Here is a 72089-nt window from a genome sequence, read left to right as displayed (position 1 = left end):
TTAAATTTAAATAATTTTAATATTTGTTTTATTTTTTCCATTTTACTTATCATTTACAAAAACACTGCAAACCGACCACAACTGCTTAAAATCGCTCAAAACCGTGAAACCGATTTTACATATAAAACTGTAATAAAAAATAATGTATAACCGAACCACATGTAATTGGGTTTGAATTTCTTACAAAAAACCATGTTCGAAACTGAATTTCGGAAGTTTGACAAACTGAACGCTTAATAGATTGAACTAACTGATCAAGAAGACTGATAGAAATTGATCTAAAATATGCAAACTATCGGTTGCCTATAACTGAAGATTATTACACAGATTCTCAAAAGCAACTATACTAGCAAACTGAACTACCAAGACTATTGACTGATAAGTTATTACAAACAGTTGTGAGCTTATTAGCTACATTCTATCAGATGATCTTTCAGCAGTACACGTCATCAGTTATGGAAAAAGACGTTCAACCGACAACTGTAGAAAAGCTGATTGAAACAAGTAGTGGGATCGCCGCATTTCAAAAAAGCTACAGTGTACAATTGTCAGAAGAATGTTGACGTGGCAAACAACAGATAGAAAGTTTCAAATCACATTCAATTTTACCGTTGGAGGTAAAGCCTATAAATTGCAAAGAAGAACAGCTGAGAAACTCTCTGATCTCTCCGAGTCTGAATCAACTTGATTATTATACTACTCTTTCAACTGAACTGAATTCTTTGCAAATTTCAATGCTCACGCCTATTGTATACATTCATTGCATTCAAAGCTATACTTCGAGCTCACAAGCACAAACTGTTATTGCTTTAATGCTTGATCTTGAATAGATCAATTGTGCTAAATTATTTCAGTCTATTATAGTACTGTAAACTTGTTTGTAACTAATAATTTTAGTTTGGCATTGTTAAGTCTATAATTGAAGTGGGTCTGTACAAGTCTTTGTAACGATCAAACTCTTTTAGTGAATATCATATCTTTGTGATAGAAAGAGTGACGTAAGAGTGTTTGAAATCTCCGAACATCCATAAAATCTTGTGTCTTCTTATTTTAGTTTTTATTTTATCTATCATTCGATTTATTTCCCCACTTTAATTGTTAACCGATTGATATCGATTTACAAGATTCTCGAGTATCAGTTTATCACTAAACCGACTCATAAAAAGAGAAAAGATTGTGAAAATTATTAGTGTTTATTCAACCCCCCTTCTAAACACTCTTTCACCTTTACCCGATCCTATTAAGTGGTATCAGAGCAGTTGTTCCTGAATATTCCAATATAGAAACTGATTACCATGTCTTCATGCAACAAAATTCCAATGTTCTATAGAGAGGATTTTGATGATAGAAAAATTAGAATGCAGGATCATCTAATTGTAAAAGACGATGACATGTGGTACGTTATTACAGACGGACCCATGAAAATATTAATGTCAAACACTGTTGTTGCCATAACTGATGGGGCACCACACCACATTGAAAAACCCCGAGATGAATGGACAGCTGAAGCTAAGAGAAAATCCAATTTGGACAACGTGGCTAAAGACATTTTGTACAAAATGCTAGATAAAGTCATTTTCAGCAAAATAAAAATGTGCAAAACTGTTAAGGAAATTTGGAAGAAACTGATTCAGCTCTGCGAAGGCAATGAGCAAACCAAGGAGAATAAATTAAGTGTCGCTGTTTAAAATTTCGGCAATATCAAGATGAAGATTGGAGAATCCATGCACGAATATGATGAAAGAATCAGTAGCATAGTAAACGAATTGAATGCACTAGGAAAGGTGTATTCAAATAAAGAGGTAGCACTGAAAGTAGTCAGAGGTCTTCCCAAGGAATGAGATGTCAATACCATGGCAATGCGAGAATCAAAGGGCTTGAAAAAATCCGAACTTCATGATTTATTTACCTATTTAAAAGCCTACGAGTTTGATTTGCAAACCAGAGAAGGGGAACCTTCTACACCAGCTGCTACAACTGTCCTAACTGCTGTCAAACTAGAACCAACTGGTTCAGTTGACAAATCTGCTGATCAGTTAAGTAATGACGCTGTGTCATTATTTTTCAAAAAGTTTGGAAGATTTATCAGAAGAAATCAAGGAAACTTTCAAAGATAATATCAGAGAAATAACTCCAAGGAAGAACCTAATGCTTGCTACAACTGTGGCAAAGCTGGTCACTTTATTGCTGACTGTCATAAGCCAAAGAAGGAAATTCGAGCTCAATTGAAAAGGGAAATAAATCTTATGAGCACAAGATAAGAACTAAGGATGATAAGAAATCATACAGAAAGAAACATGAGGTGCTTCTAGCAGAGGAGAGCAAGTCCAAATGTGCAGAATATGATAGTGATGATTCAGAACCTGAGAGCTCGAGCTGCTCCAATGATGATGATGAGGAGGTCAAGTGTCTGACGGCTGATGAGACAGAACTGGAGTCAAACAGTCAACAGGTATTCGACTTTAGCTCAACTGACTTCACATGAGATGAACTTATTTCTACACTTCATGACATGGTCAACGAGTATCACAAGCTTGACCTATATTTTGAGAAGGCCAGAGCAAAGAAAGCTGAACCCAAAGATGATAAAACAAAAACTGATGAATCATTTGATCTGTTGAGTCTTAAACGTGATATTGCTGAGCTGAATGCTGAAATAAGCAAGAATCAATCTATGATTCAGAAGTTAATGCTTAATAATTCAAAGCAAACTGAGCTTATTAAGGCATGGAATAAATCATCTGTTGCACTAGCTGGAATACAAGATAAGCAAAATCGGTTAGTGATAAAATTGGTTTAGGGTTTAGCAACCAAGATGAAACTTTCACCAGTGATACTCAGCCAAAACTGAACATGGGCAAATGGAAATATATTCACTTTGTAAAATCTGTTGTGGTACAAGAACAACATGAGCCAAGTAAACCAGTTGTACGGACTATTGAAAATAAGAAAAAGGCTAGAAGGTATGGTATTGGGTATAGCCCAAAATTTCAACTGTCACAAAGTAAGTCATAAAAAAAGGTTTAGCAATAAACTGAACTATTGAAATGGCTACTACAATTACTATAACAATAAGCCAGTTCAGAAAAGATATCGGCTGAACAACCAGTTGAACAAGGCTACAGCTCATATTGCTTCATCTGCACACACAAGCCGAGAAATACTATTTGGAACACAGCAACTGGAAAGTCAGTTAGATTGATCCAAATCTGGGTTCCTAAAGGACTAATCAGTTTAGGACCCAAATAGATCTGGGTACCAAGATTATATATTGTGTGTGATTGTAGGTGATTGGTAAAAACAAAGAGTCAACATAGTATCTAGACAGTGGATGCTCGCGTCATATGACAGGGGATGCAAATTTGCTATCCCAACTAATCAAATACATTGGTCCAAATATCAGTTTTGGAGACATTTCCAAAGGTAAAACTGTGGGTAAGGGTAAGCTTATCCATGGTAATTTTACTATCAAAGATGTTTTACTCGTTGAGAATTTGAAGTCTAACTTGATTAGCATAAGTGAGTTATGCGACAATAAATTCTCCGTTCAGTTCGACAGACACACTTGCTCAGTTAGAGACTCAACTGATGAGGTCATTCTAACTGGAACTTGTTGTGGGAACACCTACAAAGTCAGTTGAACTGATCAACCTTATGAACCCGTTTGTTTTATATCTTCCAAATCTTCTAAAAACTAGTTATGGCATAAGAGGTTGAACCACCTAAACTTTAAATCAATTGTCTATCTGAGTAACCATGAACTTGTAATTGGTTTGCCAGAAATAGATTTTTCAAAAGATAAAATTTGTTCAGCATGTCAGTTTGGAAAGCAAGTAAGATCTTCATTTAAAAATAAGGGTTGTGAATCATCTTCCCGATGCTTAAAACTGCTACATATGGATCTTTTTGGTCCTATATCAGTCATGAGCTTAGAGTGAATGAAACACACCTTAGTAGTCGTGGATGATTTTTCAATATTTACTTCAGTTATTTTTTTTTAAATCCAAACACCAAACTGCTGCACAACTGATTAAGCTTTTCAAAAGACTATTAAATAAAAAATCAGTTGGGACTGATCGAATAAAGTCTGATCGAGGGACTGAATTCTTTAATCAAAATCTTAGACAATTTTTAGAAAATAATGGGATCAAGCATGAGCTCTCAGCAGAAAGAACTCCTCAGAAAAATGGTGTAGCTGAGAGAAGAAATCGAACACCCTTAAAGAAGCTGCTAGAACAATGCTTGTTGATTTTGGTATTTCTCATAGGTTTTAGGCAGAAGCAGTAAACACTGCATGTTACACTCAGAATTAATCAATGATTAATAAGAATTATTTGAAAACACCGTATGAGATCTGCCATGGACGCAAAAGCGTGGTTTCTTATTTCAAAATATTCGGCTGCAGATATTTATTCTTGATACAAAAATCATTTAAAATCCTTTGATGCTAAATCTGCAGAGGGAATATTTCTTGGGTATTCATCAGTTAGTAAAGCTTACAGATTTTTTAACAAATAAACTTTAAATTTAGAAGAGTCTATTCATGTTGTATTTATGAATCTATGCTAATTGATAAGCCAACTGATCCAGTTGAGCTAGTTGATGGCTTTACAGATATTACTTTGGAGGATGATAATGAAGAAGATAATCAAATCAGTCGAAATATCCTTCAAACATCAGAACCAGAAGTTCTTGATCAAGCAGTTGAACAAAAAATTGTTACTGATAATCAGTTGGTGGAGCAACAAGATAATAATAAGTTACTAACTGCTATAGCAGCAACTAAAATTGAATAAAATATTCAGTGGCCAACCGAAGCAGTTGCTGAGTTGGATGCAACAAATGTTGAGTACAGATGGAAGAAATCACATCAATCAAAATTGGTAATAGGTAATCCATCTGATCCGGTAAGAACTCGGAATCATATGTTTAATTTATTTATTAATTCAGCTTTCGTTTCCCAACTGGAACCTAAGAAAACTGATGAAGCTCTTGCTGATCTTAACTGGATAAATGCTAGGGAAGAAGAGTTAAATCAGTTTACCCATAACAATGTCTGGAACTTAGTTCCAAAACCAGTTTCTAAACCGTTATAGGTACAAAGTGGGTATACAGAAACAAACTGAACGAAGATAGTTCAGTTTTGCGCAACAAAGCGAGGCTTGTAGCACAAGGATATAGGCAAAAAGAAGGAATAGATTACGATGAAACTTATACACCAGTTGCAAGACTGGAAGCAATCAGAATGTTCCTTGCCTATGCCTCATTCAAGGACTTTAAAGTCTACCAGATGGACGTAAAGAGTGCATTTCTGAACGGTCTGTTGCAGGAAGAAGTATATGTTGAACAACCACCAGATTTTGTTAATCACTCTCTTCCTAATCATGTTTATCATTTGAATAAAGCCTCATATAGTCGTAAACAATCTCCAAGAGTTTGGTATGAAACTCTTTCAAAATTCCTAACTGATCATGATATTACTGTTGAATCAGTTGACAAGACTGTGTTCAAATTTTCAAAGAATGATCACATTTTACTTGTGCAAATATATGTTGATTATATTATTTTTGGGTCAACTAACCCCAAATTATGTGAGAAATTTGCCAAGTTCATGTAGGAAAAATTTGAGATGAGTATGATGGGTGAACTGACATTTTTCCTCGGCCTGCAAGTGAAGCAACTGAAAACTGGTTCTTTTATCAGTTAGACCAAATATATGAAGCAATTGCTTAAGAAATTTGGCATGGAAACATGTTCAGCTGCAAATACTCCCATGAGTTCATCAATCAAATTAGACAATGATCAATGGAGAATATTAGTTGAGACGACACTTTTAGAGGTTTTGAAACGACCTCGACATTTTTTTTCTTCATATATAAATCATAAACTGAAAATACTATCCAAATAAAATAACTTATCATTTCTAACGATCATAATAAATTATCATATGAAATCTCAAGTGCATAAAATAAATCCTAAATCGTCGACTAACCAAAACTCCTAAATCGACCTTTAAAAAGATCAACTAACAATAAAATAAAGAATAAAAATTATCTCTAATAAAAATCATTAACATAAATCCTTAAATCATAAATCTATCTAGCTAGTGCGAAAACATAAAGGCCCTCAGGTCTGTACTGCTGCACTCGATCCAATCAATCGTCAGAACCTCCCATAAATCATCAAACCCTACATCATACAAATCTAGTGAATCTAAAGACTCAGCACGTTCTAAACATGGATAGCAAATAATACATATGCAATCACAAGCATTTAAAAATCTTACTTTTATTTAAAATAGCTTTAGGACATAATTAAATCATTTACAAGTAGATTTAAGCATAAATCATTTAATCCTTTAAAAATAACTTTAATCATCATCATAAATCATATATCATAAAATCATTTTAATCATAAAACTTTCAATCTTATATCATTTTGGGTGAAGTTTAATCCTTGAAAGTGACTAACTTTTATCCTCCGATCGACTGATCAATCTTCAACTCCACATGGCCTATGGGGGTGTGCACTATACTCCACCATAGAAATACGATTATCGGGGCTCCCTCGGGGGCCTTCTCCCATAGACGGGATCCCTCTTGGGCCTTCTCCCTTAAATGGGCTCCTTCTGGGCATTTTTCACTCACGACATCCCTAAAAAATTGTGAGTTCACCGTCCTCACATAAACGGATCCCCCACAAATGATATATCATATGTCACAGTCAATTGACATCCCTCAAAATATTTTCATTTTCTTTTAAAATCATAAAATAGCATACTTTCCCAAAAAAGCGTTTTACAAAGTACAAATTCCACAGCTTTGCCATAAATCATAAAATAACATATTATCATAAACCATAAAATATCATTTAACATGTGTTATGATCCTTTGGGACACTACCAAGCTTTTACGTATTTTCTAAGTGTAAAATTACCGTTTTGCCCCTAGACGTAAACATTCTCGAATATATCTTATTCTCACTTTTAATGACATGGGCTTATTATAAATAATTATTTAAGCTTAAATATAATTTTCCATAATTTTATATAGCTTAAAACATGGTATTTCAATTAATTCTTTAATTAACATTTCGTGTAACGATTAAATCTCGGATAAATTCAAAACTCCATATTTTCTTCCCAAATTTTAAAAATAACATTTTTATTATCTAATATACCCTTGTGAGCAATGAACCACACCCGTTGACCCATGGTTCCAATTTTAGTTCATATATTTTCGTTTTTGACACGTATTCGAACACCCAGAGCCATCTCCCAAAATACTCGAGCCACGCCCGAGCCAAATCCAAGCCAACCCACATAGGCACCCTCCTGACCAAGCCCAGCCCAAAGAACCAGACCCTAGCCGCTGCTACACCAGCACTCGCATGGGGGGAGAGTCCCACTTCACGTGGACTCTTCCCCAGCCCATGGCTCGAGCCCTAGCCCTCCTAGGACTCTTCCTAGGACCTAACCATGACCAGTAGGAACCCCCCCTGAGACTTGGTTGAGCCCCATGGCCCCTTGAACCCTAGCCGCCCCTTGAACCATGAACCAACCAACAAAAACCCTCGACCTTTTTTTTTCCTTGCCCGTGGTTCCAGCTTTGTTTTCCTTTAAAAATTGTCATGTTTTGGTCTTATTCAATAATATTTTATCATGTATTGGCACCGTGTCCGTTGGAATCAAAAAAACATTTTTAAAACAAGTGTGAAATCATCGTATTTTTTAAAATAAACGTTTTACCGTAAATGATATCAAACACCTATATTTTTCATACATAAAAAATTAAATCATGCATAATATGATTCGTATGATGTTTAAAAGAGTTTAAGAAACTTGCCTTTGCGTTAAAAACTCTCGAATATTCGATGATCGTTGCGGGGAAGTCGGTGGACGATCAGAGAGGCGTTTTGATTGTTTCTTTTGCATAAAAGTGGCGTGGATCGATAGTGCAACGTTTGATGAAGAATCGGTGATAAGTAGAGCCAAGGAAAAGTGAAAAAAATCCAAACTCCTAAGCTTTGAAGACTCACGGCTGTGTGTGTGTTTTTCGTGAACTGTGTGCGTGAGTTTCTTGTGATTAGTTTAGGTTAGTTTTGGGTTAAATAATCCCTAATAAATCATTTAAGCTTTAGTTAGGCAATTGGGTTAACCCACACCTATTATTTAAAATTTAAATACCAAGATCAAGATAACTTCAATTTTAAAAGCTTGATATTTCAATATCTTCAAAAATTGCCATAAAAAAAGAATCTTAAATTTTTACTTAAGTACTTGTTAGGTTTATTTTGTCCGACAGATATAAAAAAATAATAAAAGTATCAGAATATGATGTAAAATAGTAAATTCGTGTTTTGTCAGAATTAGATGTTGTGTTAGATGTTATAACATCTCGGACAACATCTACATGCAGCGGAAAATTAATAACACAAATTCACTTTAAATAATCATATGGACAAGATTGAATATGCACAAGTATAAATACTTGTGCGGTGCCTTATGGCAAAAAGTAATCACTAGAAAAACCACAATGTTTACACAAAAACCTAACACTAGTGATTATGACAAAAATCAATTTCCTCAACAAGTTGAGAAAACAAATGCTTTCTAAAAACAAACAACCAGAATAAAACTAAAACAAGAAAGCAAAAACGTGTTGCCAAACAGTATTTCCAAGCGAAACAATCTTCAGCCAACGTCTGTACAGATGTTGTCTTCGGATGCTCCCAACAGTCAAGGCAACACTTGATATCGGCAGTCTTCAAAGACGCAACGTTGATAGTGATTTTCTCTGATCTTCAGATCGTGCAAAGTATGCGTATGACTTTGAGTAGAAGACGGCCACCTTCAACATCTTAGGTTTTCCATTTTATAGATAAGAGCCTTATCTCATAAGGAAACCTTTTAAGCAAGGAAAGTAAGAGTTTTATTAGAAATAAACTCTTTTTAAACAGTAAAATCATATCTTATCAATTTACTAAATCTTTTAATATCTCATTGTCTAGGAAGGCAAAATCAAATCAAATATTTACTCAATCAAAGCGATGAGGAAATTATATTGGGAAAATAATTAACTATATTAATCGAAAACTTGGGAAACATTATTTCCCTTCAATCTCCCCCTTTTTGCTTTTCGTGGACAAAATGAGATCAAACACATTTATCATTATTAGTTCAGTTTAACTCCCCCTGAGTTTAAGAACGTTTGTCTCCCCCTGAATAAGATACTATTAGCTGAGGTGTTGTTAATACCAGTGACAACATTCATGGCAACACCTTCACAAACTCTTGATATTTCAAAAACAACATGAGAAGCAGACGCACGCATATAGTAAAGGCATAAACACTAGTACGAACACTATAAGAGCAAAAAGAGTTAAAATCAAAAACAAAAGAGTAAGAGCAAAAACAGTTATTCATCATCCTCCTCATCATTCATCATCCTCCTCATCATCACTATCATCATCATCATCTGAATCACTATCATCCTTAGTGCCAGAAGGACCAGCATCATCATCTCCCCCTTTTTGTCCATGAAAGACACCTATGAGCAACAAAGCCTCGATAGTAGAGGCCAAAATTTCATAGTAAGCCAAATCTTCCTTGGCCTGAGCAATCTTTCGACGGGCATGATCAAGATGAGCCTGAGCAGCACCAACTGGAATCTTCAAGTACCCAGAGGTGGATGTAGAGAAGGTGGTATGTGGAGAAGGACCAGTATCCGGTGGTGAGGTGGTAGAGGCGGTTGGCTGAGAGGGACCAGTAGCAGGGAATACCGTGGCAGAGACGTTGGAGATAGCCCGGAGGTAGGTGCTGGAGGTGAAGAGGACCATGGAAGGTCTATCTTTCTTGAACCTTTGAGGAAAGCCGGGGCTATCTTGAGAGGTTCACCAAGCTCCGAGAGTTGCTCAGAGAGATCCCGAATAAATCCTTGAGACACCAGGATCCCATAGATCAAACTTGGGTATGGGAGCCTCGATGACTTCAGCCCCCCATCAGCATACTGCATAACCGTGTGGAATACAAGCTTACCGAAGTCGAAGGCCCCTGTAGTGCCAATGGAGTATAAGACCAAAGCTTGATGTCTAGTGACAATGGTGGTGTTAGTAGAGGGGGTCCAATTTCGGACTGACAGCTTGTGAAGCACTGAATAAAAGGAAGTGAGCTTGGCTGCAGATAACTTATGTGGATGTGTTGGAAATTGAGTGACAAGGCCTCCGGTGAGAGTGGAAGTAACTATGTGACTGTCAGGTGCAGAGCCATCGTCCTCATTTGCAGGAGTCTGAAAATGTGCATTGATGATTGCAGGATTGAACTCAAAAAGCCTGTTGCGAAGGAAAACTCTCCCATACTTAGCAGATCTTTCATCACCAACACCTGATGACAGATTTGAGTAAAATTCCAACACCGGCCAACGACTGAACGGTGTGATTGCCGAGACAGTAGGTAGCAGGGAGCAGTGTTTCAAGAAGGCAATCAGATTGTACTTTTCAAAAGCAACCATATCAATGTTGCGTTCCTCAATGATTTCTCTATGGGCATAGAGATTCCACTGGGCAGCGGCATGCTCAAAGTAAAACTTAACAGTGAAGGTAGAGTCCAAATCATAGACACCGAGGTCAGTGTTGTCCTCAGCGTTGGCAACATTCTCGACAACATCCTGCGCATCACGCGCACTTTCTTCAGAAATAGCAGCGTCTGCGGTAGCAGTATCAGTGGAACTACTGGTCTTAGATGAAGCTTCAGGTGGACGAGGAGAGATCGGAACAGCAGAGGCACCAGATTTCTGATTTCTCAAGTTGGCCATAAATTGGGCCAACGTGATTTCTTCAGCAGTTGAAGGTGAGGGCGGCGATTGAGGAATAGATGGCGTGGCCGCAGTGGATTCAGTGGCAGCGCTAGATGAAGAGCGACTTACCTTTGGTGGGGGTGCAGTCTTCGTGCGAGCCACAAACTCGTAGTTTTCATCATCCGAATCATCATCAGAGATATCTTCAGGGTCAACAAGGGATGGTCGGCTGGGCCCCTCTCCTTTGTGGCTAAATCGCTTGGAGGTGGTCAAGTCAGGGTTATACCCTGCTTGTCTTTTAGAACGACGAATAGGTTGGCGCGGGGGGTCGAACACTTGAATAATTGGGGGATTATCAACATCGAAGGCATTCCCTGGTTCACCAGGGGCAATTATTTCCAGAGGAATTGGTTCTTCAGCCGAAACCACCAGCGGTAGAGGCGCTGCGACAGTGGGTGTCGTAGTAGGTGATGGCTCGTGAGGGGCAACATCTTCTGTGTGTCCCATTTCACTCCGAATATCAAGAGGACCATAACCCTTGCCTGCCATTGACGGTGAATTGGAAATTAATTTGGAGTTGATTGAGAGAAATTACAGATAAAAATAAGAAAGCACAGAAGGAACTGAGTCTATGTTTAAACAGATGCGAATGAGAGAGGCGGTGTAGAAAGGCGGAGATTATCATTAAATCACAATGCAACACCAAATTAGTAACTACTTGATCCAACGGTAACAATGAGAACGGTAATTAGGCGAGAAGAACAACTAGCCGTTAGCTCTTTCCAGTGATGACCGAATTAATAAAGGGCAATACCCAATTCAAAAATTTCAGAATTAAACCCACATCGATTTTCGCACCACTGGACACCAAGCATCACGTAAATTCAAGATTTTCGCTCAATCTGGACTTTCATCGAATTTTCTTTTGTCGAATTATCAAAATCCTTGTGACATATCAATATTAACGAAAATGTGTTTATGCATGACCTAATTATGCCTAAAACAGAATGTAACAGAAATAGAAACATGAAAGCAGATATGTGATATGTTTACAGATGAAGTGTTGTTACAAATGTAGGCAGCATCTCCTGACAACACACACAATTCCCAAAAACAACAAAGATTGTCTTCACACTTGATGACTTAACAACTTTCTGAACATAGGAGTGTCAGCTCCCACACTAGGAGAACGGTCTTCATTGGACTCACCTAGGTAGCTTTTTCCATTTTCTCCTATTTCTGTGTTAATTTTAGAAAGGGTAGCTCCCATACTAAAAGCACAGCCTTCATTGGGCTCTTTTAGATAGCTTTTTCCATCTTCCTTCTAATCACAGACTCATTGCTTTATTTTTTTCAATTTTTTCTTAGGTGACTTGTCCCATTGGTTAGAATCAAGTGACCAATCGTCAAGTTTATTGGAACTGAGTTCAAATGCATAGGTGTTAAGGTTTAAGAGATAGCAAGGAATTGTAAGTGCATCAGAAAACTTATGCTACAGAGGTTCAACACAACATATCACAATATGAATACAATGTGGTATGCCTAAGTCCTAAAAATGCACATGCAATTTAGGTGTTGTCCGAGATGTTGTAACATCTAGCACAACATCTATCAATGATTAAACAGAACATATACTGAGAGATTTCCTGAGATTGGAGTATCTCTCAAAGTCTAATGATTTTGTGAATATGTCAGCCAACTGGTTATTTGTATCAACAAAATCAATTCTAATCAATCCTTTTTCTACTAAGTCTCGAATAAAATGATTCCTTATGTCAATGTGCTTTGTTCGAGAGTGTTGTAATGGATTTTTTTAAATGTTAATTGCACTAGAATTATCACAGTACACCATTAAAGGTTCACTTTTAAGTCTATAATCTTCTATCATTTGATTCATCCACAGAAGTTGGGTACAAGCATTTCCAACTGCTACATATTCAGATTCGGCAGTGGATAAAGACACACAATTCTGTTTTCGACTATGCCAAGAAATCAAATTATTGCCAAGATAGAAATACCCCCCAGAAGTACTTTTTCTATCATCTATATCCCCTGCCCAGTCAGCATCTGAGAATCCTACTAGATTTGAGTTGGTTTCGTGAGTGTACCATAATCCTAGATTAATGGTTCCGGCTATGTATCGTAGGATACGTTTTACGGCTTTTAAGTGAGAGATCTTAGGATTAGATTGGTATCTAGCACATAAACACACACTAAACATTAAGTCAGGGCGGCTAGCAGTCAAGTATAAGAGACTTCCTATGATGCTGCGGTAAAGAGTGTTGTCAACATCTTCGGCCGCAACATCTTTGGATAGTTTTTCATTTGAGCCCATTGGTGTTTTCATGTGCTTGGTGTTTTCATTTGCAAATTTCTTAATCAAATTCTTTGCATACTTGTTTTGGCACAAAAAAATGCCGTCATGCATTTGTTTTATTTGCAAACCCAGAAAGAAGTTTAGCTCACCAACCATGCTCATTTCAAACATAGATGACATGCACTCAACAAAGTCATTGGCATGCTTTTGTGATGAAGAACCAAAGATCATATCATCGACATAGATCTGACAAATAAGAATCTCACCTTTGGCCTTTTGAACGAAAAGTGTTTTATCTACCTCACCTCGTGTAAATCCAATGTCAAGGAGATAGTCAGTCAACCTCCCATACCATGCACGGGGTGCTTGCTTCAAGCCGTAGAAAGCCTTTTTCAATTTGTACACATGATTTGGATTATGTGGATCCTCGAATCCTTTTGGCTGTATCACATGAACTTCTTCACTTAAGAACCCGTTCAAAAAGGCGCTTTTAACGTCCATTTGGAAAAGTTTTATTTTCATGTAGCATGCAATGGCAAGTAAGATCCGGATTGACTCAATGCGGGCAACAGGAGCAAAGGTCTCATCGAAATCAACCCCCTCAACCTGTGTGTACCCCTGAGCAACCAGCCGTGGTTTATTTCGAACGATGTTTCCTGACTCATCAGTTTTATTTTTAAAAACCCATTTTGATCCAATGATATTGCCATGGTCAGGGGGTGGAACTAGAGTCCACACATCATTTTGAACAAACTCTTCAAGTTCATCATGCATAGCATCAGTCCAAAATTCGTCTTTTAGTGCTTCCATAACATTTTTTGGCTCAATTTGAGACACAAAGCATGAGAATCTAACCTGCGAGTACATGGTACTCATGCACACAAGTCCAACCATTTTTCGGTAGTCAATTTTATCTTTCTTCCTGGTCTGGATATCTTCACTCATTCCTCCAATGATTTGAGACGACGGATGGTTCTTTTGGATTTTTCTTGGGATACATGGTCCATCATCGACTTCCTCATTATCGCTGTGAACATATTCCTGCGATTCGTTGACATCAGTGTCACATGTTGTGCCGGATGTCGCAACAGCTGGAGCCACATCTGTCGTTTTCAGCGGTATTTGAGTCTCCAGAAGATCTTCAACATTATCTTCTGCAGTTTTATTCTTAAGATCTGCACAATCATCAAAAACAACATTAATTGATTCCATAATAGTCCTTGTTCTAAGATTAAACATAAGATAAGCACGACTATTAGTGGCATATCCGAGAAACAGACACTTATCACTCTTGGAGTCAAACTTAGCCAGTTGATCCCTGTCATTCAAAGTGTAGCATACACAACCAAAAACATGAAAGTATCTAAGGTTAGGTTTCTTTCCCATAATTATTTCATAAGAGGTCATGGTTGATCCACTCCTTAGATACACCCTATTTGAAATATGACATGCTGTGTTAAGGCCTTCTGCCCAAGAACGCTTTGCAAGGTTTTTAGAAGTTAGCATTACTCTTGCCATTTCTTGCAAAGTCATGTTCTTACGTTCAGCAATGCCATTCTGTTGTGGTGTTTTTGGTGTTGAAAATTCATGAGAAATACCTTTTCTGTCACAGAATGATGAGAATGAGCGATTTTCAAATTCTTTACCGTGATCAGTCTTGATCCTTCTTATCTTCAGACTGTGGAGGTTAGTGATTCTAGTGATCAAATTTTTTAATACATCGAACGTATCTGGCTTCACTTTAATAAAATTAACCCATGAGAAACGGGAGAAGTCATCAACACATACGAAAGAGTATTTCTTACCTCCGAGGCTCTCAACTTCCATAGGACCCATAAGATCCATGTGTAGTAATTCCAGACACCGTGTTGTCCCAGGTGTTGGCAACACTAGATGCGACACGTGAGTCTGTTTACCCTTTTGACATTCACCGCACACAAATGGTATACCAGAGGAGAGATTAGGCATACCTCTTACTGCATCGTACTTACTCAAGTTTTTCAGGGTTTTGAAATTTGCATGTCCGAGTTTTTGATGCCAAAGATCAAGTTCGGTGATTTGCACATGTTTGCATGAAAGGTCTTCTCCTATTTGGTAGCAATTGTCTGAGGACCTTGTTCCTGTCATAACACACACATTCGATTCATCAAAGACTTCACAGTTATGTTTATCAAATTTAACAAACAAATTATCATCACATAGTTGGCTTATGCTTATCAAATTTGAATTCAATCCTTCAACATGGAGCACATTGTGAAGCTTTGGCAGTCCTTCAACATTCAGTGTACCCTTTCCTACAATTTTTCCTTTTGCTCCCCCTCCATAGGTCACTCTACCACACTTTTGCTCAACATACTCGATTAGATGTTCTTTAGAGCCCGTCATGTGGCGTGAGCTTCCACTATCAAAGTACCAATGACCTGCAGTGTTAGTTTTCAATGAAGTGTAGACAAATTTACAGTGAGTTTTTACCTTTGGGACCCAAATTTGTCTTACTGTAGGTCGATGGTGGGAGGTGTTGCGGAGAGTGTTGGACAATATTCGGGGCAACATCTGGCTCGACTTTTGATTCATGCGATCATCCCTGAGTTTAAAACAGTATGGCCTGATATGACCAGGCTTAAAGCAGTAATGACATACATACCTTCGTTTTCGTCTCTTAGAAATTGGTGCAGAAAGTTGTTTTATTGGAGGAGAGCTTTTGATGGGAGACTTGGATTGAAGTTGTAGAGATGTATCAGCTTCTCCTTTCACAAAGACAGTAGGTTTGGAAAATTCACCTGTTTCATACACACTGTCCTTGAACCCTAAGCCTTTCTTGTCATCTCTTCCCATCAGAAGAATGGATTCAAGCTTGGATGAGCTTGTGTTAAATTTGGACAAGGTTTCAGTTGCTTTTTGAAGATCTTCTCTGGTCTTTCCAAGTTCCAAATCCTTTTTGCTCAAAATAACCTCAAGTTTAGCAACCACTGCTTTTAGTTCAGCATTTTCTTTCACCACCGATTTTAGTTCGGCATTTTCTTTTACCAGATTCGCATTAAGCTTGTTTCTTTTGGTCCAATCTTCAAAGAGTTCTTCATAAAGCTCCTGGACACTTTCAAGAGTAAGTTCTTCACCATCAACCTCCAGATCATCTTCATTTAAGTTTTCAGAAACTGTAGAGTTGAAACAGACTGATTTCTCACAAATGTTGTAGCCAGGTGTAGCAACACCTAGGGCAACACCTGAGGGATTCACTTGTAGCCAGCGGGTTTCTGTCAGTAGTACAGTCAGGGAGGTTTGATTGTCTTCATCAGTGGACTTCTCCTCAAGATCAGATTCTTCATCGCTAAGGGATGCATTGTACCCTTTGTTCTTGCGTAATCTGTTTGCACACTCATTGGCGTAGTGGCCGAATCCTTGGCATTCTCTACACTGCACCGAATCAAACTTCCTTGATTTGAATTGTCACTTGCCTTCGTTCCTAGTTTGAAATGGTAACTTCGCAGGAAACCTTTGTGACTTTTCAGGGAGACTAGAAGATTTAGAAGGTTGTGCATCCTTTTTCTTTTCCCGAATTCTTTTCAAGTAATCCCCAAATTTTTTTGTGATAAAAGAGATAGAATCCTCGCAGAGATCAGAATCATTGACTTCCTGAGATATTTGTAGAAGTTCATTGTAGGAGTCATTAGAAGCTTGAAGTGCAATTGTCTTCCCTTTATCCTTCCTTTGCATGTCCAGATTCATCTCAAACGTGCGTAGTGAGCTGATAATATCTTCCACTGACATCTTAGACGTGTCCTTAGCTTCATCTATTGCGCAGATTTTTATATTGAATCTTTCAGGCAGAGAACGGAGGATTTTTCTTACTAGACGCTCACTAGCGATAGATTCTCCAGCACTAAATGCCTCATTAGCAATCTCCCGTAGACGACGATCATACTCAAGTATGCTCTCAGATTCCTCCATCCTCATCATCCCGAATTTGGAAGTAAGCATCCTTAATCTGGTTCGTCTCACACTCTCAGACCCTTCACAATGACATTGAAGGATATCCCATGCACTTTTAGCCGAAGTACAGTTTGCTATTAAACTGAACATGTTCATATCAACAGATGTGAATATAGCATTAAAAGCCTTTGAGTTATGGTTTGAATTTTTCACTTCGTCAGCAGTCCAGTCATTTTCAGGCTTTGGTCGATTGTCCCCCTCTTGATCTGTTGCGACTGGTGGAGTCCATCCGTTGATGACGCGCTGCCATGCCCGTTCATCTAGGGATTTTATGTATTATCGTATCTTGACCTTCCATAAGCTGTAATTAGTACCATCAAGGACTGGTGGTCGAAGTGCTGCACTTGCAAACGTAATGTCCATTAAATATTTCTGTCAAACAAAACAAAAACCAGAATCAGCACTTAGTATATCAAGAGTTGGCTCTGAGGCCACTTGTTAGGTTTATTTTGTCCGACAGATATAACAAAATAATAAAAATATCAGAATATGATGTAAAATAGTAAATTCGTGTTTTGTCAGAATTAGATGTTGTGCCAGATGTTACAACATCTCGGACAACATCTACATGCAGCGGAAAATTAATAACACAAATTCACTTTAAATAATTAGATGGACAAGATTGAATATGCACAAGTATAAATACTTGTGCGGTGCCTTATGGCAAAAATTAATCACTAGAAAAACCGCAATGTTTACACAAAAACCTAACACTAGTGATTATGACAAAAATCAATTTCCTCAACAAGTTGAGAAAACAAATGCTTTCTAAAAACAAACAACCAAATAAAACTAAAACAAGAAAGCAAAAACGTGTTGCCAAACAGTAGTTCCAAGCGAAACAATCTTCAGCCAACGTCTATACAGATGTTGTCTTCGGATGCTCCCAACATTCAAGGCAACACTTGATATCGGCAGTCTTCAAAGACGCAATGTTGATAGTGCCACCTTCAACATCCTAGGTTTTCCTTTTTATAGATGAGAGCCTTATCTCATAAGGAAACCTATTAAGCAAGGAAAGTAATAGTTTTATTAGGAATAAACTCTTTTTAAACAATAAAATCATATCTTATCAATTTACTACATCTTTTAATATCTCATTGTCTAGGAAGGCAAAATCAAATCAAATATTTACTCAATCAAAGCGATGAGGAAAATATATTGGGAAAATAATTAACTATATTAATCGAAAACTTGGGAAACATTATTTCCCTTTAGTACTAATTAAATAAATTGAATAAGGCCTATCAATGATCATAAATATTTCACAACAATTTCAAGAATTAAATCCTTAATTTTCAAAAATTAATATTTTAAAAAGCTTAAAATCTTATAAATTGCCTAATAATTTAATTAGACCTCAAAATACTAAAATTCGTCAATCATTTAAATTACTAATTATCTTGGCTTAAAATAAATATAACATTCAACTTTTTGCACCTTATTCGCCTTCGATTCCGTCCCTCGTTCTAATTTCGAATATCCAGACTGAATAATCCTTAATTTCATGAATTCATGTAAAATTATGCAATTAATCATATTAAAAATGTACCATTTATGCATATAAATAAAATAAATAAACAATTTATATAATTCTCATGCATGCGGTTTACGTGTACTGATTTTTCGGACGTTACAGGTTTAATAGGTTCATTATTGTACCTAACTTCTAGATGTCCTGATATTGTATTTGTTGTTTGTATGTGTGCAAGATTTCAGGCAGATCCTGAGCAATCGCATTTTTTAGCTGATAAACGCATCTTAAAATATCTTAAAGGCACATAAAATGTGGGCTTATGGTATGCAAAGGACTCTTCTTTCAATTTAGTTGGATATTCAAATGCAGATTATGCAAAATGTAACCTAGATCGTAAAAGCACCAGTGGATCATGTCAGTTTCCAGGAGACAGACTGATTTCATGGTTCAACAAAAAGCAAACATCCATAGCAACCTCCACAACTGAAGCAGAATATCTTGCTGCTGGAAGCTGCTGTGCACAACTGATCCGGATTCAACAACAATTGAAAGACTATGGATTCATTGCAAAATAATCACCAATATTTTGCGATAGTACAAGCACGATTGCAACTACATACAATCCTATTCTTCACTCTAGAACCAACATATCGATGTCAGGCATTACCTCATCAGAGATCATGCTCTGAAGAAATCAGTAAGGCTTGAATACATACCAACTGAACAATAAGCTGCTGCCATATTCACAAAACTGTTACCAGAGACTAAGTTTTCTCATTTTCGTAATATTCTTGGTTTAATTGATCTGTCTTAACTATATTAATGATAATGTTGTTATGTCAGTTGTTGTTATTTTTTATTTAGTTAGAAATTATAAGTTAATAACTATTCAGTTAGTCTTTATAACTAAGTTAACTATTTGTCAACTGATATCAGTTCATATACAGATAAGGAAACAACAATGAATCGAAACTACAATTTTATTGATAAAATCTCATCCAGATTACACAATTCAGTTCCTTTTCAGCGGCATCTTGCCAAAGAGACATCCAATTAGATAATTTATGACACTTAACTCTTTTGAAATCCTCAGAAGAAGAAATATTTTCCAGCACATTTCACTCCTTCATAAGCAACAGCTGAATAAGACCTTCATCAGTGGCAAGATCTAAAGTATGGATGACTTCAAGACGCCTCTTATACTTTCTTGCAATTGTCCTCTGCTTATCAGTAGCAATTAATCCATCTCATTGAATGGTCTGGAGCTCGTGTATCTTTGTCCAAGTGGACATGACCTTTAAAAAGACTAGTTCTTCGATAGTTTCCTTCAATCTCTCGAAATGGAGAGGTGTTAATACAGAAAGACAGACGTTGGAACTTGTTGGAACTTTTCAAGTTCGCAATCTTGATTTTGATGTTAACAAAACATGTTCTTGTGTTTCTAACATATTTACTCAAGTGTGAAGTTGCAAACACAAGAAGAAAGCTGAAACTGAATTATGCACAAACTGAATTTCTGGCAAGCTTCGGTGTTTTAATGATATCTCTCAGCTGGATGATTCAAATGACATTCCGCCAACTAGACTGATCATAAAACTCAATTTGAAACAAGTCATATTTCACGTCAGTTGAGCAAAATTGGAAGTTATCACACGAAAACAGCAATCCGTTGGGTTTGAGCAGCTGTGGTATTTTGGTCATATCTCTCAGCTCGGTTATCGAAATGAAACGATTAAGCATGCGTTGGAAAGATAAGACGATGATCTACAAATCAACTTCAGAAGTCAAAGTCTGAATCGAAGTGTAAGATGCTGAAAAATGACGATGAAGTTACTAGTTCTGCACAAACTGAAATCAGTTAGGCTGATTTCAGCACACCAGCTGAAACTGAACCAACCGAACCAGCTGCTGACCAGATAAAATGAACTAGCTGCTGACCAGCTGAACTGAACTGAACCAGCAGTTGACCAACTGAACTGAACTGAACTGAACTAGCTGCTGACCAGTTGAACTGAACGACCAGTTGAGTGGAACAGAGTTGACCAGTCGGGAAAATGCCCAACAAGCTAAATTTGACCGTTGCAATTTCAGAAACAGTATAGAAACTTTTCAAACGGTCATATTATTGTGTCTAACGTATATATCATTGTTGAGGCTTATAAATACAATATATTGAAGATAAAACAAGAGCTTTGGAAGTGGATTCAAAGCATGGGCAGTTAGCATGAAGAAATCAGCTACTTATGAGCACAAGCCCTTGTGTGAGGATACATTTGAGATGTACACTTTAAAGGAAAATTCCTCACACACGATCACTCACACATATACAAGGGAGTTGAAGTTCAAAGATTAGTTGAGTGAGTCTTGCACAAAGACGTAAAACTTGCGTATGTAGTCTTTGCATATGAGACATTAAACAAAATGCTGATTGTGAGGTGCTGCCGACAATCTTGAGTGCTAGGAGTTCAGTTTAGGCAGTGGGTAAGTCCTAGCTGAATGGGTTTGTACAAAGTGTTGTATGAATCAAAGTCTTCTAGTGAATCCTTCCCAAGGGGAAGAAGGGGTGACGTAGGAGTATTTAAATCTCCGAACATCCATAAACAAATTCGTGTCTATTTGTTTATTGCATTTACTTATCATTTCCATAGTTTTAAAGATGCATTGTTGAAGCATTTTATGTGTTCTTAAAATTCCAAAATATTGTATACCAAGTGTTTGATAAAATGCTTCAACTAAAATATTTTTTCTCATTCAACTTACATATATTTTAAATGCTTCACAAAATATTTAATCGGTTTCTACGAAGGATTATTTTGAGTATCTTCCCCTTGATTTTTAACCAAACTCGATTTAATTCATCGGTGTTCAATATTTCAAGAACCGAGCTATTGTAGCTCAACGGTGATCCCCATAATCGATCCCAACAAAACTGCTCGAAATATCTATCGGTGTTTAACTGTTATTATCTAATAACTTTGCTCTAGACAGACTGAGATTGCGGAGATCAAAGAAGACGAAGAGACTCCAGTCAACTGAAAATCCATTGAATTATTCAGACTAAGCTTCTCTTACCCTTTCTTTTATTTATATGCATTTATTGAGGGGGTGGGGGGGTGGGGGGATATCGAATCTAAAAGGTTAACTGAGAAGACAATAACTTCAACTGAGATAACTCAGCTTTCAAGTGATCACTCAGCTGCTGACCTAACTGATCTTCTCCAATAAGTTAACTAAATAAATCGATAAATATTCCATAATAATTGATGTGACTGATAATTACGCATTTAATTAATGTCTTTCACTGAATAGTGTTTTTAAATGTGGCCCCACGTAGCCTATTTAAATTCTACACACATTTTCACCACACGAAAACACGATTTATCCAGGACTGACACGTGTCCGAAAATTTGAACAGTCACATACATATGTACTTGAACCCGTTTCATTTCAATTTTTCTTTACACGAATTTTAGTCTACAGAGCAAATCAATACACAAAACTTTCTATCTCGCATCTTTCAGCAATGGCAAATCAAGTTCCGGCGTACATGCTAAACGCAATGGCAATTGATTTTGATTCAGTCATGTATGTCCAAGACAAGGTTATCAAGAATGTGTTTATCAAATTGGAGGCTGCTGCACTGAAGACATTTTTGGGATTGTCTTCCAAAGAAATTTATCCAAAAGAGATTCAGGATCTCTATGCCAATGGATTTATCTCTGCTGACGGCAACGTTACTACCACCGTCAACAATCAGTTGCTGATAATCGAAGAAGACTCCTTCAGCAACATCTTTCAGCTGCCTACTAATGGTCTGGCTAATATCTTTGATGTGAAAACATCTGATGTCGAGGAGATGCAGACTCTCTTATCTGCTGATGGACGAAAAATCAAGGTTTTTGATCCCAAGAAAAAACTGAAGCTAGAAATCCAGTTACTGGCTGACATCGTGGCAAAGGACTACTCGCCAAAGCAGGATCTTTTGCTGATCTTACACTGGAAAAATTTCAAGTCATGACTGCTGTTATGGCTGGAAAAGACTACAATGGAAAGGTATCATCTTCAACATTCACAAAAACATGTTTCAGTCATCGAAACAATCAAAGGGATTTGCAATGCCGCTCAATTATTTGCTGAAAAGCAAGGGCTTGGTGGGTGACTCCTCTGATAGGTCATCCAAGTTCAAGATTTTCAATGTAAAGAATGTTCAGATGCCGAAGCTCAAGTTGGACATCTTTATTGAACATTTCATTAAGGTGAAAAAGGAGATTGGGACACAGGAGGCTCCCAAATCAGTCCAGAAAGCCAAGAAGACAGTTCAAAAGAAGACAATCAAACGCAAACTGATTGTCAGTGAAACGGATTCTGAGAAGACTCCCTCTCCTAAAATCGTCAAGCAGCCCTGAATCTCAAGAAAAAACCAAAAATTGTTCTGAGCACCATCCCAACTGAAAGGTTGATACAATCTACAGTTGAACAGCCGATCAAGGCTACTCCTTTGAGAGCAATACCAGTTGAATCTTCAACTGAAGATGAGTTACCTCCTCCTGCTGCTCAACACAAGAAGACTATCATCGAATCTGGTGATAAGAGAAACTTACTGGAGTTAAAGCTCCACTGATCACTATCTCTAGCCCAACTACTTTTTCCATTTGCCAGATCCAAAGGGATAGTTATTAGAGAAATGGTTGATGCAACTAGATCAGGACTGAGTATTCCTTATGTTATGACTGACTCAAAGGGAAAGCCCAAGATGACAGAAGAGCCCAGAACTACAAACACAATTCAAACTCATATTGACCTAATATGGAAAGAGGTCAATGAGTTTTCTGAGACTAAGCTAAATGCTTATGATGAATGGGTCAGGTTTAGGACTGAAGTGTTTGCCATGAAACTACAAAAGAAATCAGTTTTGAAGAAATTTATTGCCCTTGAAACTATAGTCCTGAAAATGGTCAAAGCGGCTTCAGTTTTCAAACTTTGCAGAGGAAGAAGTGCTTCATTGATCAAGTACATGCAAAGAAGTTAAGACAAATGATTGTTCAGCTACGCCAAAATTATTATCCCACCAGTCCAACTGCCTTTAATGATAAAGCAATTCATGATTAACTGGAGTCGGATCTTTTGTCACTTTAGATGAATATTAAACATTGGGAACTCGATCAAGAACTGACTATTCCAGTAGATTCCCACAATGTTTCATCAGAAGAGGAAGCTGAACAATCAGTTCAACCTCAAAAGCCATCCCAAGAACCAGTTGCTGAGTCTTCTGAGTAAGTAACTATTTCTTCCTCAATGATGTGCAACTGTCAGCTTCTGCTTCTCAATCCTCAAATGCCAAACTTCAAATATATAATGATGTTGAATTATCATTGGCAAACATCGATGAAGTTATTAAATCAATTGACGCTGATATTCAGCTGATTACTACAGAACCAGTTGAAGAAAAAATAGCAACTGAAGAACCAGCCTCACAGGATATTATTCAACCAACTGAAGTGCCAGTTCAGTCGACTGCCACGACTGAACAGGCAGTAGTCACTGAAACTGAAGAGCCAATTCAGTCATCTCCCATGACTGAACAAATCATTCTAACAAAAACTGAAGAGGCTCAGCTGCAATCTGAAAAGGTGGCAGCTGAAGAGCCAATCGCAGTTCCAGTTGTTCAAACAACTGAAGAACCAATTTCTGAATTAGCTGAGCAACCAACTGAAGAACCAACTGTTGATTCAACTGATCAACCACCTACAAAGCCTTCAAGTTCTACTGTTGAACCAAATCTTTTTTCTCCTCCACAGCTTTAGCAGGAAGCTATACCAGACGATATTCCATAAATGGTTAGTCTTGAAACTGAAACAACTGAAAGGGCCTTGGTGATCTTTAATCAAGAAAAAAAGGGAGCAGGAACCAGGAAATTCTGGAGCCATGTCTCTTGGTATATCAATAGAAACTAAATCAATGTTCGAAGAAATTCAAGAGATTCAGACCAACCTTGTCGGTATAATGACTTCTATTTCTGACATCAAGTGAACCCAATTTCTGCATACTATGAAGCTCGACTCAGCCAAGGAATATACTATGGGGAGACTTCAGAAAATCACAAAGGATGTAACTGCATTATTCTTCCAAATGGAAGAACTTAGAAAAGACACAGAATCAGCTGAAGCACACTTCCAAACTCAATCCTTGTTCTCAAGACGCCTTGATTTCTTGGAAAAAACTGTCTCTAACAGAATGGATTTAATGCAATAAATTCTGATGAATGCAGTATCAAACCTCTCCTCAGATGTTCGAAGTTATCAAAGAAGGTTGATGGGTTTGACAAAAAGGGAGAAGAAGAAGGAAAAGATCAGCAGGAGCAATCAACAAAGAGATAATCAACAACAAACTGTTCAATAAGAAATAGAAGATATTTGGTAGATTTTGAAGATTATTTTAGTCAGTTAGAAGATTCCTTTATTCTTTAATTTTTTGAAGGAATCTGTACATTGAAAGAGTTGTCAATAAAAGATTATTTTAACTACAATGAGTTTAGTTGATCAGTTCATATTTTCTAAGTTTTTTCAATCACCAAAAAGGGAGAAAATGTTGGAAACTAAATTTCGGAAGTTTGACAAACTGGACGCTTAATAGATTTAACTAACTGATCATGAAGAATGATAGAAACTGATCTAAAATACGCAAAATATCGGTTGCCCATAACTAAATATTAGTAAACAGATTCTCAAAAGCAACTGGACTAGCAAACTGAACTACACAGACAATTGACTGATAAGTTATTACAAACATTTTTGAGCTTATTAGCTACATTTTATCAGCTGATCTTTCAGCAGTACATGTCATCAGTTAAGAAAAAGAACGTTCAACCGACAACTGTACAAAAGCTGACTGCAACAAGTAGTGGGATCGCCGTATTTCATAAAAGATGTAGTGTAAGACTGTCGGAAGAATGTTGACGTTGCTAACAATGGATAGAAAGTTTAAAATTGCATTCAATATTAACGTTGGAGGCAAAGCCTATAAATAGCAGAGAAGAGCAGCTGAGAAACTCTCCGATCTCTCCGAGTCTGAATCAACCCGATTATTATAATACTATTTCTACTGAACTGAAATCTTTGCAAATTTTAAAGCTCACGCCTATTGTATACATTCATAGCATTCAAGGCTATACTTCGAGCTCACAAGAACAAACTGTTATTGCTTTAATACATGATCTTGAAGAGATCAGTTGTGCTCAATTTTTTCAGTCCATTCGAGTACTGTAAACTTGTTTGTAACTAAAAGTTTCAGCTTGGTATTTTTAAGTCCATAACTGAAGTGGGCCTGTACAACTCTATGTATCGATCAAAGTCTTTTAGTGAATATCCTATCTTTGTGATAGAAGAGGTGAAGTATGAGTGTTTGAAATCTCCGAACATCCATAAATTCTTGTGTCTTCTTATTTTAGTTTTTATTCTATCTCTCAGTCAGTTTATTTCCGCACTTTTATTGTTAACTGATTGATATCGACTTACAAGATTCCCGAGTATCAGTTTTTCACTAAACCTACTCATAAAAAGAGAAAAGTTTGTGAAATTTTTTTAATGTTTATTCAACCCCCCCCCCCTTCTGAACACTCTTTCACCTTTACCCAATCCTATCAAATAGCAAAACCATACCGTGATCACCCCTAGCTTAGTTAAAAATGCTTCTATGATATGTGAATTAATAGGTTAGACGTATTTTAAAATCTAAATGGATGTTGGTTATGTGTTTTAGACGACGTGTACAGTGATGCCTCCCAGACGTGCGTATTTCCATGAGTACTGAAGGAGAGAGGCAGGAGGAGAGACATGAGGGGGTACCTCGACCACCCCCGGATGTTGCTTCGCGGGTGCTCCAGGGGATGGCTCGTTTATTGTAGCAGCTTGTTGGGAATGCTGCTCGGGGTCGACCGGATGATATTTACATATTTCAGAGGATGGATCTGGAGGATTTTTCTGTTACAACCGATCCATTCATGGCTGAATGGTGGATTATGTCTTTGGAGGTGATTTTCCACTATATGAATATGGTGGGTGCTGACAGGTTTCAATGCGCCATTTATTTATTGAAGGAAGACACATCTCTGTGGAGGGAAGGAGCTGAGAGGGGGGTGAATATGAATACCCTCATATGGAAATAATTCAAACAGATGTTCTACGACAACTGCTTCATTGTTGACATGAGGTGAAGGCTGAAGCGAGAGTTTATGAGTCTCCGGCAGGGGGACATTCCTGTTGCGGAATTTGTCAAGAAGTTTGACAAGGGTTGTCATTTTGAGCCCCTGATCTCTAATAATACTGCTGAGAAATTGAGGCACTTTCTGAATGGTCTGAGCACTACTGTGCATCGGGATGTGCTGTTTGGAGACCCGATGAATTATATTGATGTTGTTACGAGGGCCTTGAGAGTGGAGCAATCAATGAAAGATATTGAGCGGGATATGCAAAGGAAGAGCCCCCCTCCTCCACAGCATTAGCAGCAACAGAGAAAGAAGTCCTTTTTGGGACCACCGAGACAACCAGGACATCGAACTCCACAGGGGCAGCCACGGAGAGTAGATGTCCCGAAGACTGACGAGAGACTGCTCTGCAAGGATGCAATCGCCAGCACTCTGGCCAGTGCATGTGGGGGAACCTACAAGTGCTTCAGTTGCGTATGAGATGAGCTGTAGTGCCCAAATTCAGTACACATATAACCCATGCATTTATTTAATTATTAGATCATTTATAGTTTTTTAAATGAGTTTTAGCCATGCATAATTTATGAAAATGCATTTTGTTAAATTATTCATGTTTATGGGATGCACGTTAAAATATCATTTTCAAGTTTCATGTTTCAGGCGATTATTCGAGGCGGGATTGAGGAAAAGACCCGGTGACGATTTTGGCAAAATTAAAAATGTGGTAATTTTATTTTAAGGTTGAGGATGGGGCATTTTAAATGGTTTATTAAGTTTTAGCATTTTAAAGCCTAAATTAATTGTTTGTGAATTTTAGAGTTTAAAACTTTTAAAATTAGTATTTTATGTGTTGTATTATAATTAAAGAAATTTTTAGTGAAGTTAGCATTTGATTAGTACTCTCTTTAATTTGTTAATTGAAGAGTTATTTTAAATTGGAGTGTATCAATTTAATTGATAATTGGTGTGGGTTAGCCTTTCTTTTTATATATCCTTTTAATTAGTCAATTAACCTAATCCTAATCTCCTAATTAAACACAAAACACACGCACACACACACTAGAAACGTGAAAGCACCATACACACACACATTCACATTTTTATTTTCAGAAATTAACAAGAAAGAAACCTAGGGTTCTAAGAGAAAAGCAGCCGCCCCTTCCCCTTATCTTTCCATCGAGTTTTTGGTGGATTTTATTGCAAGAAAACGGTGCCACGTTCGTCCCGAATCAAGCCTCGCTCCATCTCCGCTTCGGTGTCGTCGTTGCGGTATCTTTAAATGTCAAAAGGCACGTATATTCTGTTCTTTCTGCATTGATCTTGTCATAGTATGCGTTGTGTATTTTTATGCATGAAAATACATGTGTGACATTCGTCGTTTGAGCGGAAAATGGTTTGAATGCGTTTGAAATACTTTTTAGATCTGAAAACTCGTAACTCACTGTTCTGTTGAAAACTTCGATTTTTCTGTCGGGATTTTGAGAAAACTTTCAACTACAAAATTGTAGAACTTTTCGATGCCTTCGAGTTGATATAAAATTCGAGATTTTTGGATGAAAATTGAGTGAGTTATGATGTTTTTCGTGGGACTGCTCAAACTGCGTTTTCAGAAAGTTATGATATTGATGTATTCTTGAAGTTTCAGTGTTGCAGGCTTCGTTGGGGATCGACGGGTGATCGTTGCTGCATCTAGATATGATTAGTATGAGGTTGGGATGTTATTTGATACGTCGTATAGTGTCGATAGGCGCTCGAATGCGTTAGGAGTCGTAGGAAACGAATTGGTGTCATTTGCCATGCTTTGAATTGTATGTGTTGTAAGGTGAACTCATTGCTTTGGGTGTTTGTACGAATTTAGTTGATGTTATGGCATGCTAAGGTGAGTCTCGGGGTGTCGTTTCATAGTCCGTGCAACCGAGTCTAGAAAGTTGAGCGAAGCATGTACATAATTTTCGTAAGTTCGCGATTACAGTGGGTACACGGACCCGCACACGGACCCAGTCACGGGGTCCGTGCCTTTGTTTTCTTCTCGGCGTCTTTCTCCAGTATCTACACGGACCCCTACACGGATGAGGGCACGGGGTCCGTGCCTTTGGGTTTCATTTAGTGTATATTTCCAGTACCTACACGGACCCTCACCCGGACCCTGACACGGGGTCCTTACCTTTGCTTTCCTTCGGTGTCTATTTCCAGAGCCTACACGGACCCCTACACGGATGTAGGTACGGGGTCCGTGTCCTTCTTTTTTTGGGAAAAATAATTTAGTGTGCTTTGAGGTTAGACATCATGGTTTAGTGCAAGGATTATCAAGGTCGCGTCATGGGAAATTTTAGAATGTCCTAAGTAATGATTGAACTCGAGAGTAAGTATGATTTATACGTTAAGTTATGCAAGTTAAGTATGCAATTTCATGTTAGTATGTGCAGCAACGGCCCCAGTCGAAGTCCAACGAACCCCTCAACGCCAAGTAAGTATGTATGACGTGCAAAGAAAATATTATAAGTTTTTGAGGTATGCTAATTGTCTTGTGACCAAATTATGAATGGGTTTGGAAGTCGGTGAACGTGGCCGAGGACCTCTCCGCCCCGTTAAATTATGAACGGGTTAGATCGTGGCTGGAAAGCGTTAAATTATGAACGGGTACCAACCAGCCCGTTAAATTATGAACGGGGATCTCATGTATGCGGCAGTGGATACGTCCCTGTCAGCCCAGTACTGTGGTGTGTCTGATCAGGCGTTTATTATGTATGGGTCACTTGCTTTGAAACATCCTCTACGAAAAATGATGAAGTCATGTATGTTTTAGTATGCTCAAGTATGCAGTTATGAATATGAAAGTTTCACGTTATGGCACGTCTATATATGTATGCAAGTTCAAGTTTATTATGCAAGCTCAAGTTTCAAGTTATGTACGTTCTATTTTTAAGATGCATGCGATTTTTATTACGTAGTACTTGTTATCCCAGTTTATACGTGTTGAGTCTTTAGACTCCCTAGACTTGATCGATGCAGGTGACTATGTTGATGAGGAGATGGGAGGTGGCGACCAAGGGGCAGGCTTGGACTGTGCGGGAGGCTAGACCCGAGGACCGCATACGCTATTTTAAGTTTTTAAGAAAATTCATTTATACTCTGATTTTATGATTGGGTTGCGAGACTTTTCGAGACAGCTTCTCTTTTAGCAAATTTTAATTGTGATGGTGGATTTTAAAGATATTTTATGAATGATGAGTGACGACCGTGTGGATGTTTTTATTTAAGAAAATTTTTAATTTTTCCGCAAATGTTAAGTATGAAAAGTACGGTTCTTTACAGTTGGTATCAGAGCGGTGTTCTTGTAAAGGGTCACGCCTACTGCCAGTCGCAAGAAGCTCACGAAGTCACACCTCAAGTCTGTAAGTTTAAAGTTTTGCATTATGTTATGTAGTAAGCATCAAGTTATGATTTCAGTATGTGCCTGTTTTAAGTTGATTTACGTGCATCATAAAATATTGATATGTGTTCATGCATATTGGGTTTACGTGTTGGGTGAATTACTGGAACAGTATTCCTCCTAGACGTTTGGTTGACCGAGAAACAAGGGATGAGAACAGAGAGCACCGAGTAGAGGACAGGGAACATCGAGATGAGGAGAGGGACAATCCTCTACCACCTCCACCACTAGATATGCAGGCTCATATGCTTGCTGGAATGACGCAGTTCTTCGCACAGTTTGCGGGGAACCAGGCAGCAGCAATGGGTGCAGGGGCGAGGCCCAACCAGAGGCAGTATACGAGAGGTTCCAGAGGATGAGTCCGAAGGAGTTTTCGGGTACCACTGACCAGATGATAGCCGAGGGTTGGATCAAGTCCATCGAAGTAATTTTCAACTTTATGGAGCTGACGGATGCTGACAGAGTCCGTTGTGCCACCTTCTTATTAACTGGAGACGCTAGGCTATGGTGGGAGAGTGCGTCAGTGGCAGTCAATTTATAGGTGCTGCCTTGGAATGGTTTTAAGGAGGTTTTCTACTCCAAGTACTTCACTGAGGAAGTACGAACCAGACTCACCAACGAGTTTATGACGCTGCGACAGGGGGACAGTAGCGTGGCAGAATTTGTTAGGAAGTTTGAGAGGGGATGTCACTTCGTGCCCCTCATTGCTAATGATGTCCAGGCGAAGTTGAGGCACTTCTTAAATGGTTTGCGGCCGATCCTGCACCGTGACGTGAGGGTAGCTGGCCCTACTTCTTATGCAGTTGCTGTTTCTAGAGCTCTAGCTGCAGAGCAAGACCAGCGGGATATTGAGGCGGACAGGCAGGGCAAGAGGCTCTATCAGGCTCCACCGCAGCCACACCAACAGCAACAGAATCAGCGACCCCACTTTAAGAAACCGTATCAGGGGCCGCCAGGAAAGAAACTTTTTCAGGGACCGCCGAAGGGCAAGGGTCCCGTTCAGCAGCAGGGGGCGCCACAGAGGCCCGGTATTTTCCCAATGTGTCCTAAGTGCAACCGCCAGCATCCAGGACAGTGCTTGTATAAGTCAGGAAAATGTTTTAAATGTGGAGCTACGAATCACATGCTTAAGGAGTGCCCACAGTGGAAGCAGCCAACCCAGGGCAGGGTATTCGCCATGCATGCACAGGAGGCGGATCCAGACACCACCTTACTGACTGGTAAACTTTTCTACCTAAGCTCAGTATTACTTTGCCGTGCATGTGGATTTTGTTTGGAATTATTAGTATGCTAGTAATATTTTGTGCACCTTGAGTATTGGGTTCTTTTATGCTCGAGAGTGTTGGTAAGATTTTTTGGGATATAAGTTAGTTTGTGTTGTGCTAACGCATCTCAGGAAGCATTTTTATTAAGAGACTATCCACAACCGCACTGATAGGCTCAGGAGCCACTCACTCCTTCATATCGGAGACTTTTGCCAACCATTTGGACCTCAAGTCCATTGGCCTAGACGTGAACTTTTCAGTGACAGTCCCATCCGGGGAAGAGCTGTTAGCTACCAGTGTGGTCAGAGACATCGATCTAGAACTGCATGGCCACTTAGTGTATGCAGATTTAATCCTATTGCCGATGCCAGAATTCGATATCATTCTGGGAATGGACTGGCTGACAAGGAACAGAGTCTTAATAGATTTTCAGAAGAGGTCAGTTTTGGTTAGACCGCCAGGCATGGAGCAGTTTCTTTTTGAACCAGCCAGATGGAGAAGTTTCCCTCGCATGATTTCGTGCATGCAGGCGAGGAGACTGATTTCCAAGGGGTACCAGGCCTTCTTGGCTAGTATTATTTCAGCACCTGATGCGCCTACTCCATCTCTAACTGAAGTGCCAGTAGTCAGTGAATTCCCAGACGTCTTCCCAGACGATGTTTCAGGTCTTCCACCAGATAGAGAGGTGGAGTTTGCTATTGATCTCATGCCAGGCACAGTGCCAATCTCTAAGGCACCGTACAGATTAGCTCCAGCGGAAATGTTAGAACTCAAGCAGCAGATTCAGGAGCTCTTAGACAAGGAGTTTATCCACCCGAGTTTCTCACCGTGGGGCGCACCGGTACTTTTTGTGAAAAAGAAAGACGGAAGCATGAGACTGTGCATCGATTACCGCGAGCTGAATAAGGTAACGATCAAGAATAAGTACCCGTTGCCTAGAATCGAAGACTTGTTTGATCAATTGCAGGGAGCTACAGTGTTCTCTAAGATAGATCGTCGATCAGGGTACCATCAGCTGAAAGTGAAGGATGCAGATGTCCACAAGACAGCTTTCAGGACCCGGTATGGGCATTACGAATTCTTAGTGATGCCGTTTGGATTGACTAATGCTCCAGCAATTTTCATGGATCTCATGAACCGAGTATTTCAGCCATTCCTCGATCAATTCGTCATAGTATTCATTGACGATATTCTTATATACTCGAAGAGCCATGAGGAGCACCGCCAGCACTTGAGAACAGTTTTACAGACCTTGCAGAGTCGCAAGTTATATGCGAAGTTCAGTAAGTGTGAATTTTGGTTGGAGAAGGTAGCGTTTTTGGGGCATATTGTATCTAGCAGTGGAATTGAAGTGGATCCATCTAAGGTAGCAGCGGTTAGAGATTGGGTTGAACCTAAGAACGCATCAGAAATCCGCAGTTTTCTGGGTTTGGCCGGATACTACCGTAAGTTCATTCGAGGATTTTCATCCATAGCGGTGCCACTCACGTCACTCACCAAGAAGAATGCTAAATTCGTGTGGAGCGACGAATGCCAGAAGAGCTTCGATACGTTGAAGCAAGCTCTTATTTCAGCGCCAGTTCTAGCCATGCCATCCGGGCAAGGAGACTTTGTGTTATATACCAATGCATCTAAGCTCGGGTTAGGCGCAGTATTGATGCAGCAGGGTCGGGTCATAGCCTATGCTTCCAGGCAACTGAAAGTGCACGAGAAGAACTATCCGACTCACGACCTAGAGTTAGCCGCCGTTGTATTCGCACTGAAAATTTGGAGACACTACCTATACGGCGAGAAATGTCAGATTTTCACCGATCATAAGAGTCTCAAATATTTCTTCACGCAGAAGGAGTTGAATATGAGACAAAGACGATGGTTGGAACATGTGAAGGATTACGATTGCGAAATTAGCTACCATCCGGGAAAGGCTAATGTTGTCGCGGACGCATTGAGCAGGAAAGTGGCAGTTGTAGCTCAGTTGTCGGCTCAGAGACCGCTACAGTCGGAGATTCAGAAGTTTGGTCTAGAGATTTATCGTGATGGCAAGGCTCCTAGGCTGTCTAATCTGACAGTCAAGTCTGATTTGCTAGATCGCATCCGGGCAGGTCAGTCTTCAGATGAGCAGTTACAGAAATGGAGACTAAAAGACGAAGCCAAGGGCAGTGTGTTGTACACAGTTTCAGACGGCATTGTGAGATACAGAGGTAGAATGTGGGTGCCTAGTGTTTGTTCGATCAGACAGGATATTTTGACAGAGACACACGCATCTCCGTATTCCATTCACCCAGGAGGTACCAAGATGTACAAAGACCTACAATTATTGTATTGGTGGCCAGGGATGAAGCAAGACATCCGTAGATTCGTATCAGAATGTCTCACTTGTCAGCAAGTAAAAGCTGAACATCAGAGGCCAGCAGGATTGGTTAAGCCACTCCCCATTCCCGAGTGGAAGTCGGAGAACATTACTATGGATTTTGTGGTTGGGTTGCCGAGATCAGTCAGAGGATCGAATTCCATTTGGGTTATAGTGGACCGACTCACCAAGTCAGCGCATTTTCTACCAGTGAAGACGACTTTCTCCATGACGCAGTATGCGGAGCTTTATATCAAGGAGATAGTCCGTCTGCATGGATTCCCAGTTTCAATCGTGTCCGACAGGGACCCGAGATTCACATCGTCCTTCTGGAAGAGCTTACATGCAGCCATGGGGACAAAGTTGCTTTTCAGTACAGCTTTTCACCCGCAGACAGATGGCCAGTCTGAGCGAGTGATTCAGATTTTAGAGGATTTGCTGAGAGCGTGCATGATTGATTTTCAAGGAACTTGGAGTCTAGACTACCTCTAGTGGAGTTCACATACAACAACAGCTTCCAAGCATCTATTGGCATGGCTCCCTATGAGGCGTTGTACGGGAGGAAGTGCAGATCACCAGTTCATTGGGATGAAGTTGGGGAGAGGACAGAGCTTGGTCCAGAGATAGTTCAACAGACTGCAGACGTGGTGGTCAAGATTCGTGAGAGAATGAAGACTGCCCAAAGCCGTCAAAAGAGCTATGCCGATAAAAGGAGAAGAGATCTTGAGTTTTCCGTAGGAGATCACGTTTTTATCAAGATAGCACCTATGAAGGGTGTTATGAGATTTGGAAAGAGAGACAAACTGAGTCCAAGGTTCATTGGGCCGTTCGAGATTTTAGACAGAGTTGGGACACTAGCCTATCGTGTTGCCCTTCCGCCGAATCTGGCCGGGGTGCACAATGTGTTCCATGTCTCGATGCTGAGGAAATATCTGGCTAATCCTTCGCATATTCTGAGTTATGAGCCGTTACAGCTTGCTCCAGACCTGTCTTATGAGGAGAAACCAGTTCAAATCCTAGACAGGCAAGAGCGTAGGCTTCGGAACAAGGTGACTAAGCTAGTCAAAGTTCGGTGGCTAAACCAATCAGTGGAGGAAGCCACATGGGAGTCAGAGACAGATATGAGACTCCGCTACCCGGAGTTGTTCGGTAAGACTTAATTTCGAGGACGAAATTTTTATAAGTGGGGGAGGAACTGTAGTGCCCAAATTCAGTACACGTATAACCCATGCATTTATTTAATTATTAGATCATTATTATTTTTTTAAATGAGTTTTAGCCATGCATAATTTATGAAAATGCATTTTTTTAAATTATTCATGTTTATGGGATGCACGTTAAAATATCTTTTTCAAGTTTCATGTTTCAGGCGATTATTCGAGGCGGGATTGAGGAAAAGACCCGGTGACGATTTTGGCAAAATTGAAAATGTGGTAATTTTATTTTAAGGTTGAGGATGGGGCATTTTAAATGGTTTATTAAGTTTTAGCATTTTAAAACCTAAATTAATTGTGTGGGAATTTTAGAGTTTAAAACTTTTAAAATTAGTATTTTATGTGTTGTATTATAATTAAAGAAATTTTTAGTGAAGTTAGCATTTGATTAGTACTCTCTTTAATTTGTTAATTGAAGAGTTATTTTAAATTGGAGTGTATCAATTTAATTGATAATTGGTGTGGGTTAGCCTTTCTTTTTATATATCCTTTTAATTAGTCAATTAAGCTAATCCTAATCTCCTAATTAAACACAAAACACACGCACACACACACTAGAAACGTGAAAGCACCATACACACACACATTCACATTTTTATTTTCAGAAATTAACAAGAAAGAAACCTAGGGTTCTAAGAGAAAAGCAGCCGCCCCTTCCCCTTATCTTTCCATCGAGTTTTTGGTGGATTTTATTGCAAGAAAACGGTGCCACGTTCGTCCCGGATCAAGCCTCGCTCCATCTCCGCTTCGGTGTCGTCGTTGCGGTATCTTTAAATATCAAAAGGCACGTATATTCTGTTCTTTCTGCATCGATCTTGTCATAGTATGCGTTTTGTATTTTTATGCGTGAAAATCCATGTGTGACATTCGTCGTTTGAGCGGAAAATGGTTTGAATGCGTTTGAAATACTTTTTAGATCTGAAAACTCGTAACTCACTATTTTGTTGAAAATTGCGATTTTTCTGTCGTGATTTTGAGAAATCTTTCAACTACAAAATTGTAGAACTTTTCGATGCCTTCGAGTTGATATAAAATTCGAGATTTTTGGATGAAAATTGAGTGAGTTATGATGTTTTTCGTGGGACTGCTCAAACTGCGTTTTCAGAAAGTTATGATATTGATGTATTCTTGAAGTTTCAGTGTTGCAGGCTTCGTTGGGGATCGACGGGTGATCGTTGCTGCGTCTAGGTATAATTAGTATGAGGTTGGGATGTTAGTTGATACGTCGTATAGTGTCGATAGGCGCTCGAATGCGTTAGGAGTCGTAGGAAACGAATTGGTGTCATTTGCCATGCTTTGAATTGTATGTGTTGTAAGGTGAACTCATTGCTTTGGGTGTTTGTACGAATTTAGTTGATGTTATGGCATGCTAAGGTGAGTCTCGGGGTGTCGTTTCATAGTCCGTGCAACCGAGTCTAGAAAGTTGAGCGAAGCATGTACATAATTTTCGTAAGTTCGCGATTACAGTGGGTACACGGACCCGCACACAGACCCAGTCACGGGGTCCGTGCCTTTGTTTTCTTCTCGGCGTCTTTCTCCAGTAACTACACGGACCCCTACACGGATGAGGTCACGGGGTCCGTGCCTTTGGGTTTCATTTAGTGTATATTTCCAGTACCTACACGGACCCTCACCCGGACCCTGACACGGGGTCCGTACCTTTGCTTTCCTTCGGTGTCTATTTCCAGAGCCTACACGGACCCCTACACGGATGTAGGTACGGGGTCCGTGTCCTTCTTTTTTTGGGAAAAATAATTTAGTATGCTTTGAGGTTAGACGTCATGGTTTAGTGCAAGGATTATCAAGGTCGCGTCATGGGAAATTTTAGAATGTCCTAAGTAATGATTGAACTCGAGAGTAAGTATGATTTATACGTTAAGTTATGCAAGTTAAGTATGCAATTTCATGTTAGTATGTGCAGCAACGGCCCCAGTCGAAGTCCAACGAACCCTTCAACGCCAAGTAAGTATGTATGACGTGCAAAGAAAATATTTTAAGTTTTTGAGGTATGCTAATTGTCTTGTGACCAAATTATGAATGGGTTTGGAAGTCGGTGAACGTGTCCGAGGACCTCTCCGCCCCGTTAAATTATGAACGGGTTAGATTGTGGTTGGAAAGCGTTAAATTATGAACGGAGACCAACCAGCCCATTAAATTATGAACGGAGATCTCATGTATGCGGCAGTGGATACGTCCATGTCAGCCCAGTACTATGGTGTGTCTGATCAGGCGTTTATTATGTATGGGTCACTTGCTTTGAAACATCCTCTACAAAAAATGATGAAGTCATGTATGTTTTAGTATGCTCAAGTATGCAGTTATGAATATGAAAGTTTCACGTTATGGCACGTCTATATATGTATGCAAGTTCAAGTTTATTATGCAAGCTCAAGTTTCAAGTTATGTACGTTCTATTTTTAAGATGTATGCGATTTTTATTACGTAGTACTTGTTATCCCAGTTTATACGTGTTGAGTCTTTAGACTCACTAGACTTGATCGATGCAGGTGACTATGTGGATGAGGAGACGGGAGGTGGCGACCAAGGGGCAGGCTTGGACTGAGCGGGAGGCTAGACCCGAGGACCGCATACGCTATTTTAAGTTTTTAAGAAAATACATTGATACTCTGATTTTATGATTGGGTTGTGAGACTTTTCGAAACAGCTTCTCTTTTAGCAAATTTTAATTGTGATGGTTGATTTTAAAGATATTTTATGAATGATGAGTGACGACCGTGTGGATGTTTTTATTTAAGAAAATTTTTAATTTTTCCGTAAATGTTAAGTATGAAAAGTACGGTTCGTTACATGGGCGTAAGGCTATTGATTGCCCGAGACAGAAGAAGTCTATGACTGGAAGGGCTTAAGTAATGCATGCTGAGCAAGTAGAGCCCGACACTATGCTTATTACAGGAATTCCGGCTATATACGCATTTTATATCGCCTTATTCCTCGAACTAAGAAGCATGAATGCTAGGACTAAATCGAGGAGGATTGAGAATTTAAGGACTGAATTATGTAATTTAGAAATTTAAGGAACTAATTATTAATTTTCGGAATTATTGAGGGTAGAATGGGCAGAATTTGAATAATTGGGGATATTATTGCATTAATTCAAAACGTTTGAGGGCCATTTGGCAATTTTTGAAATATAAAAAGGGTCATTTTGCAATATATTCGAGACAATAGGTATCAACTTGCCAATACAGGCAACTATAAATGGCCTAGATGATAATATTTTTGAATTTATAGATTTTGAGTATAATGCGACTATCATCACATGCAGAATATTGTTAGCGAGTGTAGCTCTCTATGATTTGTTAAATAATAGAGCTACACATTCTTTCATATCTGAATCATTTGTGAAACGATTGGAAATCTTACCGAAGGACGTGGAATCGAGATTCAGAGTCACAGTTCCTTCAGGCAACCATATGATCTCTACAAGCATGGTTAAGGATGCGGAGCTCAAACTACAGAACAACGTCGTTCGAGCTGACCTTATTGTGTTGCCAATGCCCGAATTTGACATTATTGTGGGCATGTATTGGCTCACACTAAAAGGAGCTACTATCGATTTACGGTAGAGTTCAGTATCTATAAGACCGTCCAACGAGAAATCGTTCATATCCAAGGCTGCACAGAATCGACAAATGTCGCGCATCGTTTCTTGCATGGGTGCAAGGAAGCTTATTTGGAATGGCTTCCAAGGTTTTCTTTCCAGTGTTATATATGTGCCTGACGCTGGCAGTCAATCGGTATAAGATGTGGTAGTTGTCAAGGACTTTCCGGATGTGTTCCCTGACGATGTTTCTAGCATTCCACCATAGAGAGAGGTGGAGTTTGCTATTGAGTTGATGCCACTACTGTGGCGTTCTCCAAAGCATCATCTAGCACGTGATGCAATGAAAGAGTTAAAAGATCAAATTCGAGATATGCTAGAAAAGGGATTTATTCGGCCTAGTTTCTCTCCATGAGGCGCGTCAGTGTTATTTGTGAAGAAAAAAGATGGGAGTACGAGACTCTGCATCGATTACAGAAAACTGAATGGGATGACAGTGAAGAACAAGTATCCATTTGATAAGTGCAAAAATTGCACTTAATTTATATGTTAATCCATTTTATCTATGTTGGTTTCGAACAGAATTACGCTTGGTTTTTGTTGCTTTTGTGTCGTGCGGGAGATAAACGACACTGGATGGTTTAGAGCAAACAAATGTGATTTTAAGTGTGAAAATGTGATAGACGAGACAAGCGCCTAGGTGCTTCCCAATGAGCGCCGTGGAGCCTTACTGCTGAGGAACGAGCACCTAGGCGCTAAGGAATGAGCGTCGCAGCGCCTACACCTATGAAGAACGAGCACCTAGGCACCACTTACTCAGTGCCGCGGCGCTAATGGCGGCGAAACAAGCAATTGGGCTTTCAACTTATGGCCCAGACGAGGAAATAAAAAAAAAGAGGGTTCAGAAAAGAGGACACCGTTTTTGGAGAAGAAAGCACGGGAGAGCAGGAGCGAACATGAGACGAATCCGGAGTGCGAAGATTGATCAGAAATACAAAGAACGACAGATCTGGGGACGGAGACGACGATTTGCCATCTATTTTTTCTCTTCTATATTTTATTTTGTTGTGATTTCTAAAACTTTGAACATATCTTTTTTTTTGCTTAGATTTTGTTATGAACTAATTTTCCATTCGAGAGGATGATGTAGCTTTGTCGATACGATGATTTGACGCGGTTGTTTATATGATTGAATTACGTTTGGTTTTTTATGTCTCTTTTTTTTATTCACTGCAATTTACTGGTCGTAAATTGTGTGTTGTTTGATTAATTCTACAACTTGGGAGAGGGATTAGGATTATAGATCTTTAAAGACACATCGTTGAATATTTATATCGTTTGGAAGACGTATAACTTTAGCGAGACTTAATGAGAACATTGTTTGTATTTATCAATGAAACCTAGATATTTATTAGGAATGTTTGAATCGAAGCTTGATTGATGCAATTTATTCGTCACTTGAGAAATGAAGAATAAAATAATTAAGTGTTCTTGGCCATTAAATAATTGAAATTCATGAATATAAATTCAATCGGCAATAATTATCTTGGAAACTTACTGAAATCATTCCTCCAGATATTTTCTCTCGGCGCTATTTCTCCATTCGGTGTTTTGTTTATTTATTTATTTGCAATTAAGTTGTTTTTTAAACAAACCAAACCTTTTTTGATTTTTCTAAATAAAGTCGAGACTATTTTAATTACAAGCATTGATATACGTTTATATACACACTCTTCGTGGGATCGACACTTGTACTCAAAAATATATTTTATTATAATTTGACGTCGTGCGCTTGCGACCAATCAAGAAAACACACAAAAAGTTTTTGGCGCCATTGTCGGGGAGTGTCAAAATTTGAATTTATATCAGTATTGTTGCCAATTAGTCTAGATTTTAATTTAGAGCTTTTATTTTATTTTTATATTTATTGAGTTTTTCATTTTTCTGCTTGATAGTGCATGTTAAGATCGCAAAGCTCTGACTTGTTTATTTTTTATCCGGAGATCAAAAGAACTGCATGAAGATTAAGAAAAGTAAGAAGAGATCCAAGAAATGACTGAACACAGAGAGAATGATAGACAAAACCTGTTAGAGGCTATACCTATCAGAGATCACTTCCGATCAGTGATCAACCCTCATTACTCTGGCATTTCTCGAGGGGCCAAGCAAGAGGATGGCTCCAATCGCTTCCTTTGGGGAGTATCACTACATGGCAGGAGTTAGCAACCAAGTTCCTTGCAAAATATTTTCCACCTGCGAAGTCTGCATAGTTGAAGACTGAGATAAGTACTTTTAGGCAGACTGAATTTGAGCAATTATATGAGGCATGAGAACGGTATAAGGAGTTGTTGCGGAGGTTTCCAAACCATGGTTTTGAAGATTGGGTACAGATTGAATTGTTTTACAATGGTTTGAATGGACACATGGACACTGTGGATGCAGCAGCTAGTGGCACGATTTTTCCAAATCACCTGATCAAGATATGATTTGCTTGAATAGATGACCATTAACAGTTATCAGTGGCCGTCTGAGAGGTCGGGAATAAATAAAACAGCTAGAATTTACACCATAGATCCTATTACATCTCTCACCGCACAAGTTTCGGCTTTAACAACTCAAATTACAGCTACGAATAAGGCTAGCACAACAGAGGTTGAAAATGCATCGGTTGTTATTGCAGAACCACATATTCCTAATGAGGCTCACTATATCAACAATAGGAATTTTGGTGGCTACGGAGGATATCGAGGTAACCCTCCCCCTAACACTTATCATCCTGGTTTGAGAAATCATGAGAATTTTCCATATTTGAATAATAAAAATGTGTTGAATCCTCCACCGAGGTTCAATACATCAAAGGGGGAAAGAAAGCCTTCGTTTGAAGATTTAGTGGGAACGTTTGTTGTTGAATTTGGAAAAAGGATGGCGGGTACTAAATCTCTTCTTGATGGCATGGAAACTCACATGAGAAATATAGGTGCCACAATAAAATAATTGGAGACACAGATTGTACAGTTGGCTAATACATTGGGAGATCAAAATAGAAGTCAATTTCCAAGTAATACTGAAGTGAATCCAAAGGAGCAATGCAAAGTTGTAACTTGAGAAGTGGAAGAGAACTTGAGGCTGAAAAATCCAAAGAGAATGAGAAAAACGAGAAGAAAGTTGAAGAGGATGAATGTGAAAATGGAAAGGAGAATAAGGTTGAGGAGTCTCGGATTGAAACTGAAGTTGAACGGATTCCTATACTAAAACTGACTCTTCCATACACACAGAGATTTAGGAAGAAGATTATTGATTATCAATTTGCAAAATTTTTGGAGATTTTCGAGAAGATTTACATCAACATTCCATTTGCTGATACTTTGGAGCAAATGTCAAACTGTGCAAAGTTCATCAAAGATATGATGTCAAAGAAGAGTAAGTTGCTGGAGTTCGAGACAATGAAGTTGACCGAAGAGTGTAGCGCCATTCTCCAAATGAAGCTACCACAAAAACTAAAAGAACTAGGGAGTTTTACTGTTCCTTGCATTATTGGTGGTACTCATGTTAATAAGCTTTATGTGATCTTGGAGAGAGTATTAATCTTATGTCATTTTTTACTTATCGGGACTTGAAGCTTGGGGAGGTAAAACCAACCACTATAACTTTGCAACTTACAGATAGGTCACTCACATATCCTCGTGAAATTGTTGAAGATGTTTTGGTAAAGGTTGACAAGTTTATCTTCTCTGCCGGTTTTCTAATACTTGATATGGAGGAAGGTCAAGATGCTCCATTGATTTTTGGGCGACCCTTCTTAGCCATTGGAAAAGCATTGATAGATGTACACAAAGGAGAACTCACCTTGAGAGTTTTTGGGGAAGCTGTGATATTTGACATCAATAAGGCTATTAAAGGTAATGACGAGGTGACTACTAGTAAAAGCATTGATATAATTGACTCTTGTTTTGATGAGATTGGTATAGGTCATAGAGTAGAAGATCCATTATAAAGATGCCTTTCTATTACTGTCGGAAGAGATGAGAGAGCAATTTTTAGCTCTTGAAGAGTTGCCGAAGGTTAAGGAAGCCACTCAGGAGAAGTTGGAAGAAGAAAAGTGTCCAGAGATAATAACTTCATCCCCTGTTTTGAAGGAATTGCCAAGCCATCTTTGCTATGCTTTCTTGGGTGAGAAGTCGATATATCTTGTAATTATCTCTTCCTCTCTTACTTTAGATGAAAAAGAGAAATTGTTGAGAGTGTTCAGGAAATTTAAATCTGCATTTGGATGGTCGATTTCTGATATCAATGGGATTAGTCCCACCATATGCATTCATAGGATTTTAATGGAGTAGTCATACGCTCCTTATGTGGATCATCAGAGGAGGATAAATCCATCCATGAACGAGGTAGTGAAAAATGAAGTGTTAAAATTGTTAAATGCTGGAGTTATATATGTTATTTATGACAGTAGTTGGGTGTCTCATGTGCAAGTAGTGCCTAAAATGTTGGAATGATTGTGGTAAAGAATGAAAATGATGAACTAATATCTACTCGTACCGTGAATGAATGGCGAGTATGTATTGATTATAGGAAGTTGAACAATGCCACACGTAAAGATCGTTTTTCATTGCCTTTTATTGATCAAATGCTTGATAGACTTGCTGGTTATTGTCACTACTGCTTTTTAGATGGTTATTCATGTTATAACCAGATTGCTATAGCAGCGGAGGATCAAGAGAAGACAACATTCACGTGCCCCTATGGAACGTTTGCTTACAGGAGGATGCCTTTTGGGCTATGCAATGCACCTGCTACTTTTCAGAGGTGTATGATGGCCATATTTGCAGACATGGTGGAAGACATCATGGAAGTCTTCATGGATGATTTCTCGGTATTTGGCTCTTCATTTGATCATTGTTTACATAACATTTCCCTCGTTTTGCAGGGATATCAAGAAAAGAACTTAATTCTTAATTGGGAGAAGTGTTATTTTATGGTCCAAGAGGGTATTGTTCTTGGACATAAAGTTTCTTCTAAGGGATTAGAGGTAGACAGAGCCAAAGTGGTTGCAATTGAAAATCTTCCACCACCAAATAATATCAAAGGGATAATGAGTTTCTTAGGACACGTCGGGTTTTATCGTAGATTTATCAAAGATTTTTCTAAGATTACTAAACATTTGTGTAATTTGCTTGAAAAAGAATCCACTTTTATTTTTGATGATGATTGTCTGCAGGTATTTGAGAAAATCAAGAAGGCATTGGTGACAGCACCAATCATTATAGTGCCAGATTGGAAAGATCCCTTCGAGTTGATGTGCGATTCTAGTGATTATGCAGTATGTGTGGTGTTGGGCCAAAGGCGTGATAAATTTTTTAGATTAATCTCTATGCAAGTCAAACCATGGATGTTGCACAGCAAAATTATAGAACTACTGAAAAGGAGATGATTGCAGTAGTGTTTACATTTGACAAGTTTAGACCCTATTTGATTGGCACAAAGGTAATTATTTTCACTGACCATGCAGCTAGTCGATACCTATTTGCCAAGAAAGATGCAAAAACATGCTTGATAAGATGGATTTTATTGTTTCAAGAGTTTGATTTTGAAGTGAAGGATAGAAAGAGGTGTGAAAGTCAAGTGGCCGACCATTTGTCACAGCTCGAACTTGAAGATAAAAAGATGAAGGAATCATAAAAGAAGAATTTCCAGATGAACAGCTATTTGAGGTAAAGTCTATACTCCCTTGGTTTGCTGATATAGCTAATTTCTTGTCTTGTGGTACTCTCCCTCCATATTTGACTTATCATCAAAGAAGAAATTCTTTCACGATGCAAGGTTTTACTTATGGGATGATCCATACTTCTTCAAGAGATGTGTTGATCAGATGATTAGAAGATGCGTAGCGGAGGAAGAAGCGAAAGTTATTCTTGAACAATGCCACTCTTCACCATATGGTGGTCACTTTGGAGCATCAAGAACAACAGCAAATGTATTACAGTCTGGTTTTTATTGGCATAATTTTTTCAAAGATAGTTATACCTTAGCCAAGTCATGTGATAGATGCCAAAGGGTTGGCAATATTTCTAGACACCATGAGTTTTTATTGACCAACATTTTGGAAGTCGAACTTTTTGATGTTTGGGGTATTGACTTAATGGGACCATTCCTATATTCTTTTGGTTAAACTTATATTTTGTTTGATGTGGAATATGTGTCAAAATGGGTGGAAGCAATTGCCACCAATACTAATGATGCTCGAGTGATTGCTAAGCTTGTTCACGGGAACATCTTCACAAGATTTGGGACACCAAGAGCCATAATTAGTGATGAAGGTACACATTTTTGTAATAAAATTTTTAACTCCCTTTTGACTAAATATGATGTGATGCATAAGGTGACCCTGACATACCACCCACAAGCAAATGGACAAGCCGAAGTATCCAACTGGGAGATTAAGCAGATATTGGAGAAAACTGTGAAGACAAATCGGAAGGATCGGGCACTGAAGCTGGATGATGCCTTATGGGCATACAGAACTGCATACAAGTCACCTATTGGGATGTCACCCTATAGGTTGGTCTTTGGTAAGGCCTATCACTTACCAATGGAATTGGATCACATAAATTTGTGTACCGTGAAAAAGCTCAACTTTGACATGGAAGTATCTCGTGAGCAGCGTTGAACCTAGTTGAGATAGAAACATGTGGTACATGTTTTGTACTTTGATATTGATATGTATATCAGATAGATTCCTATTGAAATTAAATGAGATGGAGGAATTCAGAAATGAGACTAATGAGAACGCAAAGATCTACAAGGAGAAGACCAAGAAATGCCACGACAACCATAACTTGCACAGGAATTTCGAGCCCGGACAACAAGTACTGTTATTCAATTCACGCCTCAAACTATTTCCTAGTAAGCTAAAATCAAGATGTTCGGGGCCTTTTACAATAGAATCAGTCCAAGCACATGGAGCCATTGAGCTGAAGTGCAATGACAGAAGAATTTTTAGAGTAAATGGACAACGGATTAAGCCTTACTATGGGACCGAAGTAAGGAGTATCGACATTGTTAGTTTGAGTGAACTGAACTGAGCAGAATGGTGGCAGTCAGGCTGACGACGTTAAACCAAGCGCTTGTTGAGATGCAACCCAACAAATATCTTTTATTGCTTTTGTTATTTTATTCATTTTATGTAGCATAATTGCTTTTTGTTCTCTAATTTTATTCAATTATGCATGTGAAGATTTGATATTGATATGTGTTTTATTTTGCAGACAATGGGTCAAAAAGCCCCTAGGCGTTGTGCATGAAGAGCTGCAGTGCCAAATTTGCGCAAATTAAGCGCCTAGGCACTACATTAAAGCTCTGCAGTGCCTATCCACCCGAGAAGAAAGCGCCTAGGGGCTCATATTCAGCACTGCGGCGCTCAAATGCAAGAATCAAGCGCCTAGGCGCTGCACACTTAGCGCCGAGGAGCTATCTTGCTGAAGAAGCAACGCCGTGGCGCTACTTACTCAGTGATGCGATGCTAGTTCGTTCTATAAAAAAAAAAGGGCAGCTGAAACTTCACTTTCAGAAACCCAACAGCAGCGCCACAGCACTCACCCTCCTCCACCACCGAGAATTCGCCCCTCACCATAAATCCTCCACAATATCTCCTTCAAAACACCACAATACACCACACATATCATCCTCAAACCAAATCCACGAAAATTTCTCACTCCTGGACACACTTTTGGCTCAAATTTTTCAAGTAGAGTTCTTCAACGAGCCAACACTGGACGAATTACAAGCATATTTTGGGTACTCTATCACAAGATAATCATTCTTGGTATTGTAAATTTTCAATATCATGTTAAAATTTTAAGGAATAGGGTGCTAGAGTTTGTGTACACAAGGTGTTCAATAAATGTTCTAAGTGAATTCGTTCTCAAGTGTTTTTGGATTGGGAATATTGCATGTTAGAGGGGACCGTTAATTGATTGAATGAGTTAATATTGTGGGAGCTATATTGTCGAATATTATTTGAGTTTTGGGTGGAAAATTGTTTTTGAGCAAGGTTTTTATTGAATTGAAATATTCCTCCGAATAAGAAGAGCAAGAAGATTTAGTCTGGGGATGGCGAGTCATCTACTGCCAGTTTTGATAGACGATGTTTCTGGGATGCCGTTGCTGCTAAAAATTACTCTAAATTACAAGAAAAAAGCATGCAGCGGGAAAGAGGGATGGATCAGAGCATCTCGGGTTGTGAGACATTGCTTCTTGCTAAGCATTTAAATTGGGAAGAGTTTGTGAAAACGCTGGCAGACGCTGTGATTTCGCTTGTGTAGGAATTTTATGCCAATCTAAAGGTTAAACATGAGGGTTATAAAGTGAAGATTCGAGGTCGGATGGTTGCCTTCGATAGCAAAACAATCAATTCTTTGTACTCGATGCCTGATTACGACACAGATGAGTACACGATGTCCATGCGAGAGGCTTACCCTTATGAGACAATCATAACCACACTTTGTGAGCCGGGCACAGTTTGGAAGCTCAACAATAAACGAGCCCCGGTCACATTCCCTATGACATCCATGTAGAGGGAGGCGTACAACTGGTATCACTGTGTAGCCTCACGGTTGATGCCATCTGGGCATGTGTCTGATGTGACTAAAACGAAGGCAGTCTTGGTTTTTTGTATCATCATCGACAGGACAGTCGACGCAGGCCGGGTGATTATGACTTCGATTTTGCAAGCCGCTCGGGGCACCTCCACTATTAGCATGCCCCATTCGTCGACGTTCACTGAACTCTGTCATGTACCGGGGGTTACATGGGATGATAGCGAGCCGATATTTTATACAAAAGGTGACATCTTACTGGTTGCAAAGCTCCCGGGGGATAGGAGACAGAGACAGAGACAAATTGAGAGTGGAGAGGCAACAGGGAGTGAAGCACAGTCACAGCCCGTTCCACAGCCATCACACACACGATAGGTCGAGCCCGGTAGTGCACAGACCGACCGCCATCATCTCGATAAATTAGAGCGCCAGATGAATAGACTATTGAGGATGACACAAGAGCACCAGGAGTACGTGCACGATTTTAATCGAGTGCTTGCACAGCATTTCCCTACTACTAGTTCATCTGATGAGCCATTCTCACCACCGCTAGCATTTTGGACACAGACCTATTGAGGATGATATTGAGTATGATGATGACGAGGAGGTTGAGTTGTCAGGCGAGGACAACAAGTCTTGATGCTCGCTGTATGAGGTACGTAACCCCCTGTTTTTCTTTCTTTATTATTGTACATTGGGGACAATGCATGTACTTGAGTTTTGGGGGGTATTCTGCGTTACTTTTGAGTTTCATTTGCTTTTTAGTTCAGTTGGTAATTCTTTTTTATTTTTGGAATTTCATGCTTAGTTATTCACTGCACAAGAAGAAGAAGAAGAAGAAGAAGAAGAATAATAATAATAATAATAATAATAATAATTTATTGCATGTTAGAGTCATGGACAAATCATTGTGTGGCCGATGATGAGAATGAAGTTATGGTTCTGAAAACATGTGTTTATAATAACACTAGAGTCACAATTTTTTGCATTGTCATGTTTGTTGACACTGTCGATGCTTAGATATAATTTACAGACCTGTGATACTAATTGGACAATGGAGATCTGATTTTTAGTAATTCTCACATGACATTAACTGACATTTTTGCAAACATAAAGATGATCTAGGCAATTTTTCTCAATATCTTTGGGCATGTTTTCATTGTTTATTGTCCATTGTTAGCACATTGAACCTCGAGTTGATTGAGATGCTTGACTTTTCTTGGTGCACCTATCTCGTATATCATTTTGATTGAACAATGCATGTGATTGGTTTGTATGAGATGAATAATGGATTGACGGAAATATAGAACCTGCTTGAACACTTTTCGAGGCGGAATACGGATAATATGTGACATAGAAATGATTTAGGCAATCCTTGGAATTGTTCAAGTCTTTGAGCCTACCAAATGAACATAAATATCCATAGTGTCCCATTTTGAGCCTACTAAAAATCAAGTGGTATGTTTCATTGACATATGTTTAGCCCCCACTTGTATCTATTCTACATCCCACAACAATTACCTAATGAAGCTTATACACTTATTGTCCTACCTAAATTTGAGAGAAATAAGTTCATTGGTGTTGTAATGATTCAAATACTCATCGAAAAAAAAAATAAAAATTAAATGTGCATGAAGGAGTTAAAAAGAGCCAAAAAGAGGGGAAAAAAAAAAACAAAACAAAATAAAGCAATCGAAGGAATGAATCAAAAAAGTGGTGAAAAAAAATATGGGAAATTGAGAATATGATTGTGAAGAAAACAATAAGGGGTGGTAAATGAAAGGAAAGTGAAAATGATGAAAATTCAAATATTTCTCTCAAATTTTTATTTCCATAACTTTTATTGTAGCCATGAACTATAGCCTAACGTTATAATCATACAAGACCTATTAACCTTGTCACATTTATCCAATATACTAGTGGAGAAACGTTTTTCAAGTCAACCCTATGGATACATGAGAAGCATGGTTAGCAAGTATGAACTTAAATTGTTTGCATGTAAGCATTTCATTGTGTGACATCCATTTTGGTATACTTTTGTTGAAAATCTTATGAGCCAAATAATCACCCATAAAGTCCTATATGATCTGTGTAAGTGAATTTGTATTTTAAATGAAGTGTGAGTTGAACTGACCTGATGATCTCTTGAGTTCATAAGGCGAACGAGTGTTGTGAATTTATTGAGCATTTGATTGGGTAAATGAACATTAACATATCACACACGCACATGACTCTTGAGTGATTATTAATTACATGAAAATGGATTAGTCAGAGGCCAAGATAAATGGTCGAATATCCATGAATTTTAGTCGTATCATTACTTGTTGATTGAATTCCTATTTTTACTTTTATTTTGCTTGATACTAGCAAAAGTTCAAGTTTGGGAGGTTTGATAGGTGCAAGAATTACGCTTAATTTATATGTTAATCCATTTGTTCTATGTTGGTTTTGAACAGAATTACGCTTGGTTTTTGTTGCTTTTGTGTCGTTCAGGGGATAAACGATTATTGGACGGTTTATAGCAAATAGAGGTGCTTTTGAGTGTGAAAATACGATAGACGAGAGCCGCAGCGCCACAAGGTAGCTCCGCAGCGCTCATTTGTTCGAGAGACAAGCGCCTAGGTGTTGCCCAACGAGTGCCGCGCTTTATTACCGAGAAACAAGCTCCTAGCTAGGCGCTAAGGAACGAGCGCCGTGGCGCCTTTTTGCCGAGGAACAAGCACATAGGCACTAAGGAACGAGCGCCGCGGTGCCTACACCTGCGAAGAACGGGTGCCTATGCGCAACTTACTCAGTGCCGCGGCGCTAATGGATGTGAAACAAGCAATTGGGCTTTCAACTTATGGCCCAGACGAGGAAATAAAAAAAGAAGAAGAAGGGTTCAGAAGAGAGGATGGCGTTTTTGGAGAAGAAAGCACGAGAGAGCAGGAGTGAACAAAAGACGAAGATCCGGAGTGCGAAAATCGATCACAAATACGAAGAACGACGGATCTGGGGACAGAGACGACACTTCAAATTTGTCGTCTATTCTTTCACTTCTAAGTTTTATTGTGTTGCGATGTCTAAAACTTTGAACATATCTTGTTTTTGCTTAAATTTCGTTATGAACTAATTTTCCATTCTAGAGGATGATATAGCTTTGGCGATACGATGATTTGATGCGGTTGTTTATATGATTGAATTTCGTTTGGTTTAATTGTGTCTCTTGTTTTTATTAACTGCAATTTACTGGCCATATATTGTGTGTTGTTTGATTAATTCTACAACTCGTGAGAGGGATTAGGATTATAGATCATTAGAGACACATCGTTGAATATTTATATCGTTCGAAAAGCGTATAACTTTAGCGAGGCTTCATGAGAATATCGTTTGCATTTATCAATGAAACATAGATTTTTATTAGGAATGTTTGAATCGAAGTTTGATTGATGCAATTTATACGTCACTTGGGAAAGAGATAATAAAATAATTAAGTGTTCTTGGACATTTAATAATTGGAATTCATGAATATAAACTCAATCGGGAATAATTATCGTGGAAAATTAGTGAAATCATTCCTCTAGATATTTTCTATCGGTGATATTTCTCCATTTGGTGTTTAGTTTAATTATTTATTTGCAATTAAATTGTTTGTTTAAACAAACCAAACCTCTTTTGATTTTTCTAAATAAAATCGAGACTATTTTAATTACAAGCATTGATATACATTTATATACACAATCCTCGTGGGATGGACACTTGTACTCAAAAATAAATTTTACTATAATTTGACGTCGTGCGCTTGCGAGCAATCAAGAAAACATGCAACACCATGACCTCGAATCGTGGATTTGTTTGATCATCTGCAAGGAGCTTCAGTATTTTCAAAGATAGATCTGCGATCGAGATCTTGTCAATTGAGACTAAAGGAGATAGATGTTCATTAGACGGCTTTCAAAACACGTTATGGGCATTATGAATTTTTGGTGATTCCTTTTGGACTGACTAATGCCCCGCGATATTCATGGATCTCATGAATCGCGTGTTTCAGTCCTACCTCAATCAGTTTATCATTGTCTTCGTTGATGATATTTTGATCTATTCCAAGTGTCGAGAGGAGCATGATCAGCACTTGAAGACGACTTTGCAATTATTGCAAGATCAAAAATTATATGCAGCAAGTACGAGTTTTGGCTAGAGAAGGCGGCATTCTTAGGCCACATCATTTCAAGAGAAGGAATAGAAATCGACCCATCTAAGGTCGAGGTAGTTAAAGAGTGGCAGGTGCCTAAAAGTGTAACGAAAATCCCCAGTTTCTTGGGCTTAGCAGGCTACTATCGCAAGTTCATGAAGGAAGTTTTGATCAGTTGAAGCAAGCAGTCACTACTGCGCCAGTTCTAGCTATGTCGACAGAACAAGGGGAGTATGTGATGTATATCGACGCTTCGAAGCTAGGATTGGGTGCAGTTCTCATGCAACATGATCGGGTAATCGTATATGCGTCTAGATAGTTCAAATTCCAAGAGAAGAATTATCCTACTCATGACCTTGAACTTGGAGCAGTTGTTTTTGTGCTTAAAATTTAGAAACATTACCTATATGGTGAAAATTGCAAGATATATACGGATCACAAAAGTCTTAAATATTTCTTCACCCAAAAGGAGCTGAACATGAGACAACGAAGATGGCTAGAACTTGTAAAGGACTATGACTGCGACATAGCTATCATCCGGGGAAAGCTATTGTAGTTTCGGACGCTTTGAGCAGAAAAGGGACAATATTTGCTCAATTATCAGTACAGAAACCTCTACAGACGGAAATTCAGATGTTAGATCTTGAAGTTTATGCTAGGGTCAAGGCTCATAATCTCACTACTTTAACAGTACAGTCTACTTTGCGAGATACCTTACGAGCCGAAGAGATTAATGATGAACAACTGCAGAAAAAGAGATAGTGAGATGAGTCAAAGGGCAAGATGTTATACTCAATCGAAGACGTCATTGTCAAGTATAGAGGATGACTATGGGTTCCTAGTGGAGATTCACTTATAATTGATATTATGACAGAGGCCCATAATATTCCTTATTATATACACCCAAAAAGTACAAAAATGTACAAGGACTTGCAAATTTTATATTGGTGACCAGGTATGAAACGAGATATTACGCACTTCGTATCCAAATGCTTGACGAGTCAACAAGTGAAGGCATAGCATCAAAGACTAGCAGGAGTGTTCCGACCACTTCCCATCCCAGAATGGAAATGGGAGAACATCACGATGGACTTCGTGGTAAGTTTGCCAAAGCCAGTGAAAAGATTCAATGTCATTTGGGTAATAGTGGATCGTCTTACTAAGTCAACACATTTTTACCAGTAAGGACGACTTTATCCATGATGCAGTATGCAGAGCTATATATTCGAGAGATAATCAGACTGCATGGAATTCCAGTTTCCATAGCGTCGGACAGAGATACACGATTCACTTCATCGTTCTGGAAGAGTTTGCATGCAGCCTTGGGGACCGCCTTTTGATTCTGCAATGTCCCGAAAATTTGAAAGTCCACGTGAACCACATGCATGCAAGTTATCAAATTTCTGATGTATTTTAATTAAATTGTTTTAATTTCATGAATTAAATATGGGGTGAATGTTTACATATTTAAAAGGTACGTTTCTACATGAATGCATAAAACTGTATTTTAAAAGGTTATTCGAGACGCGATCGAAGAATGGAGACCGGAGACCATATAATGGAAAATATTTTTAATTGTTTAATTTGTGGTGTATTTTAAATAGAATTTTCGAAAATGAAGTGTTTTTATTCGTCGAGTCCTATTTTTAAACGATATTCGATTTTCAAAGAAAATATGAACTTTTCGAGAACTCGGCTAATATTTTCACAAATTTTCCTAAACAAAATATTTATATATTTACTAATGGGTTTAATGGGCCTATTATACTAGGTTAATGGGCCTAAGCTTATAATAGGAGTTTTAATTAACAAATAAACATGCACACACGAGATTTTGGAAGGAAACTCATGCGAATATTGAAGGAAAAATTCAGCAAGGTCCTCTCCGTCAACGTCCCTCGCATCGCCGAGCTGTTTTTCGTGCGTAATAAATGAAAAGGCCCGACTTAATCTTCTTTTTTCTCATATATCACATCATATTACGTGTTTGATACATGATTGCATGAAAAACATGATACACTTTAAATATTTTCGTTTTTATGGCTATACATGCATAAAACTAGTGTTTTCATCTTGTAAAACTCTTGGGTATGATGCACAAAGGGGCTTCCATGGCAGGAATATGGGAAGGAATGAATTCTAATGTGTTTAAGGGTCCATAGATGCATGTGGAAGGGATTGACAAGGGGGAGAAGCATGCTGAACGAAAATTGGAGATTTTGGAAGGTTAGGGTTTCGGCTAGGGTATGGTTTCTTCCTAGGCGCTTGCAGCTGCTAGATGCTGTTATGCACACGTATGGAAGTCTTGGGAGTGCTGAGCCATGTTCCTAGATAGGCTGCATGGCAATTGGTTCGAAGGCTAGGGGAAAACGCATGAGGGAAGTCGCACTTGGCTTTCTTGTGCGGGCGAAGGGTTGGGCGTGTTAGGAATGGTTTGGTTCTATCCACTAGGTTTCCAAGGGTTTTGTTATGGTATAAGAGGGTTGGATAAGGGTTGGACGGGTTGGTTAGGAGCTAGGGACGAAGGTGTCAAGGGTAGAAGCTAAGGTTTTCAAAAATAAGTGCATAAAAATTCAGTAGCTTCATAGGCTTGTTCATGGGTCTTGTTTGGCTTGTTTTACATTGAATATGGTTTAGTTAGGTGTTATTAAAGTTTGGTGAAAATTTGGTAAAGTTTGGGAAAGTTTCGAGTTAATATGAGTCAAAACCGGGATGTACGTCTAAGTTTAAAAACGAATCGAGGAAATTATCGAAAAGCTAAATTTTAAACCTAAATAATATTTAAGGGAGTATTTTAAGGTAATGAGTTAAGTTTGGAATGATTTGAGACGTCGATACGAGGTCTAGGGATAATTATGGAAAATTATGCGTCTAGGTGTAAAACGACTATTTTACACCTAAAATATGGTTAGACATCATGACAGTGCCCTGAAGGCTATATTAAATGTTAAAACGTGTATTTATATGTTTATGAAGAAAGTAAATGCTAAAAGACATGTTTCATGTTTGGTTTAAAAGAAAAATGATTTATATATGCTTGAATTTTTATAAGTGATGGAAATATGAAAAGTTGAAGGAGGTGAAGTGATTGTAACTAATACGATGATATGATTGGAGATATCGTGAGTGAAAATACCGCAGAGGGTGCCCATTTACGGGAGAAGACCCCAAAGGGAGCCGGACGATCGTATTTCCATCGACATGATATGATGATATGATAGGCTAAGGCTCAGTTGACGGGTGAGAGTATCGCTAATGTCCCCCCCCCCCCCCCCCCACCCAGTACTGTGGTTACGCGTAGATGAATCCATCGAACTTCAGCTGATGCGAAAGTCACAATTAGCGATCCGAATTCAATAAAAGGAAAACATTTACGTATATAATGAAAAAAGAAAATGTATATGATGGAAGGAAAATTTTTTAAGCAATGCATGTTCATGAAAAGCTATTTTAAGTAAAAGTATTTTCACTATTGCATGTGGATGTATATGTATTACTTGTTATCATGGTTAAGGTTTGTTGAGTCAATAGACTCACTAGATGCGATCGATGCAGGTGAGCTTGATGTTAATGGAAGATTTGATGGTTGAACTAGCTGGACTAAAGGTGCACACAACCCGAGGACCAACGTTAGTTTTCTGCAAATAAAATAAGTTTATGATTTATGATTACTTAAATATTTTTATGACTTATGATGCTTCTGAAAGGTTTGAGATGATGTAAGAGTTAAGTTTATTTTTGAAATAATGTTAATTTAAGTTGGTTGACGTTTTACGACTTTATGTTTGGAATTTCGTTTTTTTGGATTTTCAAATAACATTTTGTTGGTTTATTTTTAAATGATGAAAGTATTTTAAAATATATTTATATATATGTGTAGTTTAGGCCGAATAGATTGATAAAAAAAAATCTAGTAAATTTTGAAGAAAAATGAGTAGGGGCGTTTCATATTCAGCACAACGTTTCATCTCCAGACAGATGGTCAGTCTCAGAGAGTCATAAAAATTCTAGAGGATTTACTCCCGAGCATGCATGATCGATTTCCAAGGGAGTTGGGAACCAAAGTTACCTCTAGTGGAGTTCACCTATAACAACAATTATCTGTCATCCATATGAATGACTCCATACGAGGCACTCTGAGGAAAGAAATGTAGATCTCTCATCCATTGGGATGAGGTAGAAGAAAGATCTACGACGGGACCCGAAATAGTTCAGCACACCACGGATTTAGTCGCCAAGATTTGAGACATGATGAAGTTGCTTAGAGTTGGCAGAAGAGCTACGCTGATAAAAGAAGACGAGATCTCGAGTTTGTAGTAAGTGACCACGTATTTGTGAAAATAGAACCTATGAATGGTGTTATGAGATTTGGCAAGAAATGAAAACTCACTCCGAGATTCATCGGACCATTCAAGATACTCGACATAGTGGGAGCATTAGCATATCGAGAGGGGTTGCCACCTAATCTTGCAGGAGTTCACAATGTTTTCCACGTATCGATGCTCTGGAAGTACATGTTAAATATCTCACATGTACTAAATTTTGAGGCACTTCAACTTAATCAAAACATGTCTTATGAGGAGAGACCTACTCAAATATTGGACAGACATGAGAGAAGGCTGTAGAACAAGGTGATAAAAATTATCAAAGTCAAGTGGTTGAACCACTCAGAGTGTAGTATCTCGATGCCTAATTTGAGTTAATTATTGGATTAAATATTATTTCGGTGGGATCGGAAGGACCGAACAGGGTTCGGATCGTCCGAAGACAGGTGGCTGGACACGTGGAAGACATGCAAGGTTCGGATCGTCCGATCAGGGTTCGGATTGTCCGAAGACAGGTGGCTGGACACGTGGAAGACATGCAGGATTCGGATCGTCCGATCAGGGTTCGGATCGTCCGAAGTGTGCCGGATCGGATCGTCCGAAGTGGATCGGATCTACCGATCGTTGTCTATAAATAGAGGCGCGAGGCTTCATTTGTTACTCGCCAATTCCGAGTGTTCCAGAGCGTTTTAGTCGTTTCTGATGGGTTTCTAGTCTTTTCCCGAGGTTTAGGCACTAGCGGGGAGCTACTGGTTTTGTAGCGGAGTTGTGCTCTAGTTGGGAGCTAGCGGCATCAGTGGGCTGACTACGGACGCAGGCTTGATTCTAGGGCTGATTGCTAGGATCTACTGGTTTGAGGTACGAAAGTACTATCCGAGATAGCAGGATTGAGTATACTTTGCTATGTGTTGCATGTTTATATGTTGCATTATTATCTGTCATATGATGCATGGTTTATTATGCGGCATTTGCATAATCATGTTGAGCCTGATTATCTTTGAGATAGCCTGTTGAGAGGGTGCTCAGCCCTCGTTTGTTGTGGATGGTTGGACCCCGTTGGCCGACGGTGGTCAGGTCACCGGTATATCCACAGGTTTATTTTGGTATGGGAGCCACCTCCTGGTGCGACGGCGCAGAGTGCTACATACCTTGACGTCATTTACCTGAGCAGTATTTCGTTATACCCAGATCCTGGTATCCAGTACATTTTGCATACATGCATGTCATAGTCTTGTATACTCATGCTTTCGGTGCTGAGCGTTTTATGCTCACGTCCTCGGTTTATCTCTGTTTTGGACACCCTATTCGATGGGGCAGGTCTCAGGTTGGACGGTCCAGGAGGGAGTGGACAGGGAGCTGGCAGAGGTTGACTTGTAGTTATTGGTATTCGTTCTTGGTATTTAGTTCGATCTGGTTGTTTAAGTATTTTGTACTTACAGATTCGATTGGATTGTATTACTGTTTTTCCGCTGTATTACCTGATTCAGTTTTAAATGTTAATTTTGCATGCTTAAGTTCTGATTAGTAGGTGATTCTGGAACGGGTCACTACATTTATGGTATCAGAGCATGCATTAAGATTTTGGGAATAGAACTGTTCTTTTGGGTTTAATCTCTGGTAACTTTTGTAGCTAAGAGATGTCTGGTTTTGACGACGATGCTAGTAGTCATGGCAGCATTGGACGCTGGGGAGACCGTGACGATCGGGAGCGTCGTCGAGAGCATCGAGAACGTCGTCAACACCGTCGTGATGAGCCTCGGAGTTTTAGTATGCATCGGTTCTTGCAGATGGGGCCGAAACCTCTTTCGGGCGGTGAGACTCCGGATGTTGCGGAGAACTGGCTTGAGAGGATGGAGAGCTGCTTCAAGACTTTTCAGTGCTCGGTGGAGCAGCAGATTGATACCCTTGATTTCTTGCGATGGAGGATTTTGATTGCATTCTGGGAATAGATGTACTGACTGTGTTTAGAGCTACTGTGGACTGTTATCAGAAGTTTGTGCAGTTTCGTCCAGTTGAGGGCGACAGTTGGTTTTTCTATGGAGAGGGAGCGCGACCCCCGATGTCTGTGGTTTCTGCTCTGAAAGCCTGTCGTGCTTTAGAGTCGGGCGGGGAAGGCTACCTTATCTATGCTATTGATTCGTCCGCAGATAGTGTCGGTATCAGCGACATTCCAGTGGTTTGCGATTTTCCGGATGTTTTTCCCGAGGAGATTCCTGGTTTTCCTCCCGTTCGGGAAGTGGATTTCGGCATTGATTTAGTGCCAGGCACGGCACCAATCTCTAGAGCTCCTTATCGTTTAGCTCCATCAGAGATGCAAGAATTGAAACAGCAGTTGCAGGATCTTCTTGACAATGGGTATATTCGACCCAGTGTGTCCCCGTGGGGAGCACCAGTTCTTTTTGTCAAAAAGAAGGATGGTTCTATGCGGCTCTGCATAGATTATCGGCAGTTGAATCGTGCTACGATAAAGAATAAGTATCCGTTGCCACGGATTGATGATTTATTTGATCAACTGCAAGGTACCTCTGTGTATTCCAAGATTGATTTAAGGTCTGGTTATCATCAGCTTCGGGTTCATCAGGGAGATATATGGAAGACTGCATTCAGGACCCGGTATGGGCATTATGAGTTTCTGGTTATGCCTTTTGGGGTGACGAATGCACCAGCAGTTTTTATGGATCTGATGAATCGGGTTTTTCGGGAATTCTTGGATAAGTTTGTTGTGGTGTTTATAGATGATATCTTAATCTATTCGCATGATCAGCAAGAACACGTACAACACTTAAGGATTATTTTACAGACACTTCGCGAGAATCAGCTTTATGCGAAGTTGAGTAAATGTGAGTTTTGGATTGACAGGGTTGTATTCCTTGGTCATGTCATTTCTAGCAAGGGAGTTTCAGTTGACCCGAGCAAGGTGGAAGCGGTATTGAACTGGTCGTGTCCGACGACAGTAGCCGAGATCCGCAGTTTTCTGGGATTGGCTGGGTATTATCGCCGTTTCATTGTCAACTTCTCTCAGGTTGCTAAGCCACTCACTCAGCTCACTCGGAAAGATGTTTCATTTGAGTGGACATCAGAGTGCGAAGAGAGTTTCTTGGAACTTCGCAGACGTTTGACATCTGCGCCTATTTTGGCTTTACCGTCTGGATCTGGTGGTTTCAGTGTTTACACCGATGCCTCTTTACAGGGACTAGGGTGTGTTCTGATGCAGAATGAGCATGTGATTGCTTATGCGTCGAGACAGTTGAAGCCTAATGAGGAAAACTATCCTGTTCATGATCTGGAATTAGCAGCGATCGTTTTTGCTTTGAAAATCTGGCGCCATTATCTGTATGGTGAGCGATTTGAGATTTTCACTGATCATAAGAGTTTGAAGTATCTGTTCACTCAGGCTGAGTTGAACATGCGTCAGCGTCATAGGATGGATCTACTCAAAGGATTATGATTGTGAGATCAAGTATCATCCAGGATCTGCGAATCTCACGGCCGATGCTCTTAGTCGCAAGGTGAGATTGTCTGCTCTTCAGACTTGTGCTGTATCTGAGATTATTCAGGATTTCTGTTCGATGGGATTCAATTGTAAACATCGGAAGGGAACGGAGAGTATCCGTGTAGCTACAATTTTGTCTGAGCCAGTTTTGTATTCTCGGATTAGAGATGCTCAGATGTCTGATTCTAAGATTCAGAAATTAGCTCGGTTGGCTGATGGAGATAATACTTCTGGATTCCACTATCAGTCCAAGGGTCTTTTGTGCTTATCTGGTCGTGTTGTTGTACCGGAAGATGACACTTTGAGGGAGGAGATTTTATCCCAGGCTCATCGTAGCAAGTTGAGTGTTCATCCGGGGAGCAACAAGATGTATAAGGATTTGAGGACTCGATTTTGGTGGAAAGGTATGAAACGTAATGTTTATCAGTATGTCTCCAAGTGCCTAGTCTGTCAGCAGGTGAAGGCTGAGTATCGACGACCTGGAGGTTTGTTGCAGAATCTTCCTATTCCGGAGTGGAAATGGGAGCATATCACGATGGACTTCGTGACTCACTTGCCTATGTCTGTGGGGAATAGAGATGCTATCTGGGTGGTAGTGGATCGGCTTACTAAGTCTGCCCATTTTCTTCCGTATAACAGAGATTTCACTTTCGATCGGATGGCACGGTTGTACATTCAAGAGATTGTACGGTTTCATGGTGTGCCCGTGAGTATCGTTAGTGACAGAGATCCTCGATTTACATCTAGATTTTGGGGCAGCTTTCAGCAAGCCTTGGGCACTACCTTGAGTTTGAGTACTGCATATCACCCAGAGACTGACGGTCAGTCAGAGAGGACTATTCGTACTTTTGAGGATATGTTGAGATCTTGTGTGATGGATTTCGGGCCAGCTTGGCAGGATCATCTGCCACTGATAGAGTTTGCATACAACAACAGTTTTCATAGGAGTATTGGTATGTCTCCGTTTGAAGCATTGTATGGTCGACGTTGTCGTACTCCTCTGTTCTGGGAGGAAGTCGGAGAACGACAGGTCGAGGGTCCAGAATTGATTCAGCAGGCCATGGACAAAGTTCTTTTGATCAAACAGCGGATTAAGACTGCTCAGGATCGACAAGCGAGTTATGCGAACACCAAGCGCAGACCTCTTCATTTTGATGCAGGCGAGAAAGTGTTTCTCAAGGTATCACCTTTTCGGAGGATTCTGAGATTTGGATTCAAGGGTAAGCTATCTCCGAGATTCATTGGTCCTTTTGAGATCTTAGAATGTGTGGGAGATTTGGCCTACAGATTAGCTTTGCCACCGTATCTGTCTAGTGTTCACAATGTGTTTCATGTGTCTTTGTTGAGACGATACGTAGCTGATGAGTCTCATGTTTTGCATCCGACAGAAGTTCAGCTGAATCCGGATTTGTCTTTTGTGGAAAGACCGGTTTCGATCTTAGACCGGAAGGATAAGGTACTGCGGAATAAGACTATTCCTCTTGTCTTAGTGCAGTGGCAGCGCCGAGGTACTGAAGAAGCTACTTGGGAACTAGAGAGTCGCATGCGGTCAGAGCATCCAGAGTTGTTCTAGTTGTAGTATTTTCAGTTATGATTGTAATCTCAGTTGTACTTTCAGTTGTAATTCATTCTTAAGTTGAATGTATTGTTGTTCAGAATTGTCATTTTTCAGACTCGATTTCGCGGACGAAATCCTTTTTAGGGGGGGAGAATGTAGTATCCCGATGCCTAATTTGAGTTAATTATTGGATTAAATATTATTTCGGTGGGATCGGAAGGACCGAACAGGGTTCGGATCGTCCGAAGACAGGTGGCTGGACACGTGGAAGACATGCAAGGTTCGGATCGTCCGATCAGGGTTCGGATCGTCCGAAGACAGGTGGCTGGACACGTGGAAGACATGCAGGATTCGGATCGTCCGATCAGGGTTCGGATCGTCCGAAGTGTGCCGGATCGGATCGTCCGAAGTGGATCGGATCTACCGATCGTTGTCTATAAATAGAGGCGCGAGGCTTCATTTGTTACTCGCCAATTCCGAGTGTTCCAGAGCGTTTTAGTCGTTTCTGATGGGTTTCTAGTCTTTTCCCGAGGTTTAGGCACTAGCGGGGAGCTACTGGTTTTGTAGCGGAGTTGTGCTCTAGTTGGGAGCTAGCGGCATCAGTGGGCTGACTACGGACGCAGGCTTGATTCTAGGGCTGATTGCTAGGATCTACTGGTTTGAGGTACGAAAGTACTATCCGAGATAGCAGGATTGAGTATACTTTGCTATGTGTTGCATGTTTATATGTTGCATTATTATCTGTCATATGATGCATGGTTTATTATGCGGCATTTGTATAATCATGTTGAGCCTGATTATCTTTGAGATAGCCTGTTGAGAGGGTGCTCAGCCCTCGTTTGTTGTGGATGGTTGGATCCCGTTGGCCGACGGTGGTCAGGTCACCGGTATATCCACAGGTTTATTTTGGTATGGGAGCCACCTCCTGGTGCGACGGCGCAGAGTGCTACATACCTTGACGTCATTTACCTGAGCAGTATTTCGTTATACCCAGATCCTGGTATCCAGTACATTTTGCATACATGCATGTCATAGTCTTGTATACTCATGCTTTCGGTGCTGAGCGTTTTATGCTCACGTCCTCGGTTTATCTCTGTTTTGGACACCCTATTCGATGGGGCAGGTCTCAGGTTGGACGGTCCAGGAGGGAGTGGACAGGGAGCTGGCAGAGGTTGACTTGTAGTTATTGGTATTCGTTCTTGGTATTTAGTTCGATCTGGTTGTTTAAGTATTTTGTACTTACAGATTCGATTGGATTATATTACTGTTTTTCCGCTGTATTACCTGATTCAGTTTTAAATGTTAATTTTGCATGCTTAAGTTCTGATTAGTAGGTGATTCTGGAACGGGTCACTACATTTATGGTATCAGAGCATGCATTAAGATTTTGGGATTAGAACTGTTCTTTTGGGTTTAATCTCTGGTAACTTTTGTAGCTAAGAGATGTCTGGTTTTGATGACGATGCTAGTAGTCATGGCAGCATTGGACGCTGGGGAGACCGCGACGATCGGGAGCGTCGTCGAGAGCATCGAGAACGTCGTCAACACCGTCGTGATGAGCCTCGGAGTTTTAGTATGCATCGGTTCTTGCAGATGGGGCCGAAACCTCTTTCGGGCGGTGAGACTCCGGATGTTGCGGAGAACTGGCTTGAGAGGATGGAGAGCTGCTTCAAGACTTTTCAGTGCTCGGCGGAGCAGCAGATTGATACCCTTGATTTCTTGCGATGGAGGATTTTGATTGCATTCTGGGAATAGATGTACTGACTGTGTTTATAGCTACTGTGGACTGTTATCAGAAGTTTGTGAAGTTTCGTCCAGTTGAGGGCGACAGTTGGGTTTTCTATGGAGAGGGAGCGCGGCCCCCGATGCCTGTGGTTTCTGCTCTGAAAGCCTGTCGTGCTTTAGAGTCGGGCGGGGAAGGCTACCTTATCTATGCTATTGATTCGTCCGCAGATAGTGTCGGTATCAGCGACATTCCAGTGGTTTGCGATTTTCCGGATGTTTTTCCCGAGGAGATTCCTGGTTTTCCTCCCGTTCGGGAAGTGGATTTCGGCATTGATTTAGTGCCAGGCACGGCACCAATCTCTAGAGCTCCTTATCGTTTAGCTCCATCAGAGATGCAAGAATTGAAACAGCAGTTGCAGGATCTTCTTGACAAGGGGTATATTCGACCCAGTGTGTCCCCGTGGGGAGCACCAGTTCTTTTTGTCAAAAAGAAGGATGGTTCTATGCGGCTCTGCATAGATTATCGGCAGTTGAATCGTGCTACGATAAAGAATAAGTATCCGTTGCCACAGATTGATGATTTATTTGATCAACTGCAAGGTACCTCTGTGTATTCCAAGATTGATTTAAGGTCTGGTTATCATCAGCTTCAGGTTCATCAGGGAGATATATCGAAGACTGCATTCAGGACCCGGTATGGGCATTATGAGTTTCTGGTTATGCCTTTTGGGGTGACGAATGCACCAGCAGTTTTTATGGATCTGATGAATCGGGTTTTTCGGGAATTCTTGGATAAGTTTGTTGTGGTGTTTATAGATGATATCTTAATCTATTCGCATGATCAGCAAGAACACGTACAACACTTAAGGATTATTTTACAGACACTTCGCGAGAATCAGCTTTATGCGAAGTTGAGTAAATGTGAGTTTTGGATTGACAGGGTTGTATTCCTTGGTCATGTCATTTCTAGCAAGGGAGTTTCAGTTGACCCGAGCAAGGTGGAAGCGGTATTGAACTGGTCGCGTCCGACGACAGTAGCCGAGATCCGCAGTTTTCTGGGATTGGCTGGGTATTATCGCCGTTTCATTGTCAACTTCTCTCAGGTTGCTAAGCCACTCACTCAGCTCACTCGGAAAGATGTTTCATTTGAGTGGACATCAGAGTGCGAAGAGAGTTTCTTGGAACTTCGCAGACGTTTGACATCTGCGCCTATTTTGGCTTTACCGTCTGGATCTGGTGGTTTCAGTGTTTACACCGATGCCTCTTTACAGGGACTAGGGTGTGTTCTGATGCAGAATGAGCATGTGATTGCTTATGCGTCGAGACAGTTGAAGCCTCATGAGGAAAACTATCCTGTTCATGATCTGGAATTAGCAGCGATCGTTTTTGCTTTGAAAATCTGGCGCCATTATCTGTATGGTGAGCGATTTGAGATTTTCACTAAGAGTTTGAAGTATCTGTTCACTCAGGCTGAGTTGAACATGCGTCAGCGTCGTTGGATGGATCTACTCAAAGGATTATGATTGTGAGATCAAGTATCATCCAGGATCTGCGAATCTCACGGCCGATGCTCTTAGTCGCAAGGTGAGATTGTCTGCTCTTCAGACTTGTGCTGTATCTGAGATTATTCAGGATTTCTGTTCGATGGGATTCAATTGTAAACATCGGAAGGGAACGGAGAGTATCCGTGTAGCTACTATTTTGTCTGAGCCAGTTTTGTATTCTCGGATTAGAGATGCTCAGATGTCTGATTCTAAGATTCAGAAATTAGCTCGGTTGGCTGATGGAGATAATACTTCTGGATTCCACTATCAGTCCAAGGGTCTTTTGTGCTTATCTGGTCGTGTTGTTGTACCGGAAGATGACACTTTGAGGGAGGAGATTTTATCCCAGGCTCATCGTAGCAAGTTGAGTGTTCATCCGGGGAGCAACAAGATGTATAAGGATTTGAGGACTCGATTTTGGTGGAAAAGTGTGAAACGTAATGTTTATCAGTATGTCTCCAAGTGCCTAGTCTGTCAGCAGGTGAAGGCTGAGTATCGACGACCTGGAGGTTTGTTGCAGAATCTTCCTATTCCGGAGTGGAAGTGGGAGCATATCACGATCGACTTCGTGACTCACTTGCCTATGTCTGTGGGGAATAGAGATGCTATCTGGGTGGTAGTGGATCGGCTTACTAAGTCTGCCCATTTTCTTCCGTATAACAGAGATTTCACTTTCGATCGGATGGCACGGTTGTACATTCAAGAGATTGTACGGTTTCATGGTGTGCCCGTGAGTATCGTTAGTGACAGAGATCCTCGATTTACATCTAGATTTTGGGGCAGCTTTCAGCAAGCCTTGGGCACTACCTTGAGTTTGAGTACTGCATATCACCCAGAGACTGACGGTCAGTCAGAGAGGACTATTCGTACTTTTGAGGATATGTTGAGATCTTGTGTGATGGATTTCGGGCCAGCTTGGCAGGATCATCTGCCACTGATAGAGTTTGCATACAACAACAGTTTTCATAGGAGTATTGGTATGTCTCCGTTTGAAGCATTGTATGGTCGACGTTGTCGTACTCCTCTGTTCTGGGAGGAAGTCGGAGAACGACAGGTCGAGGGTCCAGAATTGATTCATCAGGCCATGGACAAAGTTCTTGTGATCAAACAGCGGATTAAGACTGCTCAGGATCGACAAGCGAGTTATGCGAACACCAAGCGCAGACCTCTTCATTTTGATGCAGGCGAGAAAGTGTTTCTCAAGGTATCACCTTTTCGGAGGATTCTGAGATTTGGACTCAAGGGTAAGCTATCTCCGAGATTCATTGGTCCTTTTGAGATCTTAGAATGTGTGGGAGATTTGGCCTACAGATTAGCTTTGCCACCGTATCTGTCTAGTGTTCACAATGTGTTTCATGTGTCTTTGTTGAGACGATACGTAGCTGATGAGTCTCATGTTTTGCATCCGACAGAAGTTCAGCTGAATCCGGATTTGTCTTTTGTGGAAAGACCTGTTTCGATCTTAGACCGGAAGGATAAGGTACTGCGGAATAAGACTATTCCTCTTGTCTTAGTGCAGTGGCAGCGCCGAGGTACTGAAGAAGCTACTTGGGAACTAGAGAGTCGCATGCGGTCAGAGCATCCAGAGTTGTTCTAGTTGTAGTATTTTCAGTTATGATTGTAATCTCAGTTGTACTTTCAGTTGTAATTCATTCTTAAGTTGAATGTATTGTTGTTCAGAATTGTCATTTTTCAGACTCGATTTCGCGGACGAAATCCTTTTTAGGGGGGGAGAATGTAGTATCCCGATGCCTAATTTGAGTTAATTATTGGATTAAATATTATTTCGGTGGGATCGGAAGGACCGAACAGGGTTCGGATCGTCCGAAGACAGGTGGCTGGACACTTGGAAGACATGCAAGGTTCGGATCGTCCGATCAGGGTTCGGATCGTCCGAAGACAGGTGGCTGGACACGTGGAAGACATGCAGGATTCGGATCGTCCGATCAGGGTTCGGATCGTCCGAAGTGTGCCGGATCGGATCGTCCGAAGTGGATCGGATCTACCGATCGTTGTCTATAAATAGAGGCGCGAGGCTTCATTTGTTACTCGCCAATTCCGAGTGTTCCAGAGCGTTTTAGTCGTTTCTGATGGGTTTCTAGTCTTTTCCCGAGGTTTAGGCACTAGCGGGGAGCTACTGGTTTTGTAGCGGAGTTGTGCTCTAGTTGGGAGCTAGCGGCATCAGTGGGCTGACTACGGACGCAGGCTTGATTCTAGGGCTGATTGCTAGGATCTACTGGTTTGAGGTACGAAAGTACTATCCGAGATAGCAGGATTGAGTATACTTTGCTATGTGTTGCATGTTTATATGTTGCATTATTATCTTTCATATGATGCATGGTTTATTATGCGGCATTTGCATAATCATGTTGAGCCTGATTATCTTTGAGATAGCCTGTTGAGAGGGTGCTCAGCCCTCGTTTGTTGTGGATGGTTGGACCCCGTTGGCCGACGGTGGTCAGGTCACCGGTATATCCACAGGTTTATTTTGGTATGGGAGCCACCTCCTGGTGCGACGGCGCAGAGTGCTACATACCTTGACGTCATTTACCTGAGCAGTATTTCGTTATACCCAGATCCTGGTATCCAGTACATTTTGCATACATGCATGTCATAGTCTTGTATACTCATGCTTTCGGTGCTGAGCGTTTTATGCTCACGTCCTCGGTTTATCTCTGTTTTGGACACCCTATTCGATGGGGCAGGTCTCAGGTTGGACGGTCCAGGAGGGAGTGGACAGGGAGCTGGCAGAGGTTGACTTGTAGTTATTGGTATTCGTTCTTGGTATTTAGTTCGATCTGGTTGTTTAAGTATTTTGTACTTACAGATTCGATTGGATTGTATTACTGTTTTTCCGCTGTATTACCTGATTCAGTTTTAAATGTTAATTTTGCATGCTTAAGTTCTGATTAGTAGGTGATTCTGGAACGGGTCACTACACAGAGGAAGAAGTATGGATGTCAATTCGGGTGTGTTGGGTTGGGTCAGGTTGAGCAATAATACTATTCAAAAATTGATCAACCCAAACCCAACCCGAACCCGAGCTAACTCGAAAACTTTCAATCCGAACCTGAACTCGAATCAACCCGATCAACCTGATCAACCCGATTAACCCAATCTTTAATTTTTTAAAAGAAAATTCAAAAAAATTCAAAAAAAAAATAATAATATTTTAATTTAAACAAATAATAACAAAATATCCCTCATATATATAATTTAAATTTGAAATTCTAATTGTAGAAAATAAAATAAATTTACTAAATCAAATAAACAAATGTTTAAAAAATAAAAAAAAATGTTCAAAATAAATATTAAATTATGAAAATTTATGATATAAATATACAATAAATATTTTATTTGACGTGCAATATATAAAAATGTAGGTAATATTTATTAATTATATTTTTTAAAAAAATTACAATTTTCGAGTCAACTCGGGTCAAACCCAAGCCCGAACCCATTCCAATCCGATCAATTTTTTTGGGTCAAATATCGGGTCCAATCTGATCTGACCCGAACCTGAAAACCCCAAACCCAAACCTGATTTTTTCGGGTTGCTGGGTCGTGTCTGATTTTGATACCCCTAGGAAGAAGCCACTTGGGAGACCGAGATTGAGATGAGGAGTTTGTACCCAGAGTTTTTCGGTAACTCATAATTTCGAGGACGGAAATTTATTTAAGGGGGTAGGATTTGTAACATCCAAAAATCAGTCCACGTAAACCGTATCAATGCAAATTATATAAATTGCTGAAATATTTAAATTGCATGATTTCATGAAATTAAGTATTTAGTTCGGATATTCTATATTAGGCTGAGGAAAGGAGACCGGAGACGACCAAGATGAAAATATTTTTCGATAAATATTTTTAAGGTTCGATAAAATGATTTAATAGGGAAAATTTTCTAAAAAGGCTGCAGTCTAAATTATTTGATGAGTCGAACCCTATTTTATCCTGGAAGCCGGTGTTAGCCAAATAAAGGACTTTTATGGACCCGAAAGTTATTATTTTTAAAAATTATTTTTGAAAACTTTTATTTTATATTTAAATGGGCCTTATTGGGCCTGCTGTGGGAACATTAATTTTCGCAATTTTGATTTTGATGTTAACAGAACTTGTTGTTTTGTTTACAACGAATTTACCTAAGTGCGCAGAAAGCTGAAACTGATCAAGCTTCGAACTTATCAGTTACCGAGCCAAAACTGAAGCTATCGAGATGCAAACTGAAAGTGCAAACTGATTGACCAAACTGAACCAGTCCAACCAATATATCAAAGTCCATTTCAACTGATTGTTCGGCTGATAGGTGGTTCAGCAAAAGCCCGACCAGCTGATGAAGTTTTCAACTGATGAAGAGACCAATTGACCAATTCCACTAAATCAGTGAAATCAGTTCAGCTAACGAGCCAACTGATATCACCAGACCATCTCAAGACCAGTTCAGCTGACCAGTTAAGAGCATCAATTTAGGAGCCGATCAGTTTGCAGAACAAGACAAGCTTATCTAAGAGGAATCCAGCTTTGCACGAGGTTGTAAAAGAAATTGCCCAATCAAAGGACAATAATGAACGTTGCAGCAGAGCTTAAAGACAAGAAGTTCCAGAATAGCTGTCAGAAAGGACAAGACACAAATTTTGTGGAACAAAATTAAATCGCAGCGAACACATTTGATGAGTCTTGATGTACGGTTACATTTCCCTTATATATAGGAGATCAAGACCATCAAGGAAAAGAAATGTGTGTTCGGATGAACACAGATAAGAAAGTGCACACATAATGCATATCAGCTTACAGGAAATAACCAGTCCAGATTTGAGGGAACACTTCAACGTGTTATCAACTTAGATTAGAAGCACAATTCCCTCAGTGTGTCAGAACACATTCGTATTGTATTCATAGATCAGTTCTTACACATACACACACAATCACTCACACATATACCAGAGAGTTGAACTCCAAAAATCAGTTGAATGAGTCTTGTACAAAGACATTAAATTTGTGTATGTAGTCTTTAACACATAGACGTTAAAAAAGTGTTGGCTGGAAGGTGTTGCCTTCAGTCTAGACTAGGAATTCAGTTAGGCAGTAGTGTAAGTCCTAAGCTGAGTGGGTTTGTACAAAAAGTTGTCTAAATCAAAATTCTTCTATTGGAACGTACCTGAGGTGTTAGAAGGGGTGACGAAGGAGTAGTTGAAGTCTCCGAACTTAGATAAACATATCTTGTGTTCCTAACTGTTTAAGTATTGTTTTAAAACTGATTTGATTAGTTCAGCTTACATAAGTTCAGTTATCACCATAACAGAGCTGATATAAGCTCGAACTAATCCCCTCTATTTTAGTTATTCAGTTCACACAAGTTAAAATCTTTAAACTGTTTGGTTTTCTTAACCTTAATGAATTATTATTTTGAGTATTTTTCGCTTGGTTTAAAAATCAAACTCGATTTAATTTATTGGTATTTACATTCTTAGAACACGAGCTATTGCAGCCCATTGAGCATATTTTGTTTGAAGAACCCTTGCTGGTGTTAGAGCCGATCCATCACCTACTTTACCTAGGAATAATGAGCCTAATTATTTTCAAATCAAGAGTCGAAAAAATTCTAAACTCTAGACTCCTAAAACACCTAAAACACTAAATTATAAAATCAAAATCCTAGGCTTCAAAGAGTTGTATTTGCCGAAAATTTCAGACATCGCACACACTAGATTTTATAAAACTTCAAGCAAAATTCCATGGTTTGTTCGTCGATCATTCGCTCCTCTTTGCAACCCATGCAAACGATAAAATATTCGAGCGTTCTAAATGAAAAGACACGCTTCTAAACTTTCTTTTTTAACCATTTAAATAATAATATGTGTGTTTGATATTTGAAAGCATGAAAACTATGTTGATCAAATTATTTTACGTTTAGATGTATATTTTTCAAAGTTTTGATGCTTTTAGGCTTGTTTGAGACACTTTATGATTCCTATGGATACACTGCCAATAGGAGACCATTAGGTTTGGAAAAAAGTATCGTTTAAGGGAGGAACAAAGGCTGCACTCGTAGCTTGGTAAGGACAGGCACATGCAAACACTAAGAAAAACCTAGGGCTCACGCACGGCTCGATGGCAATGGGAAATGAGAGCGGCGTTTCTAGGACTGGTCAGGGCTGCCTGGTAGGGTCCTACAAGGGTGGTTAGGGGCTGGTGTAGGCTGGACTAGTTCCTAGGCTAGGGTGGCTCGATAGGGGATTGAGCAGTGACTAGGGTTTCACGCGCATGAGGCGCGCAGCTCGTGCACGGATGGCTGGGGCTGGTGCGCAGGGTCAAGGCTGGGTCCAGGTGGGTCTTGTCTAGGGTGGCTCGGTGGTGGCTCATGGTTTGTGTGAGGTGATCGGTTTTGGGAATAAGGAGGTTCGATTATGGCTTAGGCTAGGTACAAAGGTCGAACCGTGGTCTACAGGGTTCAAATCGTAGTTCACAGGTGTAGTTTAGGGATAAAAAGCTTATGTTTAAAGTTTGGTAAGAAAATATTAAGTTTGAATCGATTCGGGTTTAAAAGATTTCACAGTTTAGCTATTAAGTTATAAAATTGAAAGGCTCGGGTTTACGTAAAAGAAAAATATTAGAATCAAAATTTAAGCTTATCTGATGCTATGGGATAAGCTCGAGTCAAGAAAACAAAGAAAAAGTCAAAATGAAAAAGTTTGAGGTTCAGGGGTAAAATGATCATTTTACGTCCCTGGTAGTTCAAAAGGTCTGGCAATGTCCCGAAGAATCATTAAACATGTTAAATGATTTTTTAAAATGTTTATGATGAAATTATAATATTTTTATGATATATGCAAAAGTTGTACGATTTTTTTTAAAAGAAATCTATTTTTAAAGGGCACGATATTTTATAAATAAAAGGTAAAGAAAAATATTTTGAAGAGTGTGAATTCATTGTGACACCAAAGATATAATGGGGATATCGTGAGGGAAAAGGACCTATAGGAAGCCCGTTTATGGGGAAAAAAACATCATAAGGAGCCTGAAGATCATATTTTCATATTTGGCCACGACCCAATGGAGCGATTTGTTGATGCCCCGACCCCACTTACTTGGCATAGCTAGACTGATTAGTCGACCATGATGATATGATATATGATTGTAATGTCCGGTTACTCGTACAAATGATTAATTATGCGTTTATGTCATTTATTATGTGGTTATTTGTCTTCATTATCACTACAAAAAAAAAGACTAAAGACAACGGTGAAAAACCGTTGTTGTATGTCTTGAAAAACCGTTGCTAAAGCCCCTGTGGTTAAAGGGTACGCTCAAAGACAACGGTGAAAAACCGTTGTCGTAGACATCAAATACAACGGTGGAAAACCGTTGTGGTATATCTTGAAAAACCGTTGTTAAAGCCCCTGTGGTTAAAGGATACGCTCAAAGACAACGGTGAAAAACCGTTGTCGAAGACGCTCAAAGACAACGGTGAAAAACCGTTGTCGTATGTCTTAAAAAATAGTTGTTAAAGCCCCTGTGGTTAAAAGGTGTGCTCAAAGACATCGGTGGAAAACCGTTGTAGTAGACGTCAACGACAACGGTGAAAAACCGTTGTAAAATGATATTTGCGACGGAATTCATAAAAAAACCCGTTGCAATTAGCGACAGTTTTGTAACCGTGGATAAACCTGGCGACGGTTATTAATAACCATCGCTAAAGTTAGCGACTGTTTATTGTTAAAGATCGCTAAATATAGAGACGGTATTCATGTAAAATAGCGTCGCTACTTAGCGACAGTTAATACATGAATTCCGTCGCTAATATTATCGTTAAAATAAAAAAAATTAATAATTTAATAAATCTGTTTTGTTAATTGGTACAATCGTGTAAGAGATAAAAAAATTTAAGTGTCGTGAAGTGATAAAATCGTGTAAAAGATAAAAATTTTAATTGTTTTGAAGTGGTAAAATTGTGTAAGAGATAAAAATTTTAAGTGTTGTGAAGTGATAAAATCGTGTAAGAGATAAAATTTTTAAGCCTTGTGAAGTTGTAAAATCGTGTAAGTGATGAAAATGGAGCGAATTTCATGTAT

General features: G+C 39.5%; 2 protein-coding genes across 2 annotated transcripts; both read left to right on the top strand.

The window, feature by feature from the left end:
- The first annotated feature begins 41690 nt into the window (after positions 1 to 41690).
- On the top strand, positions 41691 to 42598 carry LOC140835840 (uncharacterized). Its single transcript, XM_073201249.1, has 2 exons — positions 41691 to 42182; positions 42224 to 42598. Exons 1-2 carry the CDS (start codon positions 41691 to 41693, stop codon positions 42596 to 42598), a joined length of 867 nt encoding a protein of 288 aa, XP_073057350.1.
- A 28-nt stretch (positions 42599 to 42626) lies between these two features.
- LOC140835839 (uncharacterized) lies at positions 42627 to 45274 on the top strand. The gene is made up of 7 exons (XM_073201248.1): positions 42627 to 42774; positions 43301 to 43356; positions 43535 to 43636; positions 43826 to 43927; positions 43969 to 44091; positions 44477 to 44735; positions 44823 to 45274. The coding sequence occupies exons 1-7, from the start codon at positions 42627 to 42629 to the stop codon at positions 45272 to 45274; spliced, it is 1242 nt and encodes a 413-aa protein (XP_073057349.1).
- Positions 45275 to 72089: the final 26815 nt, after the last annotated feature.

This window comes from Primulina eburnea, chromosome 7 (genome assembly GCF_022965805.1).
Source record: "Primulina eburnea isolate SZY01 chromosome 7, ASM2296580v1, whole genome shotgun sequence".
NCBI classification, from domain to species: domain Eukaryota; kingdom Viridiplantae; phylum Streptophyta; class Magnoliopsida; order Lamiales; family Gesneriaceae; genus Primulina; species Primulina eburnea.
Note: the sequence above shows the minus strand (reverse complement) of the source record. Positions and strands in the feature narration are given on the sequence as shown.

Coding starts and splice junctions, on each gene's coding strand:
- LOC140835840 (XM_073201249.1), top strand. CDS start 41,691: ATGCAAAGTTGTAACTTGAGAAGTGGAAGAGAACTTGAGGCTGAAAAA. Junction 42,183..42,223: donor TTTATGTGATCTTGGAGAGA/GTATTAATCTTA, acceptor CGGGACTTGAAG/CTTGGGGAGGTAAAACCAAC.
- LOC140835839 (XM_073201248.1), top strand. CDS start 42,627: ATGAGAGAGCAATTTTTAGCTCTTGAAGAGTTGCCGAAGGTTAAGGAA. Junction 43,637..43,825: donor TTTCTTCTAAGGGATTAGAG/GTAGACAGAGCC, acceptor GATTGTCTGCAG/GTATTTGAGAAAATCAAGAA. Junction 43,928..43,968: donor GCGATTCTAGTGATTATGCA/GTATGTGTGGTG, acceptor TAAATTTTTTAG/ATTAATCTCTATGCAAGTCA.